The 63,386-nt window shown below is 46.5% G+C and overlaps 13 protein-coding genes and 1 non-coding gene across 26 annotated transcripts; 6 read left to right on the top strand and 8 right to left on the bottom strand.

The window, feature by feature from the left end:
• Positions 1-19,952: 19,952 nt before the first annotated feature.
• Positions 19,953-24,126, top strand: LOC9629118 (receptor-like protein kinase HSL1). Its single transcript, XM_002962240.2, has 2 exons — positions 19,953-23,558; positions 23,624-24,126. Exons 1-2 carry the CDS (start codon positions 20,834-20,836, stop codon positions 24,004-24,006), a joined length of 3,108 nt encoding a protein of 1,035 aa, XP_002962286.2. The 5' UTR covers positions 19,953-20,833; the 3' UTR covers positions 24,007-24,126.
• Positions 24,094-24,453, bottom strand: LOC9646941 (13 kDa ribonucleoprotein-associated protein). Its single transcript, XM_002961741.1, has one exon. The coding sequence runs from the start codon at positions 24,451-24,453 to the stop codon at positions 24,094-24,096; it is 360 nt and encodes a 119-aa protein (XP_002961787.1).
• A 78-nt stretch (positions 24,454-24,531) lies between these two features.
• Positions 24,532-27,927, top strand: LOC9629117 (endoplasmic reticulum metallopeptidase 1). Of its 2 annotated transcripts, none has more exons than XM_024678970.1 (13): positions 24,532-24,873; positions 24,931-25,169; positions 25,237-25,393; positions 25,447-25,524; positions 25,575-25,649; positions 25,705-25,824; positions 25,879-26,031; positions 26,082-26,577; positions 26,636-26,792; positions 26,845-26,951; positions 27,004-27,116; positions 27,167-27,536; positions 27,596-27,927. In XM_024678970.1, exons 1-13 carry the CDS (start codon positions 24,550-24,552, stop codon positions 27,886-27,888), a joined length of 2,682 nt encoding a protein of 893 aa, XP_024534738.1. In that variant the 5' UTR covers positions 24,532-24,549; the 3' UTR covers positions 27,889-27,927. The 2 variants fall into 2 exon arrangements, with proteins under 2 accessions (XP_024534738.1, XP_024534742.1); XM_024678974.1 differs by having other exon boundaries at positions 24,808-24,873; positions 24,938-25,169.
• A 70-nt stretch (positions 27,928-27,997) lies between these two features.
• On the top strand, positions 27,998-29,499 carry LOC112348649 (GDSL esterase/lipase 6-like; the record flags this gene model as incomplete). Its single annotated transcript, XM_024681561.1, has 6 exons — positions 27,998-28,097; positions 28,160-28,345; positions 28,400-28,518; positions 28,575-28,805; positions 28,869-29,130; positions 29,179-29,499. Coding segments are annotated over 6 exons (1,140 nt in total), but the record flags the coding sequence as incomplete, so codon positions are not given.
• Positions 29,492-32,377, bottom strand: LOC9629116 (YTH domain-containing family protein 2). Its single transcript, XM_002961740.2, has 9 exons — positions 32,001-32,377; positions 31,874-31,938; positions 31,672-31,813; positions 31,548-31,603; positions 31,095-31,472; positions 30,573-31,031; positions 30,304-30,516; positions 30,075-30,239; positions 29,492-30,029 (listed from the first exon to the last, which is right to left on the bottom strand). The coding sequence occupies exons 1-9, from the start codon at positions 32,026-32,028 to the stop codon at positions 29,787-29,789; spliced, it is 1,749 nt and encodes a 582-aa protein (XP_002961786.2). The 5' UTR covers positions 32,029-32,377; the 3' UTR covers positions 29,492-29,786.
• LOC112348648 (pentatricopeptide repeat-containing protein At4g02750-like) lies at positions 32,050-34,389 on the top strand. The gene is made up of 2 exons (XM_024681552.1): positions 32,050-32,339; positions 32,616-34,389. The coding sequence occupies exons 1-2, from the start codon at positions 32,050-32,052 to the stop codon at positions 34,387-34,389; spliced, it is 2,064 nt and encodes a 687-aa protein (XP_024537320.1).
• Positions 34,390-36,336: 1,947 nt separating this feature from the next.
• On the bottom strand, positions 36,337-41,901 carry LOC9629115 (probable receptor-like protein kinase At1g80640). 2 transcript variants are annotated; one of them, XM_002961739.2, is made up of 15 exons: positions 39,658-39,828; positions 39,259-39,607; positions 39,035-39,171; positions 38,852-38,957; positions 38,639-38,770; positions 38,186-38,548; positions 37,920-38,123; positions 37,623-37,867; positions 37,427-37,559; positions 37,308-37,371; positions 37,154-37,250; positions 36,993-37,095; positions 36,818-36,936; positions 36,672-36,761; positions 36,337-36,607 (listed from the first exon to the last, which is right to left on the bottom strand). In XM_002961739.2, the coding sequence occupies exons 4-15, from the start codon at positions 38,919-38,921 to the stop codon at positions 36,395-36,397; spliced, it is 1,833 nt and encodes a 610-aa protein (XP_002961785.2). In that variant the 5' UTR covers positions 38,922-38,957; positions 39,035-39,171; positions 39,259-39,607; positions 39,658-39,828; the 3' UTR covers positions 36,337-36,394. The 2 variants fall into 2 exon arrangements, 1 of the variants encoding a protein (XP_002961785.2); XR_002992846.1 differs by lacking the exons at positions 36,337-36,607; positions 36,672-36,761; positions 36,818-36,936; ... (8 more) ...; positions 38,852-38,957; positions 39,035-39,171 and adding exons at positions 40,056-40,286; positions 40,338-40,471; positions 40,521-40,606; ... (3 more) ...; positions 41,439-41,555; positions 41,617-41,901 and having other exon boundaries at positions 39,510-39,607; positions 39,658-40,008.
• Positions 41,902-41,933: 32 nt separating this feature from the next.
• On the bottom strand, positions 41,934-44,581 carry LOC9629114 (glutamate dehydrogenase, mitochondrial). Its single transcript, XM_002961738.2, has 16 exons — positions 44,365-44,581; positions 44,080-44,171; positions 43,921-44,026; positions 43,739-43,867; positions 43,591-43,682; positions 43,486-43,539; positions 43,359-43,430; positions 43,237-43,311; positions 43,091-43,183; positions 42,891-43,040; positions 42,744-42,842; positions 42,576-42,680; positions 42,425-42,520; positions 42,285-42,364; positions 42,125-42,212; positions 41,934-42,058 (listed from the first exon to the last, which is right to left on the bottom strand). The coding sequence occupies exons 1-16, from the start codon at positions 44,579-44,581 to the stop codon at positions 41,975-41,977; spliced, it is 1,632 nt and encodes a 543-aa protein (XP_002961784.2). The 3' UTR covers positions 41,934-41,974.
• Positions 44,582-44,712: 131 nt separating this feature from the next.
• Positions 44,713-50,070, bottom strand: LOC9629113 (serine/threonine-protein kinase TIO). Of its 3 annotated transcripts, none has more exons than XM_024684430.1 (22): positions 49,964-50,070; positions 49,843-49,917; positions 49,697-49,789; positions 49,528-49,602; positions 49,389-49,481; positions 49,273-49,336; positions 49,139-49,223; positions 49,013-49,085; positions 48,897-48,965; positions 48,767-48,847; positions 48,604-48,721; positions 48,460-48,558; positions 48,279-48,414; positions 48,055-48,226; positions 47,905-48,003; positions 47,342-47,851; positions 46,155-47,285; positions 45,870-46,106; positions 45,675-45,818; positions 45,548-45,628; positions 45,310-45,498; positions 44,713-45,250 (listed from the first exon to the last, which is right to left on the bottom strand). In XM_024684430.1, the coding sequence occupies exons 1-22, from the start codon at positions 50,051-50,053 to the stop codon at positions 44,984-44,986; spliced, it is 3,981 nt and encodes a 1,326-aa protein (XP_024540198.1). In that variant the 5' UTR covers positions 50,054-50,070; the 3' UTR covers positions 44,713-44,983. The 3 variants fall into 3 exon arrangements, with proteins under 3 accessions (XP_024540198.1, XP_024540203.1, XP_024540209.1); XM_024684435.1 differs by having other exon boundaries at positions 48,279-48,411; XM_024684441.1 differs by lacking the exons at positions 44,713-45,250; positions 45,310-45,498; positions 45,548-45,628; positions 45,675-45,818 and having other exon boundaries at positions 45,887-46,023; positions 46,086-46,106.
• Positions 50,071-50,114: 44 nt separating this feature from the next.
• LOC112349654 (hybrid signal transduction histidine kinase B-like) lies at positions 50,115-52,427 on the bottom strand. Of its 2 annotated transcripts, none has more exons than XM_024684450.1 (11): positions 52,168-52,427; positions 51,952-52,078; positions 51,788-51,907; positions 51,609-51,721; positions 51,504-51,549; positions 51,108-51,452; positions 51,009-51,055; positions 50,773-50,941; positions 50,487-50,714; positions 50,348-50,432; positions 50,115-50,277 (listed from the first exon to the last, which is right to left on the bottom strand). In XM_024684450.1, the coding sequence occupies exons 1-11, from the start codon at positions 52,404-52,406 to the stop codon at positions 50,177-50,179; spliced, it is 1,620 nt and encodes a 539-aa protein (XP_024540218.1). In that variant the 5' UTR covers positions 52,407-52,427; the 3' UTR covers positions 50,115-50,176. The 2 variants fall into 2 exon arrangements, with proteins under 2 accessions (XP_024540218.1, XP_024540223.1); XM_024684455.1 differs by having other exon boundaries at positions 51,009-51,049.
• Positions 52,428-53,398: 971 nt separating this feature from the next.
• On the bottom strand, positions 53,399-55,353 carry LOC9629111 (septum-promoting GTP-binding protein 1). The gene is made up of 6 exons (XM_002961735.2): positions 54,318-55,353; positions 54,135-54,255; positions 53,982-54,072; positions 53,873-53,912; positions 53,730-53,813; positions 53,399-53,670 (listed from the first exon to the last, which is right to left on the bottom strand). Exons 1-6 carry the CDS (start codon positions 54,735-54,737, stop codon positions 53,506-53,508), a joined length of 921 nt encoding a protein of 306 aa, XP_002961781.1. The 5' UTR covers positions 54,738-55,353; the 3' UTR covers positions 53,399-53,505.
• A 190-nt stretch (positions 55,354-55,543) lies between these two features.
• LOC112349324 lies at positions 55,544-57,878 on the bottom strand. Of its 8 annotated transcripts, none has more exons than XM_024683605.1 (5): positions 57,681-57,839; positions 57,460-57,552; positions 57,167-57,281; positions 55,811-57,088; positions 55,544-55,741 (listed from the first exon to the last, which is right to left on the bottom strand). In XM_024683605.1, exons 1-4 carry the CDS (start codon positions 57,835-57,837, stop codon positions 55,858-55,860), a joined length of 1,596 nt encoding a protein of 531 aa, XP_024539373.1. In that variant the 5' UTR covers positions 57,838-57,839; the 3' UTR covers positions 55,544-55,741; positions 55,811-55,857. The 8 variants fall into 8 exon arrangements, with proteins under 8 accessions (XP_024539373.1, XP_024539380.1, XP_024539368.1 ...); XM_024683612.1 differs by having other exon boundaries at positions 55,811-57,085; XM_024683600.1 differs by having other exon boundaries at positions 55,811-57,297; positions 57,681-57,878.
• Positions 57,879-57,941: 63 nt separating this feature from the next.
• On the top strand, positions 57,942-59,750 carry LOC112348642 (pentatricopeptide repeat-containing protein At4g02750-like). The gene is made up of 2 exons (XM_024681538.1): positions 57,942-58,364; positions 58,464-59,750. The coding sequence occupies exons 1-2, from the start codon at positions 57,942-57,944 to the stop codon at positions 59,748-59,750; spliced, it is 1,710 nt and encodes a 569-aa protein (XP_024537306.1).
• Positions 59,751-59,864: 114 nt separating this feature from the next.
• LOC112350916 lies at positions 59,865-60,056 on the top strand. The gene has a single exon (XR_002993931.1). It is a non-coding gene; the product is annotated as a U2 spliceosomal RNA (small nuclear RNA).
• Positions 60,057-63,386: the final 3,330 nt, after the last annotated feature.

The following is a 63,386-nucleotide window of genomic DNA, read 5'->3' as shown; positions in this document are numbered from 1 at the left end:
ACTCATTTAGGATTGAAATCATTTGCCAAATCTCATTTTTTTTTCACTTCTAGATTATTCTAGTATAAATTATAACTGATAATATCCATAATAATTATAAAACAAAATTTTCATATTTATCTGTATTAAGCTAAAATTTATTTATTTTAATACATAATTTATTTTTTAAAATATGCTAATTATAAAAAATATCTAGCTTAGAAAATTAAAAATTTTATATGCTTTGCATTGTTTATCAACTGAAGTTTTCTATTTTACAATTATTGCATGCTTGCATCTAAAACAAAGTACTTATCTTTATATGTTCATAGTTTAAATATTACTCATTAATATTTTTTATAAAGCTTTACTAATTTATCTTACATATATTTTTAAAAGTTCACATACTTTCTATTATTAGGCCTTTTAATATTTATTACCTGAAGTTTTTTCTAATGCAATTAGTATTCTAGTTTTTAAATAATTAGAAAAACTGATTAAAGAAACCAAGTTTTGCTACTTACAATACACAAAAATGTTTTTTTTAACATATTACTATTTCCACAGTTGAATAATAATTGCACATAAAGTTATTTAAATAATTCCAGTGTTTTATAATATTTTTTATATGTTTATACTGACTATTAAAAATCCATTATATGGAAATTAGAGCATAAATTATTTTTTATATGTGGATGAAATTTTTTCCATAAACTTTTCTCCATTTGAACTCACCCGTTTGCCAGGAAGCCTTGTCTACTGTCATAATCATGTTACACCCCATTCCCAGTTGTCCACGCAGTGTAAGCTCGGAGCAGCGATGGATCATGCAATTTTCTGTAAACCGCTTAGATGTATGTTGGTGGTACGCTAATCCCATTCTCCAAGGTAGTTGATAATCAAAGAAAAATATAACCAACACATGGATCACAGTATTGTTTTCAGTGATGCATACAATGGGATTGCAATAGTGATCCTTGCTTCATTACCCCATATGGAACCACATGTAAATCATTCATGTTCCTTGCAATCAGCCTGCCATGCTTATGGTTACAAGACATCAATCCCCGCAGTTTAGTGTAGTGTTACAAGAGAACTCACCTAGCAATGCATAGTCTAGATCTTTAAAGACAAGAAAAGGTCACTCCTAGAGGATCACTTGAGAAAGAATGCGAGCTTCAGCGAAATCATCCAGAAGACTAATAGTCGTAAGATCGTGAAGAAGGAATTAATATTCATTCCATCCATTCATCTTGGAATTAAAAGTAAGATAAATAATCATTCTTTCATAGTAGTCCTTGATTTTCAAGTTTCTTGAGGCTCTTCAGATTTTACGGTAAAGTAACCTGTTGCCTCACCACACTCCCTCAAAGCTTCAATGGCCTTCTCTTGTCGCACAGCTTGCTTCTGGTGATAAACGATTAGGTTTCATGGGGAGACTGTAGCATGTAGACATGAACCAGCCCCGTGTAGACAACCCGCGTAGACAATTGCAGCGTTTGATCCCATGAGGGCAATCCAAACGGTGGAGCAGCGATGGCCAAAACACAAGAATGTAAAGCAAAGACCTCGTGATGTAGACCACGATGAATTTGAACAAACCGACACCGTCATACATTGCCGCCTTAAACAGTCTAGAGAAAAATATTAGCACCAGTTGATTTATCATTGTGGGACAACGCTGATGCCTCCAACAAGAGAACCGTATATGACAACTTTCTTTCGACAAAAGAGAACAGACAGAAATACTGGATGTAAGTGTATAATTCTTGTTGAAAACAGTTTCTTATTTTTTTCTAGAGACTGAACGGAATTTATCCAAATCTATACCGGAGCTAGCAGCCAAGGAAACCAAACAAGGGAAACGTCCAAAGGCTCTGTAGCTTAGCACACCTGCACAAGCTTTGACCAAGCTCTTAAATAAAAAACTCCAACTCTGACTCAACTAGGATCAACGCAAGGCAAAGCGGACTCTCGATTCTGGAAGGATTCCCTCCGACTCTTTCTTATTTTTATATTCCTCCAAACAGACACCATACACAACGATTTTGAATCATTGTTTGCGCAACACGGGGAACAACATGCACAGCACGGAGCACTTTGGGTATGTTGTTTAATTGGGACTTTGGAGGGACACCACACCAGGAATTTGCGTGTAATCGAGGAAGAACTACGGGTGCCGGAGTTGATTAGTTCTAAGATGAGATTCCCTTAAAAAAATGCGATCGATCGATGGCTGTTGCTTTCACTGCTCTTTTTTGGGGCGGGATCGCTTGCATTTGGGATGAGCTTGGTAGCTGGATGGAGACAGATCTAATGACGCCGAATGGATTGATCTTTTGGGTGATGTGGTATAGATCTTTCGAAGTTGTAGATAGACGAGGCTAGCTATGGAGCTACTTAGAGAGTACCAATGGTGATAATTGGGAAGATCCTCCAAGAAATTGTAGCTGATTTGTGGCTGAGCTGATGTGATAGCCTAGGTAACATTGGTTTCGTGAGAGACGAAGAAGAAGCCAAGTTTCTTTCATCTTTCATGGAGCGAGTTTTCTTTTTCTTTCCTTTTTTTGCAAGAGGGTCCCGTTCGAGCGCTGCAGCTGTCTGTGAAGCGACTCCTCGCTGCTGCTTGCAGAGAGAAAAGGGTGGAAAGGAAAAGAGGCGTCTGCGTCTCCAAATTTTTGAATATCTGCGCCGGGAATCACATCGTAGTCGTGATCAATCTGCGTAGGATTTTTAAAGAGGTTTGGGATTGCTCGACCCACAAGAAAAAAGATCACTGGTCAAAATGCCCAAGCCGGGCATCTGCTGTGAATCAAATGGATGAGCGCGCCGCTGACCGTATTCTTCCTCGTGCCAGATCCTCGCCGCGGTGCTGGGATCGTGCTCTGTTTTCTTTGCCGTGGTTTTGATGGATCGGATCAAGTCGGGGCAATGCTCGCACTCAAGAGTGGAATCGTGGATTGCTAGAAGAGCTCAGAAGATTCCCTGTGTGGCTGTGTGGAATATGACACTGGTGGATTGTCGTTTTGATTGAGGAATCAAAGCGGCAGCAGGGGTAATTCATGTTTACGAATATTATTTATAATAGTGCAAGAGTAATGAATTTTATCATATGATAAAAACTAATAGCATGAAGTTAATTATTAAATCTTTCTCAATGCGACTATGAAATTATCTAATGGGATTGAAGGTTGCCAAAAAAAAAAAAGAAAAAAAGAAAAAATAATGGATGAAAAATTAAAAAAATATTAATTACTTGAAATGTAATATTATATAGCTGATTAAATCTTTAAGAGCAAAAGTCACTGTTGCTAATAAAATTTATGAAAGATAAAAATATATTAATATGGACAATTTAGAAAAGTATAAAACAATTAAATAACAATAACAAAATTTTTAAAAGTTCTTTTTCTATATCCTTTATATAATATAGATGTTAATTCTTTAAATATTTTCTCACCTTTTTTATTTTTTGTAAATAATAGTAAGTTATAAATCTAGAAATAATACACTTCAATCACAAAAATTAATGCTAATTAGGGTATATCTAATATGCATCTTGATGTAATTAAGTAGTACCAATAAAAAATAAAGTTAAAACAAAATTTACATTTTTAAATAAATAAAATAATAATTTTTATTAATTTACTTATACCATATTTTTAAATCAAAAGAAATTTAAATTGGAAAAGGGTTATAGTTTTGATTTAAATAAAAATGACTTTTGATTGGTTGACATAATATTATAAGGAATAATTGGATAAATACTACTTTATCTATTAATATAAAATAGCTTGCATGGAACTTTGATATTTTTATCAAGGGAAAATAGTACTATATTAAAAGCATTATTCAATTAATTAATTGTGTTTTAACAAGAGATCCTAGGGTTAAAAGTTTTACTGTAGTGTATGAAATTATTACTCAACTAAAATTGTCATGAATATAATATTTCTTCTTAAGGGTGTAGTAGTTAGAAACACAAACAGAAAGCACTGTTATCCAAAAATATAGTTTTATTTTGTTTTTGTAAGTTATTAAATAAAATGGATTGGCTTTTGGATAATAATTTATCTATTAACATAATTAATAATTTAAATAAATTTATATATTTATACATTTATATATTTAGATATGAGTTAAAAAAGTAACATTATATTAAAAATTAAACTACATAATATTAATAGTGGAAATTTTACTTTTAAAAAGATGAATAAAGATGAATATAATGTCCTAAACAAAATTTAAAACATATCTATATTATAATTAAAGGTTTTTGAAGCTTGAATTAGTAATTTCTTATTTATAAATATTATTTATAATTATACAAATTTCATCATACAAAAAGGAGCTTTATATAAATTAAGTTTGAAATTATGTGAGTTTTCAGATTATCTTATTATATATGTCCTTACATAACTATAATTCACTAGAAGAAAACAAAGGATTTTAATAACAATTTCTCTTGGCATTTGTGAGTCAATGCTTATTAACTAATAAATTTCTCATCTTAACATCCAATTCATATATGTTTACTAATCACTTTATGCAACCCATTAACTAAAATTTTTCATCTTATCATCATTTTCATAGAATGTTATATTAAATTGATAGATCCTTTTCCTATTGTTATCATACAACAAGTATCTATATTTTTAGATAGTAATAACTTTATATTTGCTATAGGGATAAATTGCAAGAATATTTAATCAGAATATAAATGTTGGCTTCATAATTAATCCTCTCATATAATGCTTTGTTTTATGTGGTCTTCAATCAAAGATAAATAGATATATAGAGCATAAGACTTTTCTTACTCTCCGTTTTAGAATTATAAACCTTAAAATTTAGATATAATGTATGGCTTGTGTCAGGAATCCCTCAATTCATGCCACATTTTTGACTCTCACCGGATTCTTGACCCACAAACCATATTCCTGACTCTCGAGACACTTCCTTATTCCTAACTCTCAAAACACTTCCCTATTCCTGACTCTTGAGATACTTCCTTATTCTTGACTTTCTGATTTCCCGTACGATTGCTGAATCTCGAACCACATTCCTGATAATGATGTAGTGCCTCCTCAACCTCAGCTATATTTAGGCCGTCCTCGATCCAAGAGTGGTGGAGCTTCATTAATCTATAATATATATAGGTTAGCCTTGTTCCATTTCTCCACAATCTTAAATCAACGCCAGTCTAAGGCCTCTTTTTTGTTTCCACTAGTTTTTCTCTTTGTCCTCTGCATTTTCCAATCTTGATCTTATTGGGGGTCTTGATAGTTTGATTTAGATTGTGTTTTTTTTTTTCTGCTTTAGCTCGTTTGATTGTTTGACTGCCTTTGCCTTTTTCCCCCTTTTCTTTCTTTTTTGCCGATGGAGTCTCCAAGCCATTCTGATTTCTTTGCTGAAGTCTTTGCAAAAATCCAGTCTGAGAATACTAAGCTGAAGGCGACCCTTCTTCACATGCAACAAGAGCTTGCTTCACTTTCGGCTCAAGGATCAAGCAAAGTTCCTGAACTGAAAGTGAGTTTCCTGATGAAAGTTTCAAGCAAGCATTTGGAGCTTCGCGGATTTCTAAACTAGATAGAGCTGATCTTCACACTTCAACATCAGCGGTACCCCACTCCCAAGTCTTAAATTGGCATGATTGGGATGTTGCTTGAAGGTGCATCTTTGTCATGGTTTTCTCCTCTTCTGGAGAAGAGCATAAAAGGGGTTGTGGTTTCGAAGCTAATGGATGTTCAGTTGTTCAAAGAGAAATTTGAAACATGTTTTGGTGAGACAGATTGGGTTTGGGCTGCTACCACAAAAATGAGATGTCTCTCTTAGGGGTCTCATCCTGCCTCAATCTATGCTATAGAGTTCCAACTCCTTGCCTTGGACACTCAGTGGGATGAACAAGCCCTGATTGATCAATTTCGTTTCGGCCTCAACAATGGTGTCAAGGATTTTTTGCTCACCATGGAGGATCCCACGGACCTGTCAGATGCCATCAACAAAGCTGTTAAATGTGACAATCGTCTCTTTGAACATCGTCAGGAAAGTCGCCGTGCTGCCATTTTCTTGTCCTAGACTCAGGAATCCCAGCTTGAGTCTTCGGGGTATACTCCTGAACCTACTGCTCCGGTCCCGATAGATATTTCTGGTACTCCTTGACTCATCAGAGGGAAGTTGAGTCCTGTTGAGAAGCAATGTCAAGTATCTCATAATTTTTGCCTCTACTGTGTTGATCCTAATCACAAAGGAACTGTGTGTCCCAAGAAGCCTCCTCGACTACTCGAGTTCACTCTGCCTCAAGGTCCACCTCTGTTGCAATCGGGAAACAACCCTGTCTAAACAGAGTAGGAGCTGTCTGTTTGGACTCCCCAAATAAAATTCAATTTTCTTCTTTATCAAGCTCCTCACCACCTTTCATCAAAGCCTCCACCAATTCCTACAACTTCCGCATCCCATGTCTCCTTTCTTTCACCGGACAATTAGAACTCAAGGCTTTGGTGCTATTGGACTTGGGTGCAACTTCCTACTTCATGGACACAGACTTTGTTGCCCGATATCACATTCCTCTTTCTCCTACCATACAGGATCTAAGGGTTGAAGGTATCAGCAGGCACTCCATCTTCTAGACTTAGGGAAACGTTGCCCATTCAAGTACACATCAGGTCTACTGTCACTGATATCGCCTTTAACATCATCAACAGCAAGTCCTACTCTGTGGTGTTCGGCCTTCCTTGGTTCCAACTGCACCAGTCTCAGATCTGTTGGAAGGAATTACAGCTCATCTCTCCCACGTCACCATTTCCCACGTCTTTCCCTGTTGTTTATCAAGTCTGAATCAGGAAAAGTTCCCTAAACTCAAATCAGGGTTCTATTTCTGACTTTATGAAGTTTTCACCCTCGTCTTTTCCCTCTCTTCCATTTTACATTGGATAGTATCCTCATCTCATCATTCCATTCAGTCGTACACCTCCTCCTATCTCCACAATCACTATGAAAGAACTCCTTCATGAAGAACCTATTTTCTTTTTTGCTTTGCATGTTTCTCTTGTCAGTCTTCCTGAGAAGTATCATGATTTTGGGGATGTGTTTGACAAGAAAAAAACTAATGTACTGCTTGTTCATCGGCCTTACGACTGTCCCATTGATTTACAGGAAGGAGCATCACCTCCGTGGGGGCCTATCTACAGGTTATCCCCATCTAAGCTTAAGGCCCTTAAAGAGTATGTGGACGAGAACCTTGCCTCAGGGTATATTCAACATTCGCAGTCCTTGGCTGGAGCATTTATCTTCTTTGTCAAGAAGAAGGATGGGAGTTTGCGGCTAGCCATCAACTACTGAAGTTTGAACAAGGTGACTGTTCGGAACCATTATTCGCTGCCCCTGATCTCGAACCTGTTAGAACACCTCGGCGGTGCCCGCTTCTTCACCAAGATCGACCTCCGTGGAGCATACAACCTGATCCGGATCCGGCATAGCAATGAATGGAAAACTATGTTCCGAACCCGCTATGGCTACTTCGAGTACACTGTCATGCCGTTTGGCTTGACAAATGCTCCAGTAGTTTTTCAACACATGGCGAACGATGTCTTTTGGGAGTTTCTTAGATGGTGATCGTCTATCTTGATGACATCCTCATCTACTCAAAAACTCAAGAGGAGCACGACGAGCATGTGTGCAAGGTGCTAGCGAAGCTGCGGGAACACAGCCTATACGCGAAGCTTGAGAAATGTTCCTTCAATCAAGAGTCTGTGGAGTTCCTTAGGTATATTGTCACTCCTGAGGGTATCACGATGGATCCTGCCAAAGTCAAGACTATTCTCGAATGAGAGCCTCCACAATCAATGTCGGATGTTCAGGTTTTCCTTGGCTTCGCCAACTTCTACCACAAATTCATTGATCACTACTCTGACATTGTCCTTCCTCTTATGCATCTCACTCGCAAGGATGTTCTCTTCTCTTGGTCTGCTACTGCCCAGCAGGCCTTTGACATACTCAAGGCGGCCTTTAGTTCTACTCCCATCTTGATCCACACTGATCCCTCACAATCTTTCTTCATCGAGGCGGATGCCTTTGACTTTGCCATTGGTGTTGTGCTGTCTCAACTCGGAGCAGATTAGGAATTTCATCCGGTTACTTTCCATTCTCGGAAATTGCAGCCTGCGGAGATCAATTACGAAATCCATGACAAAGAGCTCCTTGCCATCGTGAATTCCTTTGGAGAGTGGCATCGTTTCTTGGAGGGGGCGAGCCATCAAACAACGGTTTGAACAGATCACAAAAATCTCGAGTACTTTACCACTTCCCAAGTTTTGAGTCATCGTCAGGCAAAGTGGGCACAATTCCTAAGTTGGTTTGACTTTGTTATAAAGTACAGACCTGAAAAGCTTCAAGGCCTTTATGATGCTCTTTCAAAGCGCTCCTATCTTAGTCTCAAACTTGGTAATCCTAACTTTGATCAATTGGATCAGGTTATCCTTGATCCTAATCGGTTTCAAGTTATGGCAATTTCCTTGGCCTCTCAAGACTCCTCCTTGATGGATGTGATCAGAATGATCTTCAATCTGACGACCTCGCCAGCGACATTTTTCCCCATCTTTAGCATGGACACCCAATGACTCCCAATTGCCGGCGATTTGACGAGTTTGAGTTCTTAGATGGCTTGTTATATTGTGGGGAGCAGCTTTACGTTCCTAAAGGTGATGCTTGCAAGTTGGTCCTAATGGCGTGCCACGATAGCTCGACTGCTAGTCACTTCGGTATTGCGAAAACCTATAAGTTGGTTGCACAGGACTTTTGGTGGCCTCACATGGACGATTACATCAAAGCTTTTGTTACCTCCTGTGACACTTGCGCCCAAAATAAAGTACCTCGCCACCTTCCTTCAGGTTTATTTCATTCCCTCCCGGTCCCTTCAGGTCCTTGGGAATCATCTCCATGGATTTCTTGAGTGATCTTCCGAGTTCTGGAGGCTTCAACAGCATTTTAGTTTTGTGTGAGACACAAAATCCCTAGGCCCCAAAGTGGAGCCGGGAAGGGTGCCACGTGGTAGTGGCTGAAGCGAGAGCTAAACGAGCGTAACACGTTTGGACCAAAAGCTCCGACTTGAAAAGTCAAGAGCGGGAGTGGAACTCCCAAAGAAGTGCTCGAGGAACGAGCACGAAGCGAGCAAAAAGCGAGGCTCCAAAAAGGGACCCAAAAAGGACCAACACATAACACGTGGAAGTGTCCGAGATGGACCCAAGTTGGAGTCCAAAGTGGAGTCCGAGATGGACTCGAGTTGGAGTCCGAAGTGGAGTCCGAGATGGACTCGAGTTGGAGTCCGAAGTGGAGTTCGAGGTGGACCCGAGATGGACCCGAAATGGAGTCCGAGATGGAGTTCGAGGTGGACCCGAGATGGACCCGAAATGGAGTCCGAGATGGACCCGAGATGGAGTCCGAGATGGACCCGAGATGGAGTCCGAGATGGACCCGAGATGGAGTCCGAGATGGAGTCCGAGATGGAGTCCGAAGTCGAGACCGAGACCGGGACCGAGACCGAGACCGAGACCGAGACCGAGATCAGGACCGAGAACGAGACCGAGGCCGAGTCCGAGTCGGAGTCCGAGTCCGAGTCCGAGTCCGAGTCTGAGTCCGAGTCCGAGTCCGAGTCCGAGTCCGAGTCCGAGTCCGAGTCCGAGTTCGAGTCTGAGAGGGTGAAAGCCCAAAGCGTTCGTCTCCCAGACCCTGGGGGGTTTGGTGAGCTCCAAAAGTATAGTAGGGGGAGGACTGCAGTGGAGCCAGTTTGGCCAGGAAAGGCCAGTTTGGCCCAGGAAGGCCGGACCCAGTGTTGGGTGATGAGCTGCCCACTGGGAAGTCCAAGACTAGAGTGAACACGGACCGACAAGCGGGGTAGCTTGGTGAAGTGTTCAAGAGCCGGCTGTAGTTCCCCCGGGAGATCGACTGGCCGATGCTCCCAGCCCAAGTGTGGGTGGCACTACCTACTTGGATACCTGGTGTGGCTCAACGGAACCCGCTCTAAGCCCATGGCTAGAGCACCCAAGGGCAGAAGGTGAGGAGAGTACCCAGGTGGCTCGCGTAAGGCCACGGTGTTCCGAAATGTTGTCCCAAAGGCCCAGACTGTGGAAAGGAAGAGAAGCAATCCTCTGGGGTAGTGACCAAGGACACAGTCGTGTGGTGAGGAAGTCCCAGAGGACTGTGGGACTTAGTGGTCGGGCTTGTGGGCAGTGGCAGTGTTGGCAAACACGACCAGGGGCAGAATGGGACTTAGTGGGGACTGACAGAGGGATATTGGGGAAGGCTATTCCCCTTGTCGGTGGGCATCCTAAGGATGCTAAGGAGTGGATCTGAGATGACCACTCACGGATGGTTTGCCTAGTCTTGGAGAGCCAAGACTGTGATGCAAGTGGTATTGGACTACTAGTGTGGCAAAGGTGATTGGGCATGGCCTTAGCGTAACGGGCTGCTATGTCGGTGGTACCTTTGAGTGTCGGTCATGGGATCGGACATGTGGAGCACTTGGACCAAGTGCAAATGTTGAGTGGCATGGATGCCATTCTCGGGGCTAGCAAGTCCCAAGTCCTGGATTGGACTTATGGAGGTTGTGAATGAGACTCCTCCAAGTGGTCAGAGGTGTGGTTAAGTGACTAAAGTAGAATGGAAAATTTAGTCGCTTACAATTTGGTATCAGAGCCGTTCCTTAGTTCGACTTTTATTGGTGCTCAAGTATATCACCACTAGTGTTGGCATCGGAAGGTCCGAGGAGTGGGCCTATCCTTGAGGAGTAGCAAGTCGGGAAGACATGGCTCTCCATTACAGTTCATGTGTGAACTTGTAGATGCGGTGGTAGATAGAAAAGGGCCAATAATGGAACGACTTTGGGATCTTAGGAACAGTGCAAGGTTTTCCTCATTGTCGCGAATGTGACTTCGGGTATCAAAAGTGCGAATGTGACTTCGGGTATCGAAAGTTACCTGTCGCGACACTCATTGAGTTGAGGATGTGATCTGGATGAGCATTTGTCTCAGCAAATTGGCTAAGGTTGTTGTGGTAAACAACTAAAGTTGGGATCACGGGAAAGATAGAGACTCCAAAACAATAAAGGAGTCACAAGATTATCCTCATATAGTTGAGGTTGGTGCTCATAAATGTGAGACCAAAGGTAATGACCGTGGAAAGTCAAATACGGAAGAGGACTCAAGTCCTTGAAATGGTAGCCGGGGCTACCTTTAATAAATGCTGGAACAACCCAAGGAGTTGGGGGGTGTACCTAGAGATGAGTGGTATTCTCATCGCATGGACAAATAGTGCTAAGGGGCAAAAGTTGCCCCCAGAGAACAAAATCAAGTGTCGGAGTAACACTTGTGAAAATAGTCCTTTTGAGTAGGACAGGAATGCAAGAAGTGTATTCCAGTGAGCTAGTGCCTCACAAGTAGGACCTTACGGGTCTGTGGATTAACCAAGTCCAAAACTGCTGGATGACTCAAGTAGAGTCAAGGGATGGTCCTAAAAGGACTGATGGAAGCATTTGGACTGAGGTGTGTTGTACCCCACCAAGGATGGGGGGGGGATCATAGGATCCAAGGATGAGAACAAAGGGTATCTCATCGATGGCAAAATGTGCCATGCTAAAGTTATGGGAAAGGTGTTCCCAGAAGAAAACAACTTTGACATAAAGTTGTGTGTGACCTCTATGGGGCAGTGCTAACGGATGGTTGGCATAAGAAAGAGCGGTGTTGGTCTTGGCAAAGACTTAGACACGAAAGGGAAATGTCATAGAAGTAGGCTCGTGGAGCCGATGGTGTGGAGACACCAAATGTGCCAAGGTGTGATACCTTGAGGCTTTGTTGGTGGGTTCATGAGAACCCCTTGCCAAAGGAATCCCAATGGAAATGGGAATGGCATAGCCTAAGCTGCAGAGCATGCAGTTGGAGTGTGGTGACCCAGATAATGATGGAGGTGTGAAAGCACCAAGCAATGAGTTGTAGGACTTGACAACTATGAGGCAACTAAGCAAGAGGTGCAAAATAACTGGTTAAACGGGTAGAAGGTAGCTACCCAAGACTTCTTAATAGCATAAGGAAGTTGGATATACCCTTACGGGGGATAAGTTGCTTGTGTTGCGATATAGTAAGTCAATGTCATAAAAGGAAATACTCATTGTCAAGAAAGCCATCATTGGGACACCCGGACACTCTAGAACACCAGAAGGTGGTGTTTGATGTCGCGAGGGCAATGGATAAAGCCCAAGGGACTAAGTCCCTAGCGAATGATGGATAGAAGGTGCTATCCAAATGTCCAAGGTTGCGGAGACAGGAGAAGACTATCTACCCGAGTTGGACAAAGCCAAAAATGGAATTTTGGCAAGGCTAGTGATGGGCATGTAAAGGCCCATAAGCAACAATGTAATCCCAGTGTGTGGGATTATAAGGTGAGCATACCCAGATTGAGGAACCACTCCCTAGGCTATTGGGTAGGTTCATCCCTAAGAATACTTGCTAAAGCGTGATAGAAAGTGCAAAGCTATCCTCCTAGTCTGGAGGAGAATGACCAAAAGAAAGGTGTGAAGCCAAAAAGCAAGAAGTAAGGGGATAGAACTGAACCATAGGAATCAAAGGGCATAACCAAGGTTAGTTATGCCAGCTGGGAGTGGAGAATCAAGTGGGGGCTCGAGGGTGTTGCCGCTAGCAACCGTGATGCCATGGAGAGTCTAAAATATGGAATTGTCCATGTTAGACTATGTGGCATTTTGAAGGCTTGCAAAAAGGGAGGCCTTAGCAAGCTGAGGGACAGGGTCCCTTCAAAGTTCCCAAAGACGATTCTAGGTAGCTTAGTACCTAGAAAGGCCAAGTGTAAATGGTTCATGGAACGCGCGAAATCAGAATGGCACAGCAGAAGCGTGGTCTTGAAGCTTGCCATGAGGCAAGGCTATCAAGGTTAGGGAAGTAGTTTCCAAGTGTTCAAGAGAGGGCTTTGAACGAAAGTCGATGGTCAAGGACTTTCACGCTTATGCAGGAACCATGTTATAGTGGTTGGAGGACTTGCCAAGCGAGATTGGCACGTCGGGGGAACAAATACCCTAGTTGAAGGTGATAACTTCAAAAAGGGTGGGCCATGGGGCCGAGCATGGAGGAGTCCATGCATGATCACAGACATGTCAAGTGAGAGGACTTGGCAGTGTGGAGGAACTAGGTTCCTAAGCTGTGATCTGTAGCGCGCTTTAAAAATAAGTTGGTGCACCGGCGTGGGGAGTCACGCCAGGCATCTTGTGTGATGCCGTCCGTAGATGCATATACGGAGGTTGGGTTCGAGTCCCGACCCTCTAGTGCTTGGGTTCGAGTCCCAAATCACTAGAGCGTAGTGATGGTTTGGAATATGAGGACACTCATATTTCGGTGGTCATGGACTCTCAGTGGGGAGACTGGTTTGGGCACACCGCCAAGCGAGGGATGCCTCGGAGTCGTGATGCACGGTTAGATTGCTTAGTGTGAAAGCTCGGCATATCTAACTTGAACGCTTTGGTGCAAGTGGCACCAAGGACGTGGTGAGTGAGATGGGGACACCTAATCTCAGTTGCTATGGACCCTTGGCCGGAAGGGCTAGCTTGGGCGCACCGCCAAGTGTGGGGGATGCCCCCGGGGTCGTAGTTAACAAGTTAAAGGTCTGGAAGACCTAGTACCTATTGGCAAACCTGTTAAGGTGCCGAGGTGAGATCACTAGGTGATCTTGTGGCTAAATAAGGACAAGGTCCTTGTTTGGGTTAAGGAATAAGGTTCCTAGTTCAAAGTGTTGATTTGAACTATTGATGATGGTGTGGCTTGGTCAAGGTGACCAAGTGGGAAAAGCACCTTAGGGAAATGAGCTATGTCATTGCGATGGCATAGTGTGTCCAAGGAAAGTAATCTCTAAAGAGACCCATGAGAGGGTCACAAAGTTGGGCTGAGGATAGAGCCCACAGCAGAAGATGCTAAAAGAGACTTACTAGGGGTGAACACCCTAGTCTTGGCAAAGCAGAGCCTTTGCTATGGAATCAAAAGAATACCTCAAGGAGGGAGGTAGAGATTCGATGTTGCTTGGTGCAACAATCAACGGATAGGAGCAAAAGATGAGTGGCCAAGATAGGGCCGTGGAATCCCTGGGAAGGAATCCAAGTGACAAAGTTAGGCGAGGAACACTAATGTGTTGGACGCTAACAAATTGCGGAAAAGGAAGTGTGTTTCCAAGGATGGATTCCGAATTACTCCGATTTGGCGAAAGTGGAAGCTCCAAGGGAGGGAGTGGTAAGGTAGCCAAATGATAGGGCGATGGACAACCCTAGCACAAAGTGTGATAAATAGAACTTAATGCCTAAGGTGGCACGAAATAGAAGAGAGGATGATGGTGCCCTCAAGTAATGAACTTCTTAGGATAGGGAAGTGGAGTTGCACAATCTGTGCAATGCAAGGTGTTGGAGACACCTAGGAAATTGACTTCCAAAAGTCAAAAGAGTAAAAGTTCCAAGGTGCAAACATTCCATAGATGGAAATTGAGACTACTCAAGAAGGAGTAGTGGGATTGACTTAGAGAAGGGTCTCTAAGAGGTTTAGCGAGAACTAAACCAATAAAAGGAGAGAACCACTACATCTGGTCCAATCAATCTCTAAGTTGGAGAGACTACCCTCCTTAGAGGATAGGCAAGGCATTGTGAGCCTTTGGTGTCAAACCATTGAGGCATATGCAAAAGGCATGGTGAGCCTTCAATGTCAAACCATTGACAAATATTGGCTAGGTGCCAAGGATGGAAATGGTAACACATGCGAGTGTTACTTTACAAAATGGTTTACCGTTCGATGAGGACATCGAACTTCGTCTATGGGTGGTGGAGTTGTGAGACACAAAATCCCTAGGCCCCAAAGTGGAGTCGGGAAGGGTGCCACGCGGTAGTGGCTGAAGCGAGAGCCAAACGAGCGTAACACGTTTGGACCAAAAGCTTCGACTTGAAAAGTCAAGAGCGGGAGTGGAACTCCCAAAGAAGTGCTCGAGGAACGAGCACGAAGCGAGCAAAAAGTGAGGCTCCAAAAAGGGACCCAAAAAGGACCAACACATGACACGTGGAAGTGTCTGAGATGGACCCAAGTTGGAGTCCAAAGTGGAGTCCGAGATGGACTCGAGTTGGAGTCCGAAGTGGAGTCCAAGATGGAATCGAGTTGGAGTCCGAAGTGGAGTCCGAGGTGGACCCGAGATGGACCCGAAATGGAGTTCGAGATGGAGTCCGAGGTGGACCCGAGATGGACCTGAAATGGAGTCCGAGATGGAGTCCGAGATGGACCTGAGATGGAGTCCGAGATGGACCCGAGATGGAGTCCGAGATGGAGTCCGAGATGGAGTCCGAAGTCGAGACCGAGACCGGGACCGAGACCGAGACCGAGACCGAGACCGAGACCGAGATCAGGACCGAGAACGAGACCGAGCCCGAGCCCGAGTCCGAGTCTGAGTCCGAGTCCGAGTCCGAGTCCGAGTCCGAGTCCGAGAGGGTGAAAGCCCAAAGCGTTCGTCTCCCAGACCCTGGGGGGTTTGGTGAGCTCCAAAAGTATAGTAGGGGGAGGACTGCAGTGGAGCCAGTTTGGCCAGGAAAGGCCAGTTTGGCCCAGGAAGGCCGGACCCAGTGTTGGGTGATGAGCTGCCCACTGGGAAGTCCAAGACTAGAGTGAACACGGACCGACAAGCGGGGTAGCTTGGTGAAGTGTTCAAAAGCCGGCTGTAGTTCCCCCGGGAGATCGACTGGCCGATGCTCCCAGCCCAAGTGTGGGTGGCACTACCTACTTGGATACCTGGTGTGGCTCAACGGAACCCGCTCTAAGCCCATGGCTAGAGCACCCAAGGGCAGAAGGCGAGGAGAGTACCCAGGTGGCTCGCGTAAGGCCACGGTGTTCCGAGATGTTGTCCCAAAGGCCCAGACTGTGGAAAGGAAGAGGAGTAGTCCTCTGGGGTAGTGACCAAGGACACAGTCGTGTGGTGAGGAAGACCCAGAGGACTGTGGGACTTAGTGGTCGGGCCTGTGGGTCTCGATCCAGTGGCAGTGTTGGCAAACACGACCAGGGGCAGAAAGGGACTTAGTGGGGACTGACAGAGGGATATTGGGGAAGGCTATTCCCCTTGTCGGTGGGCATCCTAAGGATGCTAAGGAGTGGATCTGAGATGACCACTCACGGATGGTTTGCCTAGTCTTGGAGAGCCAAGACTGTGATGCAAGTGGTATTGGACTACCAGTGTGGCAAAGGTGATTGGGCATGGCCTTAGCGTAACGGGCTGCTATGTCGGTGGTACCTTTGAGTGTCGGTCATGGGATCGGACACATGGAGCACTTGGACCAAGTGCAAATGTTGAGTGGCATGGATGCCATTCTCGGGGCTAGCAAGTCCCAAGTCCTGGATTGCACTTATGGAGGTTGTGAATGAGACTCCTCCAAGTGGTCAGAGGTGTGGTTAAGTGACTAAAGTAGAATGGAAAATTTAGTCGCTTACATTTTGGTGGATCACTTCACAAAGACGGTGCACTTCCTGCCATGTACCAAGGAGTTTTCGGGTGAGGACATGGCAAAACTGGTATTTAGGGAAATTTTCCAACTTCATGGGATTCTTGCAAATGTGGTTTCGGATTGGGGACCTCAATTCATCTCTCATTTTTGGCAATGGTTCTTGCAACTGCTTGGAGTGAAGGCTAACCTTTCTTCGGCATATCATCCTCAAACTAATGGACAGTTTGAGCGAACGATTCAAATGTTGGAACAATTCCTGAGGTGCTTTATCAACTATCATCAGGATGACTGGTTCGATATCCTTCCCCTTGCTGAGTTCTCCTATAACAAGTCTGTTCACTCCTCCTTTCAAGTTTCCCCCTTCTTTGCAAACTTTAGCTGAAATTTCTGATTCAATCTCTCACTTCCTTCTGCATCCAAATCCTCTCATTCAAATTCCCGCTCTGAGGCATTTATCTCCAACCTCCAGGAAATCCACAACTCCATCTCCTTTTACCTCTATCGTGCTCAAGAATCTCACAAAACATTTGCCAATGTCCATCATCAAGATTGTCCACCTTACAATATCGGGGATAAAGTCTGGCTCCTCAGGTGAAATATCTCAACCACCAGACCATGTCCCAAACTCAATTTCAAATGCCTTGGTCCTTTCCCTATCACTGCTATCATTAATCCTGTCACTTATCACCTTGCACTTCCCTCTTCATATCAAATTCACCCCGTTTTTCACTCCTCTCTCCTTGAGCCTTATATTCCTAGTCCTATTCCAAATTGGGTTATTTCTTTGCCTCCACCAGCGTAGCTCGAAAATGGGTTTGAGTACGAGGTTTAGAACATCCTTGATTCCAAGATCTCACAATCTAAACTCTACTATTTGGTAGACTGGAAAGGTTATGGACTTGAGGAACACACTTGGGGACCTGTGGACAACTTAATTCATTCTCTTGACTTTGCTCAGGACTTCCACTACCACTATCTTTCTCGTCCCAATCCTCATTTCTTTCATTCTCCATCTCCCATCCCTCGCCGCCCATTTCATCCTCTTCTTCGTTCTCATTCATGTCCTCATTCCACTCATTCTTGAGGAGGGGGTATTGTCAGAAATCCCTTAATTCTTGCCACATTCCTGACTCTCACCAGATTCCTAACCCACAGACCACATTCTTGACTCTCGAGACACTTCCCTATTCCTAACTCTCAAGACACTTCCCTATTTCTGACTTTCAAGACACTTCCCTATTCCTGACTCTATGATTTCCCATACGATTCCTGAGTCTCGAACCACATTTCTGATGATGACATGGCGCCTCCTCAATCTCAGCTACTGGTTAAAGCTCATTAGTTTGATTGACCTTCTTCATCAAACATTCATTAGAGAGGTTAAATATAGAGAGAAAACATTGACACTAGAGTGTAGTTATATCCATGTAACAATAGTTTATATATACCCATCCATACACAATTGAGATATAAAGTGGTATTGAAGCAATTAGTTCCTTGATCTTGGGCATGGTATTTGTTGACCACTTATCATTGATAAGGAGGATGATGAACCTCTCGATTGCAATCCCTTTTGCAATGCTTGAGGTTTTTGTGGAGGTGTTGTATTAAAGTATTAGGCCAGTGGGAAATTGAGAGATTAAAAAATTTCAACAAGAATTAGGTCATAACAATTCTTTATAAGGGGAAGGATATTTATGGAGATTCAAGTGCCTAATAGTAGCAGAAGTGGGAGCCTGGTAATTCACAGCCAAAACCACATGTTAATAGCAATATTGAAGCCATAATAATGAGCAAGAGTGTGTGTAAGCAAAGTTAAGACTAAGAACCAAGTTTTCTGATGAGTTTTTTGTACATCAACTCTATATGTTCATCATCTTAAACTAACTAGGCACAATTCCAGTTTAGATTCAAGCTTGGATCAACCACTTGATGTTAAGCACAATTGAGATATAGAGTTCTTTCCTCGTGTGTGTTTGTGTCTCTTCACTTTCAACTAACTAGTTAAGTCTTTATCTTCTTCTCTCCGACACTGGAGGCATCTCTCAAGAAGGTTTGAGCTTCTCTCCTTGTTCCTGTCCTGCTTTTGCAAGAGGAAATTTCTCCCAAATTCTACACAAGCTCATCTTTAAAGGGCGCTGTGATGCAGCCAAGAAATAAAAAAGTGCAAGTTGCTGAAAAGGTGATTTAGCTCCATCATGGAGATCATGGAGATCTTGAGCATAGACTCTGAGAAAAGTCCAACCTAATCATCCAACAAGGCCTTCCATGGAGCTCTCGCAAGAAGGGATCACATCCAGGATACACCAGGCCTTGGTCGCCAGCTTCATTACACAAATTACGATTGACTTGTTACGACGTTCTCTGGAGATCAACAGCTTTACAAAGACCAGGACTTGACAGGAAGAATCTCGAAGAACTCTTGGCCAAAGTGGACTATGCTAAAACGCAGACACATTTTTCTCTTCAGTATATATATGATACTCAACTCGACCCAATTCCTTCAACAATCAAGATCCGGATCATTCGAGAAGGAATGCTCACGAGCATCAGCGAAAAGAGCGGCAGGATCATCCAGAAGACTAACATTGAGCTGATGGCATAAGATTGTAAAGAAGATTGGAGGCAATGGAACTAATTGCTAAACTCTTACTCCTCATTGAGTTCCTTGAGACTCTTCAGATATTCGGCAAAGTATTCCCTGTTGCATCGGCAAACTCCCTCAAAAGCTTCAATGACCTTCTCTTGTCGCACAGCATGCTGTTTGTCCTTATCCACTGGCACGTTCATATACATGCCCAACCATCGCAACCACCTCCTAGGATTTCATGTGGAGACTGCAACATGTAGACATGAACCAGCCCCGCAAAAACATTTGCAGCGTTCGATCCCACGAGTACAATCGCTTGTGCTTTCCAAAACACAAGAACAGATGTAAAGCAAAGACCTCGTGCTGTAGACCACGATGAATTTGAACAAACTGAATTTGAACAAATTTGAACTTGAACCCCGTCATACCAATCGTCAGGACCCATGGGTTGTATTGCCTACAATCCAGAGAAAAATATTAGCACCAGTTGATTTATCATTGTGGAACAGACGACGCTGATGCCTCCAACAAGAAAACCGTATATGACAACTTTCTTTCGACAAAAGAGACCATACAGAAATACTGGATGTAAGTGTATAATTCTTGTTGATACAAAGTTAGCCCATTCACATCTTTAACTTCAAATCCCTTACGATCGAAATAACATTCCTATTAAGTAAGCTTTGTCTTACGAACAAAATTTCTCTTTGTCAAAACAAATCTATACCGGAGCTAGCAGCCAAACAAACCAAACAAGGGAAACGTCCAAAGGCTCTCTGTAGCTTAGCAGACCTGCACAAGCTTTGACCAAGCCCTTAAATAAAAAACTCCAACTCTGACTCAACTAGGATCAACGCAACCGAACAAATGGCAAAGCGGAGTTTCGATTCTGGAAGGATTCGCTCCGACTCTTTCTTATTTTTATATTCCTCCAAACAGACACCATACACGACGATTTTGAATCATTGTTCGCGCAACACGGGGAACAACATGCACAGCACGGAGCACTTTGGGTATGCTGTTTAATTGGGACTTTGGAGGGACACCACACCAGGAATTTGCGTGTAATCGAGGAACAACTACTGGTGCCGGAGTTGATTAGTCCAGCGGTAATCTAACCTGAGATTCCCTTCAAAAAAATGCGATCGAGCGATGGCTGTTGCTTTCACTGCTCCTTTTCGGGGCGGGATCGCTTGCATTTGGGATGAGCTTCCGTAGGCTGGATGGAGACAGATCTAATGACGCCGAATGGATTGATCTTTTGGGTGATGTGGTATAAGATCTTCCGGAGTTGATGAAGTTGTAGATAGACGAGGCTAGCTATGGAGCTACTTAGAGAGAGTACCAGTGGTGATAATTGGGAAGATCCTCCAGGAAATTGTAGCCGATTTGTGGCTGATGAGATAGCATTGGTTTCGTAAGAGACGACGAAGAAGCCAAGTCGGTTTCATCTTTTGTGGAGCGAGTTTTTTTTTTTTTTCCTTTTTTCGCGAGAGGGTCCCGTTCGAGCGCTGCAGCTGTTTGTGAGGCGACCCCTCGCTGTTGCTATCTTTCTTGCAGAGAGAAAAGGGTGGAAAGGAAAAGAGGCGTCTGCGTCTCCAAATTTTTGAAAATCTGCGCCGGGAATCACATCGTAGTCGTGATCAATCTGCGCAGGATTTTTAAAGAGGTTGGGTGGGATCGCTCGACCCACAAGAGAAAAGATCACCGGTCAAAATGCCCAGGCCGGGCATCTGCTGTGAATCAAATGGATGAGCGCCGCTGACCGTGTTCTTGCGCGTGGGTCTCGCCGATCGGGCGCGAGGATGTCGTGCCAGATCCTCGCCGCGGTGCTGGGATCGTGCTTCGCGATCTTTGCCGTGGTTTTGGGTGATGGGTCGGATCAAGTCGTGGCAATGCTCGCGCTCAAGAGTGGGATCGTGGATCGCTACGATCGGCTGGCGAGCTGGAAGAGCTCGGACAAATCCCCGTGCGGCTGGGAGGGCGTGGAATGCGTCACTGGAATCGTGGTGGGCATCAACATCGGATCGAGGAATCTAAGCGGCAGCATCGATGGCCTCTTCGACTGCTCGGGGCTCTCCAATCTCTCCTCCTTCGCCGCGTATGACAACTCCTTCTCCGGGGGATTCCCGGCGTGGATTCTCAGCTGCAAGAATCTCGTCTCGCTGGAGCTCCAGAGGAATCCATCCATGGGCGGAGCTCTCCCGGCCAATCTCTCCGCGCTGTCGCTGCTCCAGCACCTCGATCTCTCCTTCGATCCCTTCACTGGAACCATCCCCGAGGAGCTGGGCGGCCTCAAGAATCTCCAGCGATTGCTCCTCTGGAGCTGCAAGCTCGAGGGGCCGCTGCCATCTTCGATCGGTGAGCTCTCCTCCCTCACGAATCTCACGCTCTCGTACAACAATCTCGGCCCCGAGCTCCCAGAATCTCTGCGGAACCTCTCCACTCTCCAGTCGCTCAAGTGTGGCGGATGCGGCCTCTCGGGGCGAATTCCTTCCTGGCTGGGCGATCTCCGCAAGCTCGATTTCCTGGAGCTCACGTACAACAGCCTGTCGGGAGACATTCCAGTAGCGATCCTGGGCCTCCCCAAGCTGACCAAGCTCGAGCTCTACAACAATCTCCTCACGGGCGGTATACCGCGGGAGATCGCGGGGCTGACCTCTCTCACGGATCTAGACCTCAGCAGCAATTCTCTCAGCGGGAGCATACCGGAGGAGATCGCGTCCATCCGCGGCCTGGCGCTCATCCACCTGTGGAACAACTCGCTGACCGGGGCGGTACCGCGCGGCATCGCCAACCTTACCGCGCTGTACGACGTCGGACTGTTTCAAAACCGGCTCACCGGGAAGCTGCCGCCGGACATGGGCAGCCTCTCCAGCCTCCAGATCTTCGACGTCTCCTCCAACAATCTCTCGGGAGAAATCCCCAGGAATCTCTGCCGCGGTGGCCGGCTGTGGCGGCTCATGCTCTTCCAGAACAGCTTCTCGGGCGGTATACCGCCGGAGCTGGGGTCGTGCGAGTCGCTCATCCGGGTAAGAATCTTCGGGAACTCTCTCTCCGGGGCGGTACCGCCGGGGCTGTGGGGGAAGCCACTCATGGTCATCCTCGATATCTCGGACAACCAGCTCGAGGGCGCGATCGATCCGGCCATTGCCAAGTCCGAGAGGCTGGAAATGCTGAGGATCTTTGGGAACCAGCTGGGTGGCGAGCTGCCCAGATCGATGGGCCGGCTCCGGAGCCTCAACCAGCTCAACGCCAGCGGCAACCAGCTCACCGGAAGCATCCCCAGCGAGATCGCCCAGTGCTTGAGCCTGACGTATCTCTTCCTGGATGGAAACAAGCTCCAGGGGCCGATCCCTGGCGAGATCGGCGAGCTCAAGCGCCTGCAGTACCTCAGCCTCGCCAGGAACTCCCTCTCGGGATCCATCCCAGGCGAAGTTGGCGAGCTCTCCAATCTCATATCGCTGGATCTATCCGAGAACCAGCTGAGCGGCAGGATCCCGCCCGAGCTCGGCAAGCTCCGGCTGGCCGAGTTCACGCACTTCAACGTGTCGTACAACCGGTTGACTGGGTCCGTACCGTTTGACGTGAACAGCGCGGTGTTTGGCTCGAGCTTCATCGGCAACCCGGGGCTGTGCGTCACCACCTCGGGCTCTCCTTGCTCGGCCTCCTCGGGCATGGAGGCCGATCAGACTCAGAGGAGCAAGAGGAGTCCGGGAGTGATGGCTTTGATCGCTGGAGTGGTGCTCGCCTCCGCGGCGGTGGTGTCTTTGGCGGCGTCGTGTTGGTTCTACCGGAAGTACAAAGCGCTCGTCCACCGGGAGGAGCAGGATCAAAGGTTTGGAGGACGCGGAGAGGCGCTCGAGTGGAGCTTGACGCCGTTCCAGAAGCTGGATTTCAGCCAGGAGGATGTCTTGGCGAGCCTGGACGAAGACAATGTGATCGGGTGTGGCGGAGCTGGGAAAGTTTACAAGGCGAGCTTGAAGAATGGGCAGTGCCTGGCCGTGAAGAAGCTATGGTCGTCGAGCGGTGGCAAAGACACGACGAGCAGCAGCGGCTGGGACTATGGATTCCAGGCCGAGATCGAAAGCCTGGGACGGATCCGTCACGTAAACATCGTCCGGTTGCTGTGCTGCTGCTCCAATGGCGAGACCAACGTCTTGGTTTACGACTACATGCCCAATGGGAGCTTGGGCGATCTTCTCCACAGTAAAAAAGGCGGGGTGTTGGACTGGTCCGCGCGGTACCGCGCGGCACTTGGCGCCGCGCACGGGCTGGCGTATCTACACCACGACTGTGTACCGCAGATACTCCACCGGGACGTGAAGTCAAACAACATTCTTTTGAGCGAGGATTTTGATGGATTGCTGGCGGACTTTGGGCTGGCGAGGCTGCTCGAGGGATCATCCAGCGGGGAAAATGGTGGCGGATACTCCGTTTCATCGCTTCCAGGATCTTTGGGCTACATCGCTCCAGGTTGGTCTCTCGACCCTTGCTTTCTTCGATCGATCAAAGTGATAGAATCCTTGTTTTCCTTGCAGAGTACGCGCACAAGCTCAAGGTGAACGAGAAGAGCGATATCTACAGCTATGGAGTTGTGCTGCTCGAGCTCCTCACTGGGAGGAGACCAGTGGACGCTGGGTTTGGCGACGATGGCATGGACATCGTGCGATGGGTGTGCGCCAAGATCCAATCCAGGGACGACGTGATCAAGGTGTTTGATCCCAGGATCGTGGGCGCCAGCCCGAGAGACATGATGCTGGTGCTCAAGATCGCGCTCCACTGCACCAGCGAGGTGCCCGCCAATCGCCCCTCGATGCGCGAGGTTGTGCGGATGCTCAAGGATGTGGATCCCAGCCTCTCTTCCGCGGGAGATAGCGACGATCAGATCGACCGGAAGAAGTCACTGATAGATGTGGTGTAGAACCCTAAACTCTAGACTAGTATTTTTAGGGTTCTTTAAGAGCCCTAAAATTGGAAGAGAACTTCCATTTTCTTATCAAAGGTAGATTTAAATCAAAAGGGTGGCAATCGCATCTTCAAACTCGCGAGTGTGAGCATCCACATCGCCCTTGGAGCTCGTTACAATCACAGCGCTCACCGGTCTGGCTATTCCACATATGCGTCCCAATTCCAGCTTTGAGGGAACGAATACATAGCTAAGGTTCTTCATGGTTGCTTCGGTTATCACACTCGAAACGATCTCCAGCGGCTCTGTATCGGATGCTAAAACGACGAAACCTGTTTGTCCTCGCTCCAAAGTCTTGAGAACTTCATTGATTCCTTTCCTCACCAGGTTGAGTTGCACAGCACTATCCAGGATGCTCAAGACTTTGTTCTTGACGTGCCCAGTAGCAAGTGGATAATCCATAAACCCTAGAATGGAAATCCCCGAGTTCTTTTATAGAGGTATAGGGTTTTGGAAGGCTAAAGTATTTTGAATTTTAGGGTTTTTGAGAGCTTGGCTATGGCTTCGTCGTTGCGCGCGAGGAAGGCGGCGGGCGGATCGAGCGCCGGTGCGATCGAATCAAGCGATAGGGAAACGGCTGATTCACCGGCGCGGCGGCAGGATCCAGCTTCAGCGCAGGTCTGTGTGTGGGGCGTCGTCGGGATGGTGATTCTCGGACTCGCGGTGCATTACGTTCAGAGCATTCGGCTCCCGAGGCCGCTGCTCGCCGAGGAAGCTGGGAAGCTCGGTTTTTCCGAAGAGCGCGCCATGGGGCATTTGAAAGTTCTCACGAGCTTTGGGCCCAAGCCTGTTGGCTCTGAAAATCTCGACCACGCTTTGGAGGTATGCAATCTCTTGTTGTTGTTTCTCCTATGCAAAGATTGATCGATCGTGTGGCAGTATATAGTTCGTGTCCTGGAGTCCATCAAGAGCAAAGCGAATTCACGGGTTTTTATGGAGATCGAGCGTTTTCGTGCGAAGCCTGGAAGAAATCGTTTGCAAGGAGGGCTTTTCAAAGGAAAGACTCTTGCTTATGCCGACTTGAGTCACGTACTCGTTCGATTGAGCTCCAAGCACTCGGACGATGCCGAAGACAATGCCATTCTTGTGTCCTCTCATGTCGACACGGTCTTCACATCGTAAGTGCTTTTTGCGAACTTCAGTTTAAAGTTCTAGACAGAGAAAGATTCTAAGTTGGAACTCTAGAAGCGGAGGAGGGGATTGCGGCTCCTGCGTATCTTCTATGTTGGAGCTTGTTCGAGCGCTGTCCAACATAGCTCAAGGATTTAAGCATTCAGTGGTATTCTTGTTCAATGCCGGAGAAGAGGAGGGCCTTGATGGTGCTCACAGCTTTATCACTCAGGTGAGACGTCTTGTTTTCTAAAAAGCTTATTTCATGTTTTTGTTCTTTTGCAGCACCATTGGAATTCATCGATCAGAGCTTTTATAGATCTGGAAGCCATGGGAGCAGGGGGAAAGTCTAAATTGTTTCAGGTAGTTTACATTTCTCATGTTTAAAAACAAATGTAGTCGATTTCTCGAAGGCTGGACCGGACAAATGGCTTGTGGACGTTTTTGCTCAGACTGCTCGGCGTCCGTCTGCCAACATAGTTGCTCAAGTAAGTTCTAGGCATGCAAAGAATGTTTTTTATTTGTATTTACCTATGGCGGCAGGATGTTTTTCAAGCAGGACTCATCAAATCTGCAACAGATTTTCAAGTCTACAGGGAAATAGCTGGATTATCTGGCCTCGACTTTGCATATGTCGAGAATGGGGCTGTCTATCACACTCAGGTAAACAGGTTTGAGGGTTGGTCTTACAATTCTAACTAACATTGGTTTTCGCAGAATGATGCATTTAAACTTGTTCGAGCTGGATCATTGCAACACCTGGGAGATAATATTCTACCCTTCCTTGTGGAGGTTGCTTCGTCTCCTGAGCTTGCTCATCTTGGAACGAGTCAAAGCTCAAAGCTAGAAATGGTCTACTTTGACGTCTTGGTATGTCTCTTTTGTGATTTTTGTTGTTTATATTGGCTTTCTGACAACAGGGACAATATATGGTCACCTTTACACGAGATTTTGCAAAGCTTCTCTACTCGTCCGTCCTTATCCAATCACTGCTACTCTTTGTCGGATCGATGATTCGAGCCGACCAGTTCTCTTTACCAGCGCTATTACTCGCTGCTTTTGGGGTGATACTGTTTTGGATATTTTCTCTATCATCTGCTGTGGCAGTGGCTGCACTACTTCCACGTCTATGCACATACTCCGTCCCTTATCTAGCTCATCCGATATTGGCAGTGGGCCTGTTTGGTGCTCCGGCAGTTTTCGGTGGTGTTATTGGCCATACACTCGGTTATAAATTACTGCGTTCTTACTTGGTTCGTTCTATTCCAAACAGCGCGAGTGTGACTGCGGAAACCGAGAAGTTTATGTTCAAGGCCGTATTCTTGATGTGGCTTTTAGTTTTTGGACTCGGAGTGTGGGCTAATGCCGGGTCTTCGTATATTGCAATGGCTTGGCTAGTTATACCGTCAATAGCCTGTAAGTCCGTTTTCTTTGATAAGTTTTCATATACTTACTGGTAGTTTTCACAATACAGATGGTTTGAAAGAATCTTCACTGTCAAAGCACCAAGCTCCAAGGCAATTAAGCTCGTGGACGTTGCTGCTGGGCCTACCCGTGCCTATAGTTTTGACCTCCGATATTTTCCTCAGCTTGCCAAACGTGCTGATTAGCAACCTTGTTCGGTTTGACAGGTTTGTAAAAACTTTTCCGGGTTTTCTTGACGACATGGCTTTGTATCTGCAGACATCCAGGTGGTGGACCTCCGTGGGTAGGAAATGCCGTGATAGCCGTCATGATTTCGGCAATACTATGTCTCTCGTTGAGCTATTTGATGCCTTACATTCATAGAGGTAATTTCTACGATATGTAACGTTTTGTTTACAGATCCTTTTGTCCGCTCAGGTGCCGGAGTATGGATTTCATTGTCAACAATATTTATTTTTCTTGTATCATTGTCGGTGGTGTCGTATGAATTGGTGCCCGCATTTACAAAGGACGTCGCCAGAGGCACATATGTAAGATTTATTTTCATTTTTGTGTTCTCTTTCTAATTTTGCTCCTGCAGGTTGTTCATGTGATTGAAGCGAACATGGACAAGCTATCCTCCGAGTCGTATATTTCAGTGTCATTTACGACTCCTGGTGGGCTTGGGAAAGAAGTCCAGTCTCTTGCTGAGAGCGGCTTCACGTGCGGTGGTACCGAGAGACCAGATTTTGTGACCTTCGGCGTTAGGAAAGGCTGTGAAAAGCCGAGTGATCTGGACGAGGATTTATGGCAAGGCCGTCCGAACCTGACGATCCTCAGCGATCATACTGTCGGCGACCAGAGAACTACATCTGTCCTCTTAAAGACGATGTCTTCCAATCGGTGGTCTCTTTCTATCGACACTGACAGGATTCAAGCTCTTCATGTGGACATAATCACCGACGAAACGGGTAAAACACTTTCATCCTGCTCAGTCGGTTTTCTGCGAGATTAATGCGATTGTGTACAGGTACGAAAGAGATGCTGGTGCCGAAGGACGACATCGCTGGAATAGACGGGGTTCATGTGCTCCAGTTTGCGAGCGGTAAAAATGGCCCTCACGTATTCAATATTGAGTTGGTCTGGCAAAAGGGAATCTCTGCCGAGAAGAGCAGCAAGGAGCTGCTCAAGCTCAGGACGGACCTGAATGTTTTGACTCCTGACGCAGCAAAGACACTGAAGCTGCTGCCGGATTTCTGTACCTTGTTTGGTAAGTCTACAAGTCCTTACACTTTGGCTTACCTCTCGAGACTTTCACTTTGAAAAACTCGGGAGTTTAATATCGATATCGTATTTTATTTATATTGAGAGACGACGAAGATCTTGAAGGGTCAGATTAGCATACGGTACGTAAGCTTTACATTAGCGAAGACAAGTTTGGAGACAGCTAGCAGAGCATTGGTTCAGCCACCCATATGGAAAACGACAAGGCAATGGAGGCTCAAGCTCGAGGTGTCTCGAGAAGTCTGACGGTAAGCAATGAATTTCTTTGGTGAATTGTATTTCTTGCTAGCAGTAGTCTATTTCTTACCAGCGCTGTGCTTGGCAACACCTCTGGTCCCTGCGCTTTTTATCTTTGGAGATTCACTGGTTGATGTTGGAACCAATTATTTCGTTCCCAACTCAACTCTTATAGCAGATATTCCACCGTTTGGTGAAACGCACTTTCATCATCCAAACGGACGTTATTCCAATGGTTTGATCCCGTCGGATTTTCTGGGTAAGTTCTTCTGGCCGGGAAGTTTAGTTACTGAAATTGTTGCTGTTGGTGCAGCTTGGTTTTTAAATTTACCATTGGTGCCACCGTATCTGGATGGAAATGCAAGCCACGCTTTTGGTGCAAATTTTGCGTCCTCCGGCGCAGGACTTCTCGTTATTACAAATGAAGATAGGGTATAACGTGTTCTTTCCTTTTTCCTTCGTTTTCTGCGTCACCTTTTCTTCTCTAGAATATCATTTCGTACACCCAGCAGATCAACCAATTCTATAGCTTGGTTTCAAAATGGAAGGCAGGGCAACCGGCTGCAGCAGTAAACGAGAAAATTGCGAAGTCCATCATTCACATCAATATTGGTAGTAACGACATTATCACTACTTACTTTTCGGATTCCAGGTTCCAACAGGTTCCTCCAAAATACTATGTGAACTTCCTGATACTTCTTTACAACAGAAGCTTCAAGGTAAGAAGAAAAATCTCTTTCAAAGAAAAGTAGGTATCACTTCCTTTTTTCTATTGGGCACAGGCACTGTATGACGCAGGTGCTCGAAAATTTGCAATCTCTGAACTGGGACCTTTGGGATGCACGCCGCTGTCGAGACATTTTGTCAGCTCAGAGTTGAAAAAGCAAGGATGCTACCTCCCCTTGAACTACATGGCGAAGAGCTTCAATTACAAACTCAACGAGATGCTAGCACAATTGCGAGCAGAGCTGCCAGACGCGAAGATCATCACCGTGAAGTCATATGAGATTTACATGGACATGATAAGAAATGCAAGCAAATATGGTAAGCCAAGCTCCTCTTTACGTCCTTCCAAGGTTTTCTATCCTATAGGATTCATCGAGACGAGGCAGAACTGCTGTGGAGCTGGAGAGTTCCACGCAGAGGTAGCCTGTGGCATGCCTGTTCCTCCAGACAAGCCGTTTAAGCAGTTTCTTTGCCAAGATCCTTCCAAGTATCTCTTCTGGGACCTCCATCCCACGGAACAGGGCTATAGATTTTTCTCCAACTATTTGTGGAGAGGAGGCTCGGGAGCAGTAGCGCCATTCAATCTTCAAAAGCTGGTCACGTTATAAACAAGGTGGCGAAATCATCGTCAATTATTTTATGGTCTTCCAATTTTTCCAATGATAACAAGGGTCCGTCCTTGCAAAATCTTCTTTTGTTTTTTTCTTTATTTTTTCCCCCAGAGCCTTATTCTCAAAAACATTTTCCAAGGCCTTGTCGTGTAGGCCTGCTTCGCAGCCAAACAAAAAAGAAACGACGAAAAAAACCGAAGAAAGTGAAAAAAAAAAAAGGAAGAAAAAAAAAGAAGAAAGAACAAACCAGCTCCAAATCTTCCCTGGTGGAACTTCTCGCATCAAGAGGGCGGCATCGCAACACAAACCAGCGAGTGTGGCAGTAGAGCAGCCTACTTCACTGCCGCATCAAAAGTTGCTCGCCTAGACTGGAATCGCATTGGCCGCCGCGTCTTTCTCTCCTGCCAGGCTATGGAGGTAGGACTTTCGTTGCATCGCCGCAGAAGCACTGGCAGCAGTGGTAGTAGTAGCGTTGCCTTCCGCGCTCGTGGAAGCCAACTTATTGTCTGTAAGATTCTCTGTGCTGGTGGAGGCACTCGTCTTGTCGGTAAGATTCTCTGCGCCAACCACGTCCGCCGTACTTTTGCTCAAGAGCGTCGCGCCATCCTAAATCCAAATTAGTGCGCGTCAATCACAAAAAGGAGAGGGCACCTGCTGCTGCTGCTGCTGCTGCTGCTGCTTTTGTGAGCTCCGTGATCTCTTCTCCTGCATTAGTATCTGCCGGTTCTCGTAGTACTGGAAATCGTCCAGAATTGACGTGCTTGAGTTGTAGTTCTTGAAAATCCTCAGCATTTCAAGTCCCTGATCGAGTTGGACCTGTGGTGTGGAATGGAAGTTAGTACTGGCGGTTCTTCCATTTGAGAAGCTACATTTAGATTACCTCTTGAGTGTCTCTGCTGTTCGTGACGGGCTTGTTGTCGTTGTTCTCTAGAATTATGTGCCGGAAGTGGCCATTAGTGATATCCTTGATGAAATGCCACTTTACTGAGAACCGTCCAGTCCACTTGTCTTGTTGCCAAAAATCGACGCTCCGGAGAAAGTCCATTGGTCCGCTCATTTCAGCTACCCCGCAAAATTGCCCGCTCCCGTTAACCTGAAAAGAGGCGTTTTCAGGATGTCCAGGTAAGCAACAAAGCTATGGAACCTCACCGAAAAAAAGAGGAAAATAGGAAATTCTCCGGCCGCTTCCTTATATGCCGCGTCCAGCCTCTTGTTTCCATTTGGAGTACTCGCCCACACACCGTACTTGATGCTCTTATGTACATCGTCTTCGCTATACGACTTGATTATGAAAAACTTCGCGTTGCTGTAGGACGTGGAAAAGTCGGGCTTATTGTACTGCTCCTTTGATACCACAAAATTCTCGCCACCTTCTCCACCTGATCCTTTCTTCTGCAGCTCAGGATATATTCGTTGAGGCTTTCCTTTTGAGGCCCTTGGTGCCCTGTTGTGCTCGGCCTCGACACTATCTCCTCCTTTCCCTACCGGCCTACCATCTACATTGCCCCGTTTTCCTTTGCCTGGTCCAATAGAGTTGAGAGCCGACCTTGTCAAAGGTGGAAAACCTGTTCCCAACTCCCCAGGCTTCTGAGCCGGGGCTGGCTCTTGCTGTGAAAAATTAAAAACCAAATTTTGGTAACTTAAAAAAGCCATAACTTTTTGAAAGCTTACCTGCGTTTTGTTGCTTGACCTCTGATGAGAAGAGCTTCTTGCGTCAACCCAAGGAGGAGCTGTAGCTCGCAGCCCTTCGAAACCTCCACGGCCATCCTGCCTGGAATTATGCACAGGCATGGGATAATGTATGTAGGGCCCCATCACTGCAACCGGTCGTTGCACATTCTTCGTCGGAATAGCACCTGTTGATCCATCATTCTTCAAGGGATCCACCTCTACGAAGTGATACTGACCGTGGTACACCGGAGCAGGAAAATGAAAAGCGGACTGTCCGTAGAGCTGACCATCGGCGTAAAACGGAGCTGGGGAGTACTGGCCGTATGGTTGCGAAGCATAGCCATAACTTAGAACAAGGCTCTCGGGGTTATACAAGGCCTGCAAGCAAGACCACACACAATTGAGCTCCAAAACTCCCAATGGAAAACAAAGTAGATTTCTTGACAAGCTTACCGGATCTAGCCCGTTAAGGCCAACGTAACGAGGATACTCCTCCCAGTCCGTCGTCCCTGGATATATCAAAACAAAGGAAACGATCAAAACGTGTGCTTTATGGTACACGGATCTCGATCCATACCCCCTTGAGCAGCATAGCCATTTGTGGAATAAAAAATGCTCGAATCCGGATTAACTTCGTGAGTGTTGCTAAGAAAATCACCACTAGACACTGACGCGTCGCCGCTACTGTCCGAAATATTGCCGTCCTGGCCCGCGTAGAGCTGCCCAGAGTTACAAAGAGAGACGAATGTAGAAAACGTGGCGGGGAATCGTCGGCCTACCTCTGGAAACTCCGATTTCTTCCCCCGGGGCTCGACCTTGAGGTTCTGGAGCAGATCGTTCACTTCTACAAGCAAAATTTCCACCGTCAAGACGAGAAAATCCGAGAGAAAGAGAATGAGCACTTACGATCCTCGGGCGTAGGAACCGGTCCCATAATCCGTGGGAAGACCTCGCAATGCGGCGCCAGAATTCACGAAGAAGCGCGCCGATTCTCCTCCTCTGCAACGAACAAGCGCATCAAACAAACCGCGGCGGCGCGGGCGCCCTAGGCCGCTGGCATCGATCGATCGATCGATCGATCGAGCGCTGGATCGCTCGCTTACTTCCTTCCCTAGGCGCGGCGGCACACGATGGAGGCGCGCATCAAAAGAATGAGGAGCAAAGGGTTAGCGAAAAGAGACACCGGCACCAAGTCCATTCCATGCCGGCTCATTGTTTTGGCGAGAAGAAGGCGGGGAAGCTTCGGTGCCGAACCTAAACCGCGCCGGGGCCGGGGCTAGGTCTGGGAGCGCCCGAGCGTCGTGGCAGGCGCAATATCAGCCGTAGATGGCCCCATCGGGCGGCTTCCATTGGCCCCTGGCGTCCCACTTTGGACCGTGGGATTTGCTCTGACCGGCGGAAAGCCCGGAAGAAAGAATTCGTTATTTTTTTCCTTTCACCTTTTTCACCCTTTTGGAATGGTTGCCCTAAACGACCTTGGGATATTCTCTCGCATCTTTTTCCTTGTTACCTTATGAATAGATGGCTTGAGGCAATCCATTGTTGTAAGAGCCTCGCTGATGCTACTGACATCCACGCATCAATCTCCGGAGCCTTCCAGAATGACACTTTCCTCCTCAACAAGCTCATCCAGCTCTACGGAAGGTACGGCAGCCCTCTGGATGCGCGCCACGTGTTCGACCACATTGCCGCCAAGGACACTTACTCATGGAATCTCATGCTCTCTGCGTACATACGAAATGGCCATGTCGCAGAAGCCCGGGAGCTCTTCGACCAAATGCCTTGGAATCTGTCGATGTCAGCAAATGCCGCAGATGGGCATCTGCGGGAATCTAGAACTTCTGTTGCAAACGTGCCAGCGAGGGATCTTGTGAGCTGGACTACCATGGTTTCGGCTTGTGCCGATAAAGGGCATCTGCTAGATGCCAAGGTGCTGTTTGATTCTATGCCTGTTTATGACCTCATTGCCTGGACAGCAATGCTTGGCGCATATGCTCAGGCCGGACTGGTTGTAGAGTCTCGAAACATATTCCTCCAGATGCCTGAGAGGAATCTTGCGTCGTGGAATGCAATGCTCTTGGCATATTCCCATGTAGGGAATCTCTGCGACTCGTTTAAGGTGTTTTTAGAGATGCCGGAGAGGAACCTGGTGAGCTGGACGGTACTTGTGGCTGCATTTTTGGAAGCTAATAGCCTAGATGGTGCCAAAGAAATCTATGATAAGATGCCACAGTGGGATGTGGTCTGCTCAACTGCTCTTCTCGCAGCATATGCCGAGGGAGGAAGCGTTGAGCTCTCGAAGCAAATATTTGATGAGATGCCATACAGAAACTTGTTATCTTGGACTGCTATGCTAAAAGCTAACGCCCATGGTGGAAATCTTAGAGAAGCTATAGAGATATTCCAGAGAATCCCAGAGCTGGACACTCTGGCTTGCAACGTAATGTTGTTAGCATATGCTCAACATGGAGAAACCCGACAAGTGGATGCCATGCTTGGGCAAATGCCGTGTCTGGATATTGTATCATGCAACTTGAAACTTTCTCTTCTTTCTCAAGACGGAAAAATAGAGAAAGCACAAGAGAAGTTCCATAACATGCCTCGGAAAAACCTAGCGTCATGGACATCTATCCTATCAGGTTATGCCTATGCACGGGATCTCGAGTACACTAAGTATGTATTTGACCAAATGCCCGAGTGGGACTGTTTTTCATGCACTACCATGTTTGCTGCATATGCCCAAAACTGGCATATCCAAGAATCGCTGGGAATATTTGCTAGAACGCTCTACAGGGACACCCCCTGTTGGAACGCATTGATATATGCATATGCCCAAAACGGGCATCCGCTCAAAGCTAAGAGTGTTTTCGACACCATTCCAGATCCAGACTCTGGCTCTTGGTCAGCACTGCTATCCTGCTATGCTCAAGGAGAGCTATCACAAAACAAAATAGATCTCACCTTAAGTTCAATGGCTGCTCACTGCGTAACACCCAATGATTCATGTGTGGCTTCGTTTCTCATTGCTTGTAGCCGTGCGGGGGGATTATATGCTGGGAGGTGTTGCTTGGTCTCAATGGCTATGGACTATGGAGTTTCACCAACAAGGCAACACTTCTTTTGTATGGTTGATCTGCTTGGGCGAGCTGGTTTCCTGGCTGCTGCTGAGGACTTGATCCTCAATATGCCCTTTGAGGACGAAGCACTGGAGTGGGAGTGCTTGCTGGGTGCATGTGCCATGTATTATGATTCCTCCATTGGCACTCGGGCAGCAATGAGAGGGTTTAGTATTTAGTCACTAGCACTTGATTTAATTTTAAGTTTGATATTTTAAATCAGGAAAGATATGTTGTTATGTGATGACCTTAGGCCCTGCAGCACCCAAGAGGGGCTGGTGGCATATGGAGGCTGGTTTTGGAGCGGCCAAGAAGCTTGGAGTGCTAGAGATGTTTTGAAACTCTGTGTTTTTATGTTTGCTTAACACTCTTCTATGCTTGGGATCATTGTGTGTTGGGTGCAATCTTCTTCAAGGTTCCCTTATTAAGAATACTTTTCCACTCAGAACCAACTTTACACTCTACTTTATTCTCTCTACTGTAAGAGTATAATATTCAATTTGTAAGTGGTAGTGAATATACATAGAATATGCTTGGGTATTCTAGGATATTCTACCATCTAACCAGTTGTTATTCATTTAAATTAATTTTTTATTTATAATTTATTTATAACATTTCTTAAATAATTATTAGTATATTCTAGTTTATTTTACCATTTCATGGGTTGATATATATAATAAGATTAATCTTGTGTTTATAAATTATAAAATATGTTTATAAATATAAATGTTTTATTTATTCAAGAAATGGTTGGTTTTCTTAATAGTAGTGCTCAATGAAAAATAATTTTTTTTAATACATATATAAATGGGAATTTGTAATTACCAACCTATATTTGAATTTATATATGGAATCTCTTAGAAATACTTTACAAGATTAGCTAATGTCTATGTCAGATAGAAAAGGATAACTTTGAGGGTGTAATATTTTACTTATTCTTGAGGTAAATATTATTTGTGTATATGTGGAAACATGTGATAGTGTTATATTTCATTTACTTTATTTTATATATTAGGCTTGATATTGGCACTCTTTATAGAAGGCCCTAAAACTCATAACCCACTCAATTACATATGTCCAAGGGTTAAGTTTTACTTCATGGCTATCATATACACCATGGTCGAAATCACATGCTTTACATTTTTATAGAAATAAATAAAACAAACTATTACTCACTCCTTTAATACCCTTAAGAAATCAAACAAAATTAGTTCTGAGCTTATACATACTATACATACTTTGATGATTGATGTACACTTTAATCTTATTTTACTATACACTTCAATCTTGTTAAGATTATATAGTATAGTTAAGCAATTCCCTACATACTATTCTAGTAATAATATGTCACCTATAATTCCAAAATTAGAAAATTTAACTTGACCTTGGCCACAGCTTCTCTCCATGCCGGGCGTGTCTCGATTCTCCGAGAATGGGCTCGTGCTGCCGGCTAGGCCGTCCTCATCGCAGAAGATCAATGATCACTATCAATTGCATCTAATTGCTTGGTTGTACTTATATAGTAATGAGTAATTACATGTTGTATTGCATTGGAGAGGTAGTGTGATCTATGGACGTTGCATAGTTTCTTGCCAAATGTGAGGTGATATATAGTATATTCATGTGGAATATAAAATTACTTTAGTTTGACATCTGGCAAGTGTATAGCCCTATTACATTGTTACAGGCATTTATTACACGATAAATAAATTAATCTCTTTTATTTTTTATTAAAAAAATAAGTTTTTATTTTTTCATAATGTGAAGTTTATTAGAGTTAACAAAAAATAAATGATGAGGTACTACTTTCTTTTTCTTAATTGCTCAAAAATCTTGGTTGCAACATGCACTCAAGAAAATAATCTTCCTCACTATTCAACTCTTTTACTAATATCCAGGGATTGCAATCTGCAAAGAAGATGTTGACAACCAGATCGTGCATAGCTTATAAATTGATCTCCACCAATCTCCAGAGCAATACCATTGAATTTCTGTGTCAAGAATTTAAATGGAGAACTTCAACCGTGTTATTGTCTCTCAGGTTTTTTAACTAATATTATCTTCTGGTTTTGATTGTCCCTTTAGTTAGAGAACAAGTGACGAGGATCATTTCTCTGAGAAATTACTTAGTCTCAATGGTAATAATAATAATTCAAATACGAAAGAGTTAAACATACACAAACGTTAGTAAGCATCCTCCCCATATACAATGGAGTCATTGGAGGATACGTTCCATTGCAATGCCGCAAATGACTTGTTCTCGAGCACCGTCTCTGCAACACGCAATGTCCCTCCCAGCTCAATCGGAACGAGCGGGATCAAGGAATTCACAACATCCGCAATGAGTGGCCTATAACTCGGCTCTGCTTGCACACACAGCATTGCTACTGCAGCAACCTGGAAAATTTACACAAGCAGGCCATCAGACAACCTTCAGACAACCTTCGACAAAGTTTCTCACCTGATGGAGATGCTTTGTATCCACGGTTCCTTGGAGAACAGGATCTATCACCGTTGGCAACGATGCTCGATCCCCCAAGAGCGGCAGAACCTAGAGTAAGAGAAACCTCTCAGAACCAAAAGGCTCAAGACAAGGATTCAACATACCCAAGTAACTAGCGACTCAGATCCCGTTGGCATGGATGGATCGATCGGCTTTCTCCCAGTTATAAGCTCCAGAAGAACAACTCCGAATGCATACACATCACTTTTCTCCGTGAGGCTCCCTGCACAAAAGTTTTCCGCAGTGAGCTAGTGTTGCACAATGGATATGTTTTGTTACCATTCAGGATGTATTCCGGGGCAACATAGCCAAGAGTTCCCCGAACGATCTCGTCCTGCCTGATTCCAGTTGGAGCAGACAGTGCAAGCCCAAAGTCCGCAACCTGTGTAAAGAATGAAGAAAAGCTTAATTCCGATTCAAGTCACATGTTTCATCCGAACTTTGGCATTAAAGCTTGCGTCCAAAAGGATGTTGGACGATTTAAAATCCCGATGGATTACAAGAGGGTTGCAGTGCTCGTGCAAGTGTTCCAAACCTCTGCAAATGACATTGACTATGAGCTTCAGAAAACCACAAAAACTTTATCCAAGTTACCTTGCCGAGTCAAGTGCGATTTTCATTCTCAGGTGCCACGAAAGAATCGATCCCTTTAGAGGACCTTGAAAATGGATAAAAGCGTGTAAGCTATTTGGACAATAACCTGGTTAACGTACCATGGAGTTGATCTTGCAAAGATCCATTCTGCATATACTCGTACACCAGAAGCCGCTGATCTCCGTGGCTGGAAAATCCTAGCAAGGAGACGAGATTCGGATGGCGAATCCCACTCAAGAGTTCAACCTCAGCCTGGAAAAACAGCACCCAAGAAGATAAATGTCTAGTCTTGCTTCAATATCTAGAAAAACCAACCTGGAATCCTTGTTCCGCTTGTTTCCCCTCGCTAAACAATAATTTAACTGCCGCAAAACAGTCGTCGTCTAGTCGTGCCTTGTAAACGCGTCCAGAGCCGCCCTCTCCTAACAAGTTGGCAGTACCGAAATTGCTAGTTGCTGCCTGGAGCAAAGGAAACTCGAAAGAATGAGCGAGTTCCTTTCGAGGGGCATTGAAACTACGTCCCCACAGCCACGGTGCAAACGGGCCTCGTCCGGAACCACCTACAAAAGAATAGCTCAGTTACAAAACCGCAACCAGCGAGTACCGACGTACCGGACGAGTATCCGTCACTGCGTTGGCTACCAGCCGGCGAATGCCTCAGAGATGGAGGCCGGTGGCACATCCATGCAACGAAAGTCGAGAACAGGATTGAGCCCCCGAGCAGAGTTGGGACGAGAACAACTGTAAGCAGCATGCCTTTGGTGAGCTTTGGCAGCCCCTGATCTTCGTCAAGCTCATGCTTTGCAAGCAAAGGCCCTGCACAGGAAGAACAAGCTCAATTCTTCAAGTTTCCTTGTTTTTCCTCGGAGAAAACGTACCTGGTGAATGAGGACTTGGAGCTGCAGTCGCTAGCCAAGCGGGAAGAACCACCGCAGCAGGCTTTTGCAAAGGTGATGTAGCAACTGGGAATGCTGGAGATGGAGGAGAATAAGAAACCGGTGATTGGAACGACTGTGGGTCTTCACTGGGAGAAGGAGCTACTGGAGGTGGAAGAAAAGGGGCCCAGGATCGAGGATCAATATCCTGATAGGGAGCCAGCAACGCAGAATCCGGCGCTTGCAGGGCTCGTCTACTGTGGAAACGAATCCCAGCAGCGCCACTGGAATGCGCTAGCATCGATCCCAGACAAAGCGAAAGAAGGAACCACGCCATGGTCATCGTCGGCAGCATCAAGGACCCATCTACACACACAATCGTGAGAATGCAGGTCGAAATACCAAGCTACATTCTCGCAGGCCAGAGAAAAAAGAGGAAAGCAAGAAGCCGCATACCTCTGCTGCGCTGCGATCGATCAAAGTAGCACGCCGTCGACGGTCCACCTCCAGCAGCAGCGCCTCGATCGCGCCATCGCAACCGAGAAAACGCCCGAGATTGCGAAAGAAGCAGCAAGAAACGCCCAAACCCTAGCAAGAACCAAGCGCCAGCGCCATTAAATCTCCATAGCTGCGATGTAGCAAGCGAGCAAACGAGAAGAGGATAATTACCTGGCTCCAAAAAAGCTCTAAACTGTCGCGGTGTGAACAGGGTCACGGCCGCGAATATCCCCGGCATCATTCTCGTCCCCAGGTGATTCAACCATGTGAGAAGTACCTGGTAAAGTATAAAAAAAAAGATAGAAATGGTCAGAGGCCTCTCTGGCTGGATTGCTTGGTAGTGAAGAAGCTTACTCTCTCTTTTCTTCGTGGATCAAGGAGAGCTATCTTTGAGCTGAATCAAACTGTCACACCACGGGATTTTAAAGTGATCGATCTCTCGGACAGTGTGGAGCGCGCGGCTTTATCCAGAATTCTTGCTGCTCCAGCTCCTGCGGAGAAAGAAAAAATAAAGTAGGAGTGAGTGAGACCCGTGTCCTCGTTCTCTCTAGTCAATAGAAAAAGGAGTGGGAACTTACCATCTACGATTCACGAGAGGGAGCTGCTTGTTCTGGAGTTGCCATTTATTGTCACATTGACTTCGTGTCTTGGAAGTTGGATGATTAAGTTTTGTGTAAGCGAACGCTGTTGTGTTCCATAAGCTTGGCTTGTAACGAGCAGAGTGAGACGTTGAGTTGATCGAGAGCGTTGCTAAACGAAGTGTAACAGTCTTGTTGTTTGTTTGCGGTCCCGTTAGTTGGCCACGGAAAGAATGAATCATAAGCCCCAGTAAGTATAAAGAGTGCTCTCTCGGTGCGTGCGATGCCCGAAAAGAACGTTACTTGTTGAGCTCTTCGAGAACTTAGTACAACTTAGCCAGGATGTTCTCTGCAAGTTAATGTAAATTCCAGTGTCGAAGAAACAAGCGAAGTCCATACCAGACCATATTTTTGTCAGAGCAGACATTGGTACTATATGCTTCGTAGCTCGGAAGTCATTTCAATAAAAACGAAAAAGCATGTCTTTAGATAAAACTTACCATTTCATGCCGCTGGATTCCATGAGGAACGGTGCTTTGCGTTGCATCTTCAAAAGATTGAGGGAGTGGATTCAAGCACCTTCTGCTAGCAAGTTCAAGGACTGCTCTTGGTGTGATGTTAACTTGCCCAGAAAACGCTTCTTGTCGAGCTCTTTCAAGATATATGTTGCCTTCGTCACATACGAAAAAGAAGATCCAAATATATGAGCAGCGCAGGCAGCTTTGTAGGTAACCATCTTCCACCGCTTTGCTGTAAGTTTGAGACTTAAGTTGGATCGAAGAATGAAACCAGCATACCGGATTCGTCGGCCGCTATTAAGTTTTCAGGGAAGTGCTTGGTTATCCACCAATTTCTGTCCAGGAACACAGAAACAAGCTCCTCAGCCGATATATCTCCCACGTCGTTGTTGATATGTGAGCTGATCTCGATAAAGCAATCGGCAAGCTTACGCCAAACATGAACTGAGCCAGGCTCCACGTCCAGATGGGTGGCAATAGCTTTGATAAGCAATTCAGTAGCATATTCACCTGTAATACTAGCGACTGTCAGCTACAAATACTTCGGATATGGAAGTCAACCTTTCTCCTGCAAGCCGATTAAACCAGTGATGGCATCCACGGACGACGGGTTATGGCTCAGTATCTCCTCGTAGCACTGAGCCATTCTATTCCAGTCCTTCTCGGAGAGCGACTCGAGCAGAAGTATTCGTAAGCTGTTAAAGGCAAGTGACAAATAGTCACGACAAGTGCTTAGATCCATACCTTAATGGTATGATATGCCTTGTAGCCTGGTAGCATATTTGGATCTCCTTATTAGCACCCTCAACATCGCCAGTCGCAAGTAACAACTGCAAAAACGAACAAATAAACATAAAAATAGTGAAAAGAAAAATTACTACGAACTTGCACGAGGCAAATCAACGCTGCTAGCATTTCTGGTGCCGACGCAATCGCACGTTGTAAGTGTTCAACGGCTTTATCGTAAAATTCCTTCGAACGAGGTGATAAAGGAACTATATACTCAACATTGGGCTGCTCGTATGGAATTTGCACAGGAAACAATCTCCTATCCATAACTGAAACGCCAGTTAGAAGCCATATCCCCACGAGTCAATACAAAGGAAACACTTACTTGGCTGTATTTCGACTCTAGCATTTGGCCAGAAATCATCATCCTCAGAAGCCTCCGAGTTCTTCCGCTTTCTGTTCAACGGCTTGTCCCTGGTTACTTCGGCTAAGGTGGAGTTTTTCGATTCTTCGCTTGCGTCGTCTACGTCTCTGACTAACTCTTCCTCTCCGACGGCCTTAGCTTCATCGCCACTTCGAGTTTCTGGCTGCCAATCCCCAAACGAACCAGCACCTTCGCTCACGTCTTTAATCCCTGCTTCTTCACATACTTGCTCGTACCACAAATGATGCAGTACCTGGCCATACGTTAAGTTCACTCCCGGATCGTCACGCAAAGCACCATCCGCTATTCTGTGATCCCAATCAAGAAAAGTTTTAGTTTGCGTGGGGAAACGAAAGCCAAGAGCACGAAGAAGTTACGTTCTTAAAGTGTTATAAGCACCTTCCCAGTCCCCTACACTCAAGAGATAAATTGCTAGGTGGAATTCCACTTCGCCTTGAAGTCTCTGGACATTTTTCATGAGAAAAGGAAGAAAGAAGAAAAGCACTTACTTTTCCCTCGAGGTGTCTAGTTTGTGGCTGTTGACTGTACATGAGACTAAAAAGCTTCCTGTATCGGGTGTGATTGTCCTCATCGGGTTCTATTTTCTCGAGAATTTCTAGAGCCATCTGGAATGGAAGAACAAAGTAACACAAAGTTTGCACAAAACACACAAACGCACACAAATACCGTGAATAGTTGCCTTGTGTCCTTGTGGCTTCTGGACCACAGCGATAGCGAGCGAAGCAATGCGCTACAAACCCCGGATGCCTCACCCCAGCGGTGCTCCAGCACGGCATCTTGCAAGAAACCGATGAGCCGCTCCTTGGAGTAGGAATCCAGATAGAGCAATCGATCATCGGCGCCGAAATCGTCGCCGATCCGGCCGCCTCTCGCTGTGTCGGAGGCAAAGACACGGCATTTCGGCAACTCCAGCCTCCGCGCCCTCCTCCGCGCCTCCTCCATCGCCGTCGCCAAGAGCCCTAGCTAAACCCTAGAGAGCCAGAAAAGAGGAATATCCGGTTTTTTTAAATTTGAAATTCTCTTCTCAGGGAAATATCCCTTGGTCTCCAATGCTCTTCGCGATTCTCTCGATTGCTACCAGATACGCAGCCTTGCGAAAACTACAGCCCTGCGAGAGAACAGAGAGAACGAAAGAAGTTCTCAGCTAGAAATCCTGGAAGAGTGTATTTCTAACCTTCTCTTGTGCTGTTTTCTTCACATTTTCCCAGCCGGTGACCATCGTTTCTTCCAAGCCGGAATGGACGAAGTCCACTTCCGTGTTGCTGCTCGCAATAAATGAAAAAAAAAAAAAAAAAAACTAAGAAACGAGGAAAACAGGATGACTGAGAACTTACCCCCTCGATAATTCGTCCCGCAGGCTCGTCGGGATTTTATGTCCGTTACCATATTGGTTTTCCAAGGCACTGAGAAGAACCTGTATCAATCCGGCTTAAGTTCGGACGATAAACAATAGAGAGGATTAATAGAAGCTTACTCTCTTCCCATGCTCTTCCATTCTTCGAGTCATGCGTCCAAATTCAATATGATTCAGGTTCTTTAGCCACTCGAAGTAAGAGACAGTGACTCCACCCTGCAGGAGCGTTTGTCATGTTCCGAGAATTCACCGCCGTTAAGTACCCAGATACCGCATTCACGAGCAAATCCGGGAGAATAACGACGCCTTTGCCTTCGAGAATCTTGTCTGCGGCAGGCGTGAGAGGTCCATTTGCAGCTTCTGCTATCACTTTAGCCTGCAACAGAGAAACAAGGGTGCGTTGGAAAATGAAAAAGAACCTTTCTCGAATGCAATGCACCTTGATACGATCAGCATTCCCGGAATGAATCTGGGACTCTAAGGCCGCCGGTATCAGCACGTCGCACGGGAGCTCCAAAATTTTCTCAGTGTCGGTAATCTATCAGACAGTAAGAAACGTGATGGAAAGATAAAGTGCTTTACTTACGTTTTTGACGTTGGGCAATCCATTCAAGGTACCGTTTTTCTTGTGATAACTTTTAACAACTTCAATATCCAGACCTTTGCCAGTCTCGTCAACAAGTCCTCCGTGGCGTTCAGCTATGGCGATTATTCGACCTCCAGCCTTGTGTATAAACTAAAAGAAAAACCTTTATGCACAGGTATACTTTTAAGCTAGCGATTTACCTCGCTTGCATGAAGACCAACGTTTCCCAAACCCTGAACAATAAAAGTTTTGTCTTTTACACCTCGAGTAAGTCCGACTTTGCGTACAAGATCCTGTGGCAAATGCCAGGAGCTGTTATATTGTTGATTGAAAAATCAAAAGCTACCTCGTCATTAAAGAACTCTCTCAAAACAAAAAATGCACCGAGTCCCGTAGCTTCCTGCCTTCCTTGTATTCCCCCCTAGAAGATTAGAAGTTTAGAAGAACAACGAAAATCCAAGTGATCACCTCTGATATTGGTTTTCCGGTCACGCACCCCGAAGCATTTATGTCAGTGTGCCTTAAGAAACTGTATGTGTCCTACAGAATCCAAAAGGACTTTAATCCATGACAGAAAGTAGAAAGCGAAGCCCACCTTAATCCATGCCATCTCCAGCGAACCCGTTCCGTAGTCCGGAGCTGGAACATCCTGAAGACATAGAAGTTTCTTTAGAAGGAGGAACTGAAGGACAGATCATACTATTGCAGGACCCATGTAATTTCTTCTGACAAGCTCGACAGTATAACGCCTTAAAATTGCTTCCTTCTCTGTAGAAGTGTACTTGGAGGGATCTTCCAAATTCAGAAAACACTGTAGGACTTAAAGCGACTATTAGCAGACAACCTACCTATCCTGACGCTGCCTTTGGCACCTCCAAACGGAACATTGACTACTGCGCACTTGTAAGTCATTAACGCCGCAAGAGCCATAGTCTCGTTGGCATCTACATTTGGTCCCAGTCGTATCCCTCCCTTCACTGAAAACAACGGAAATACTCAAACACCTTCTAGCCAGATATTGATTGAAAACCTGGAAGCCTGTGATGCGAATGCTGAGCTCTGTAACCTTCAATAAGCTCCAGTTTCCCACAAGCGCGCTTCAAGGGAACGTGGAACTTGATAATGCTGTTACAGGCCTAAAAAAAAAAGAGGAAACCATTATTCAACAGCAACCATATATCATGTCTACCTTGATGAATGCCAGCAATCCCTTGTCCACGGATGATATCTCTGCAGCTTTGTTGAAGTAATGGTCGACAGAGTCGAGGAATGACAGATCACCTGTTCACAACCTTGAGCCAAAGTTCGTTACTAAAAGACAACAATTCTAGCCATTTGTCGAGTGCGAGTTCCTGAACAGTCTTCCAGCCAACAAAACAGGCCTCTTAAAACTCAACATCCTTCGTTTCTGCTAGCCGCAACCTGCATTCAAAAGATCTCGCTCAAAACAACAGACATGTATGCAAAAACTTACAGCAAGAACGAGAACGAAAGTAAACGAACCGAGGTGCTATGTTGCCGACTTTGCATTTATCTTTATACCAAGAGAGAAGAAAGGAAGCCGACCTGTCCCGTGCAACCTGCGTGAAACTACTGCAAAGCTTTTTTTGCGTGAGTTCATTCCGTATGATTTCTGCAAGCCTCGAACTCGGCACCACCCCCATGGCTCTCTGCATTGTACCAGTGATCATCGCGACTGCATCTTACCGGTACAATAACAACTTGGACGAAGAATTCTCCAAATTATGAAGGTGGAGGATCCAAATCCATCCAATTGTGAGACACAATTGTGGAGATGAATATAATGTCCAAGCTCCGGTGACGTAGATAAGTATAGTTTCTTTCTTCGCCGCAGAAAAAACAGAAAAATCGCTATACCAAAGGGAAAAGGTAAAAGCTTTGGTCTTTCAATTGAACGACCGACATTGCTTCACTTCGAAAATAATTGGGACGCATCTTTTGCATCGGGAAAACCATATATATAGATATGTTGTCAAAAATACTGATATCACCCGAATATCTGATATCTGAACTAAGAGCAGCTTTCAGTACAGTAAGCATTCCCAGACCTCTCATATAGATCAAAGAAAGTCTTAAGATCGAGTCTGCTGCGCAGAGATGTCTGGAAATTTGCACATAATTCTGTTGAGGTACTTAATGATGGTGGAATCTGTAGAGTTCTTGAGTTGCAGAAGGACGCGGAAAAGTTCTAAAGACCGAAGATATTGCCTGCACGGAGCATGTATGCACATATTCCCCACTGAGAATAAGGCAATCTTCAGTGGAGACTCGGCATTGATTTCTTTCGTTCCCGATGACAGAGCTACGGACGAGCAATCAGCTATTACTTGAATCAGAGCCTGGGAATCACAGTCTGCAGTCTTAAGCATCTTAAAAGAAAAAAAAAAGACATTCCTACCTTCATTGCGCCTTGAGAAATAATATCCTCACAAAGCTTGCTCGAATTACGGACTAGGTTGCTGAGAGCGCCTGCGGCATTGGCTTTGGTTTTGTCTTCCTCGTTTCCTAGTAGAAGATTAGTGAGATGCGGGATTGCGCGTCGTAGTTGCTCATACAGTTGATCATTGTGGTAAGCGGCATTCCCAACCTAGGCAAGGGAACATGTAAGCTGAGAACACAACTGGGAATGAGCTTACTGCAAAGCATGCAAACTTTCTTGTATGGCGATCGGGGTCTGCGCACCTGTCTATTAACAGCTTGATAAGGTCGTATGAGACCTGTAAAATAATTAGCAAACTGCCAACGCGAATTTGGAAACCTTACCAAAGCCTCGTAGAAATAAGGTGTATGCCTGCACATGTTGCCCAGAGCACTGCAACACCTGGCACGAACGTTTGAATCCCCATGAACCAGATAAGTCTTAAAAGAGTCCCAAATGCAAGCCTCTCCAATCGGCTCGTAGAAGTCCTGGAACGGCAACATAAGCACGACATAAGACTCGGGAAACGATTATCGAACCTTAGACATTCGCGCAAGATTTGAAACTGTCATCAAGACGTCGAGGACAACGTCCTTCGGACTTGAAGGATCTAGCATCTTCGCCATCAAAAGTGGAGAAAGTAAACCTTCTTTCACAATGTCAATGGCTAGAAGCCTGGAGCTTTGAACCATTCTGGACACAAATGCAACAGGTCTTATCATGTCGTTCATGCTAAGAAACTCCAGGCATCTCACCAAAGGTGATGCGGCGCGACACTGTCGAAACGTATTAGCAAAAACCAGCTATACATCTCCAACCCATACCTCGTGCAGAAGTTGCCAGTACAAAGACATGTTGGCGCTAATAAGTTTGCCAAGATCGGTTTCGTTGGCTTTGCTAGGGGAATTTGCCACCGCAGAGGAGGAAGTTGTAGAACTGCGTGGCGATCCATGACTGCTCTGTGATGAAAATGAGAACTCCAGGATATCTAAGACCCTGTGTACAACTTCCGTAAGACCGGTACTGCCCCCATTGTATCCTTCCCAAACTTGCAGCTGCATTAAGTGCCGCTTCGAAAGCAAGCTCAGTAACGTGAGAAGCGACTCCTTTCGAAGTAATATATCACGATATGCACCTCCAGGTAAACAGAGAGCGAGAGCTGAAATTGAATATAAGACCCCAGAGGGAGATAATCCTGCGCCACCTTCGAAGGCTTCACTTTCCGAGCAGTCATTCGTTGTCTTTGGAGAGCTTCCTAATAGAGATATAAGAATCAGGTGAAGTCCTGCCGTGCAAGCCTGCTCGGAACCGAAGGTTCCCCCACAACTAAGCCTTGAAAGTAAAACTCCCACGTACCCGTCCCTCATTCCATGCCAACTGGTTAGCATACCACCGTTCTTTTTCCATACTCCCCTGTCGTCAACATGGCTTAGAAGGCCCATGGTGCACGGAGAGCTTTCCAAACCATGGCAGCTAATTTCCTTCAAGGAAACGAGCGATAACGTTGCATCCGAGGTCACGGAGGAATTATCCGCGTTTTGTTCCAGCATAAGGATCGCTGCCAGTGCCAAAAATGCAGCAGCTGAGCGAGGTTGCCGTAGAGCTGCTGCACCCTGCTCTAATGAAGCCAGCTGTGTCAGCGCTCCCAGTCTTGCCCGCTGTTTAGGAACTGACGTTGTAAGCATCGATGACAAGCTCAGTCTTCCTTGTGCTGCCAATCCTTGAGCAATAGCCGCAAGTGTGAAAGAAGCATACGAGAGAAGACCGTCAATACCAGAACCTTTGTTGCCACCTTCCTGACTACTCGCCAAATGCACAGATACCATCCTGAATATGGCAGCGACCACAGTGCCGTCACCACCACCTGGAGCTTGATTCGAAGCGCGATCTTTAGCTGAGATACCAGCAAGAACTTCACAGACAATTGGCGAAATTATGCAGCACCTTAAGAGAATCTGAAACAAACAACACATAAGCAAAAACCAAATATCACGGGAAAAGATCAACGCACCTGGAGTGTAGAAGACAACGTGGACTCTGAGCCATGAAGGAGCGAATGACAGAGGCCAGCCTGAACACCTTTAAGTTTACAGATGCTGTCGGTCACCACTTCCATGACGCCATCGGACAACTTATTACTGTCGTTCTTGGCTTCTGTCCAGCCTCTCAGAACTGCAAGTGGAAAACCTTGGGGGTGAGTTTCTTTACCAGTCAAAAGATTTAGGCCGAGAGTCAAGGCCCACATTGCCTTGCATGCTTCTCCGGCAGCAGGTGAAGACGTCCATAAACTAGACATAAGGTTCGACCCCGTGACATTGAGGCAAGAGCAAAGATGATCGGCGATGGAAAGGGATCGAGCCTGTCCCACAATCTGCGTCATGATTTGAACGTCTCCTTTGACGTCTTGTGCAGAACCAAAGAATTTGGAAAGGCCCGATGTAATTCGCATAAGGAGTTGAGCGACACACGCAGTCGACTCGAAGAGTACACGTCCGGACGAGTCATGTTGATATGAAACAGCCTGCAAATTTTGTGTGGTTCAATTTTAAATACATATATTGCTGAATAACTTACTTGAGGATAAAGTCGCAAGAGTGCAACACTGTGGTGTAGGTAAGAACTTTCCATTTTATTGGCACCAATTTCCATAAGCTTGCCTAAAACGCCCAGCCCCTGAAAACGTTGTTACAAATACATACAATGAAACGCAATAGAAAACTTAACCTTTGTAAGCAAGGCTGCATGGTCTGAAATATTCGATCCCAAAGTAGCTCTAGAAAGACCAAGGATCGCCGGTATGGCGTCTTCTACGGCTGCTCTTTGTGATACGGCTCCTGCGCCGAGTAAATTCCACAAGACACGCAATGCTTGATTAGCCCCCGCACTGGCTTGGTCACTATGCAACAACAGTAACGTGTTAAGCTCCCATAGTTGTACTAGTCCCGTACCTCGCTGCAGTTCCTTTACTATTAAAATTTCGAAAAGGATGTAAAACGTGAGCGAAAGCACCTCGGTCCTGGCAAATAGCATTCGCACCTTTGGCAGTGCGAGAAGAAGCTTCTAGCTTATCAAGCACGGAAACTTCTGCAAAAGGACAATGAAAATTTGTTATACCGACAGTAGCCTTACCAGCATTATCGAGAGGAGCTGTGCACGCCTGACTAATATTGTCATCAGATGGACACGGCACTGATTCTGGTCTTTCGGTAGGAGCTGGCTCCACCTTGTCTGTTTGCAGAGTTAAAGCGACTGCATCTGACGCAGACATCATACCTGGTGTTCCCAGGGGTGCACGATCGAGTACATTAGCAGGTGAAGCTAGCACAATATTAGCCTCGCCTTTCCAGGCAGCGTCACACCCTCTTTCGAATGCAGTCGCAGCTCTTGCTTCCTGCATCACATTTGTCAACTCTGAGCTCTTTTAGCAATGTCTTACTCGTGCTGCTATTTCATCAGATGTCTCCCGAACAAAAGGGTGATCCAACAAAGCTGGCCATGTCAGTCTACTTTCAGAAACCTACGCACGCTTTGTCAGATCCTGTGGGTAACCCGGTACAAGAACGAACCTTGTTAAGGAGCCCTTTCAAGAAACTCTTAAAGTTCGAGCTAATAGTATCAGGATATTTGACTGGATCCTGCTCGACAGCGATAGATAAACTTATAACAAAATCGCAACAATTACCTTTACTATATGGCGAATAAGCGTGTATACGGAGTTAGTATAGAAAGGAGGCTGGCCAACATAGAGTTCATACCTGTTTTATGACAATGTGCATTAAATTAAAACAGACATAAAAGGAAAACTTACAATATCACACCAAGAGACCATAAATCTGCCGTGTGGTTGTAAGGCTGCTCACGAACAAGCTCGGGAGCCATGTACAGTGGCGTTCCTGTAATAGCGTCACGGTTTCATGAATGTATAGAACTCTAAAAGACAACCTTTGATCGAGCGAAGAACCATTGTGTTGCAAGACATTGCCCTCGCAAATCCAAAATCGCAGAGCTGATTTCAGCAAAAAATGACATTCAGAAAAGTTCACAAACCAGAAATGTACCTTTACGATGCCACCGGCACCGATCAGTATGTTTTGTGGCTTCATATCCCGGTGGATAATGCGATGAGAATGAAGGTAGTGTAGTGCTCGAACCTACGATACGTATTCAAGAAAAGAAAAGATGGCTTAACATACATACCAGTTGCTTTGCTATCGCCTGGACTTGAGCTTCGGGGAGGCACTTGTCGTCTTCAAGAATCTCAAACAATTCTCCCTAGAAAGAACAATGATAAAAATGTGAGTAACCACACACTAGAAAAGAAAAATGAAAAAATACACCAGAAACAAAAAGAAAATGTTACACTTGCCTGTGCAAATTCTGTCACGACACAAAACTCCTGTGGGCTTTCAAATGCATCCAGCATTTCTATAATGTTCTCGTGCTTTAGTTGCCGCAAAATCTGAAGTAAAATCTTCTTAGAAAAGAAGAAATCTCTCGGAACACGCACTCTACCTCAATCTCTTGCCGCAAATTCTCGATGTCCTTGTCGCTCTTGCCGTGCTTGAGAATAAATTTCATGGCGACAGTCTGGTCGATCGATCGATCAGGGGCAAGCAAGAAAACCAAAATGAACCTGGCCAGTGAACTTGCGCCTTCCCTTGTAGACCTTCCCGAACGATCCCTCGCCGACGAGCTCGATCACATGATAGTTCTCGACGCCCATAGCTCCGCCCTCTCGCCAAAAACCCTATCCAAAAGCCCTAGAGCGGTTTGAAAGATACCCATTTTGAAAATGGAAGATTCGCTTATTCGTTTGAATCGAATGAATTGTGACTGTACAAAGGGCTCAGTGCTTGGGCTGGAGACGATCCATGAGCTTGTCGATCGTCAATGGCTTGCTCACAAACTCATCAAAGCCACTTATCGCGCACTTCACCATATCGCCATCTAAAAACCAGGAAGAAAAAAAGGAGAGATCCTTGGAACTCGAAAGGAGAAAACGAAAATTTCTTCGTACCGCTAACGTTTGATGTAAGCGCAAAAATCACCATCCTCTTTCTCGGGGGTTCTTGCTCGGCCTCCCAATCCCGAAAGTATTGAACCTGTAGAATCGCTGTGAGCTCACAAACTTGAGAAGAGAAAGCGCTAGCACTCACCGCTTTTGTTCCGTCCATCACTGGCATTAGCAAATCCATCAAGACGAGATCGAATTGCGGAGGTATCTCCTTTCCTTCCTCAATATCCTCCGCCTTCACTGGTGCTCCCTCTTGTAATATATCCAAGGCCTCCTTCCCATTGCACGCTACTTTCACGTTACACTTGAGATTCTCCAGAAGCCTCTGTGCTATAGTTCTATTAACTCGGTCATCCTCAACCAGCAAAATCTGCAATTAAAAACACTGACTTGGTTGGCTCTAAACTTAAATGTAGAAAGAATGTCACCTTTTTTCCCCAAAGAAGATCAACCTCTTCGTTAATTTGTTGTGCACTAGCGGGCCTCGAAGAAGCAGCTACTTGGGAGGGAGTACCTGGAACCTTTGGCTTTGATGCTCCACCCTCGTCGTGTACTGCCTTTCCTCTTTTCAGTTTCTCCACGGGCTGTGTTTCGGATCTAGATAAGAAATAAGTTCGACAAACGACTCGTGATACACGATAACAGCCGGCTTAGGAATACAGACCCTGAGAAGCTGAGATGAGATGAGGTGGGCAAATTCATTCCCTGAGACTAAGGAAAACTTAAGTCAGTCTCAACACCTACTAGAAGATGAACAAGGTACCTTGAGCATGACTTGGCTTTCATCAGCCATGTTATCGGGTTCCAAGGAATGTTGGCTTGCGCTGTGCGCTTCAGCATTCTCACCGTTCCCTCTGCTCTTTGAAGGCCTGGTTTGTCTTTCCAAACCGGGCAATAATGCCAGCGGAGAAGCAGGACGAGCGGTGCTGTTCCATCCTCGTGTATTTCCTTCGGCTTCTAACGTGGGCCTTTGGGTGCTAGAAAGCTTCCGGGAGCGAATACTTGGACCACCTTCGGAGTCTGCTGATCTTGTTTTAGTGCTAGACTTGCTTGCTGGCAAGGACAGAGGAAGATCTGATAGAACGTCGAGTGCCTGAGGAGTTCCATTCTGCAAAGACCAAGCCCATTCAGTTAACTTCCTGAATTAGTCCAGCCTTACCAATGCGTTGTTGTTGATGATGTCTTGTTCCACCCAGGCATACCACCTGAAAAGCGAGGACAAACAGTTTTTCTGAACAAGCCGAGGCAGTCAGAAAGGAACTACCTGGTTCCAACAGCACGGCCAGTCGCTTGAACAGTAGCATACGAACGATCCTTTCTAAGCCTTCTATACACTAAAGAAGTTCCAGTTGTTGCACATTCTTTCAACAGCAGCATCTGCAATACCTTAGCATGTAGAAATTCCTTGTGTTAAAAGGATGAAATGAAAAAAAAGGAGCTTACACGCTGCAAAGTCGGAATGTCCTCCGTGTGACAACCATCCCAAGCAGGAACTCCCAAAAGCTCAGAAGCCTTCCAACCAAACGCGCGCTTCACGCTCGGTGAGACATAGCAAATTTGCCACTGAACACGAAAGTGATGAGTAAAACTTTTGAGAAATCGATCACCTGGGAACGCTCGGCCACAAAAACTGTCCACGGGGAAGTCGCGCTTAGCATCAAGATATCTGTAACTAGTGACAGATTCAACCCGTCAACACTCGGTAAGGAAGGATCAAATCCATCTCCAGTTACTCTGAAGCGAGAAAGAAAGCAACCTTTAGTCGCCAGCATTCCAAGTAACTCCGAAACAAAACAAACTGACTGGGCGGAAGCACCACTTACGATTTGGGCGCGATCGAGGGCAAAATCGACGTGATGTCCGTGAAGAGCATTATAAGCTCCTCCAAGCAGCGAATCTCGGCCTGGAGCGCCACAAACTCGGCATCGCTTGGGCCCAATCCTTCCTGGTGGAGTTGCGCGAGATGCTCGTCCAGGTCATGGAAACACTTACGATAGATGCGAAGCCTGTCCGCCGATGTGAGCGACAATCCAGCCGGCCCGACGGCGGTGGAGGACTCCATAGCCCGGCGCCACACAGCATTCTTGAAATACCCTAAATCTCCCTCGCTTGGAAGGAGAAACGATTGGATTTCCCTCGCAAACGGGCGGCCCCGATCGCACCGCGTAACGGTACACCACTGTTTGACTGACCATCCTTTTGACTGAGTCAACCGGTCAAGAACACTTTAAGCATATTCCTTCTTATTTAAAATTTTGGGCTCCTCGAGCCGAGAGAGGCTAGAAGCTGTAGTTCTCGTAACGCATGTAGCACGTCCTCTCGCCGTTCTTGGAGCACATACGCGCGCCAACAGCGAGCGGCGCCACGCTATCGAAATTCGCCCTGATGTCGACCAGGCACTGGACGCAATCGCCGGGCGCCGTGAATCCGCCGAAGCACGCCGAGAAGCCGTAGACGCGATCTGGGTCGACGCCGGCGTTGTAGGAGATCGATCCCTGGCGGAATGTGGCGCCATTGATGATCCGGCGGTAGACGTTGGAGAGATTTCTCTGGAAGGCGCTGCCCGGCTGGGTGTTCCGGGTGTTGTAGTAGACCACGTTGGGGCTGGTGTCGCTGGGGCAATCCGTGAGCTGGGCGCCGCAGTGGTGAATCGCGATGAAGAGGGCGAGGAGGAGAAGCAGCGACGCAGATTTGGTGCTAGAAGCCATTGCTATCACTCTTAGTGGCTGTTAGTGGAGAGAACACTGAGTTATATTGTGTGTGTGTGGCACAGTATTTATACTTGGCACTGGATGTTTCGACTTGACTTTTATGAGCCAGCCCGCAAATTTGGAAGGCGGCAATGGTTAATTAGTGGTGTGACTTTCGCTGGAAGATAAAATTGGAGCTTCTGCCGCATTTCTAGGGTTGAAATGCGGCAGAAGCTCCAATTCTATCTTCCAGCGAAAATGACAATCACAACTTTGGAACGAACTAACAAAGATCAACTCCATCAATGACTAGAAGCTTAATTTATGGTGACGGTCGTGCTACTAATTCTAAACTGAGACTAACTAAGATCAACAAAGCTCAATTACGTTGACTAAAGTCGAATGGTCAACAAAATTGACTATAAAACAATGTATGGTTGAATAGGGATCAAAATCTTGTCAGGAGGCTACCTAGTACACAACTAGGGGCTCTCCAGGCGTGAGATTTCTGGATATGTTACAAGGCAAGTCAAAAATCCTCGCAAGAACGATCTTGAAAACCTTATGTACATTGATGTTGTAAGGAGTGCTGGTGAAGAGCAGTGGCGCGCCCATTGCTTGAGCGTACAGCCGTGCCTACCATTGAAAAAACAAAAAAAAATCGATCTCGGCTATAAAAGCTTGGTGATTTTTACCTGCTTAGTTATGAGAGACTTCAAGCCTTCTGGCATTTTTATGAACTGGTCGAACTTGGTGCCAACTAGAACTGGAATTGCGCCCTGCAAAAGCAATTAAAGTTTTACCCGGATCATCTCTGGCGAGTGTTTATAAGCTTTACCTGGTTACATTGTCGGGCAAGCATAAACCACTGCTTTACACTGTAGAATCAAAACATTGGATCATCAAACTTGCGAGAAACTCTCGAGAGATTTAAGTTCCAAAGGTACCTGTGGAGAGTGGTGCGTCTAGTGAGGTCGAAAAGGATCAAAATCGCTGCTGCGTCATTGCAAACAGCTGGTACCATCGACTTCTTGTAGCCTGAAAGATTTCATCTATCGAATTCCAAGTTCTAGAAAGTGAGCTTCAAATCTCTTGCTTACCTCCGAGCTCCCAAATGCTGAGCGCGATCTTGGCGACATGGATGTCAAGAACTTTGTCCATCGCATTCACGCCGAAAATGCTCTCGTCTCCATTGCTTCTATCTCCGACTACATAGTTTTGCTGGAAAGAACAGTATCAAACACCTGAAAAGAACAAGAAAATCGTCTGAGAAGAGAACTTACCATGAGGCTTGTTTTTCCAGTTTGGCAGTCTCCCACAATGCCAACCTTGACCACCACAGTGTCCTCTCCATACGCGACTTTGAGGCCGCACGATTCGTGCACATCATCCGACGGCTGGGAGGGCTTGGGCGCGTGAGCAGTGGCGTGGGGGAAGATCTCTAGCCGATGGTATGGAATCGACGACGACGAGGAGGAAGAATTCGAGAAAGAGCGAGGCGACCAGCATGCAGTGATCGAGAGCTTGGATTTCTTCCACACCGCGCGGCCGATCCACACTATCCCCCGCTTGAATTCCCTGCCGATGCAATCCGCCGAGACATAGAAACGCGATTGTGGCCAGCGATGGCTAGAGCTCCTGGGCCGGCTCAAGATTCTCCCGCAAACGACCCGCGATCTGTCGTCCAGCAAGCTAATATTCATGGACGCGCATCGATTTCCCCTGTGGATGGAAGAGATAGCAGCAAGAAATTCGAGAAATCCCTTGCGAAATTCCTCCTCGCTGATGTTCTTCGATGCGATCAATCTCCAGAAGGAAGAAGATTGGACCGCGCACGACGCCCAGCGAAGAAAGAGAAAAGAAAAGAGAGAGAACGCGTTGATCGATTGGAACCCTAGGAATCTCCAGAGAAAAACGTGCGTGGAAATGAGAGGTTTGTCAGGCGAGCCCTCCCATCACGGGACGAGCTCAAAGGAAGGAAGGCATGGCCGGCGGGGATATTCCTCTAGCATGTTGGGCATATTCCCCGGTATACCGGTAATGGAATTTTTTTGAATGTGACAATCTAGCCTTTCTTTTTTATCACAAGTCACTATTCTTTACACTCCATTAGCGACGGGGATTTATCACTTTGTCATCTTTAGCTCGTGGAGAACGTCATAGAGATTCTTTCTCGAGAGCTTTTGGAAACACCTCCTTGTCGTCTTCCTGGAACAAACTCTACAGAGAACTTTCGTGATCCTTCATTTAAGATCATCCTGAAGTTCTCTTGGAAGAACTTTCTTAAGTTCTCCTTCCCCTCAAGTTCTCTTGGAAGAACTCTCTCATTCTCTCGAATTTCTTAGTCGCGGAGATCACTCAGTCGCATGATATGGCCGAGTTACCAGTCATGCTAGACACGTCTCAAGATGAAAAGAGAGTAAACAAAGGCTTTAAAGAATAAAAAACGTAACAGCAGTCAAGATTTACCTCCTCTTATCCAACGAAGTCGTGACAGTAGCGATTCGGGCGATTCAACACGGAACTTTTCTTGATAACAATTCAGTGGATGACGAACCATGTACTTCTCTACGACACGGAAATGTCACCATCCTCCCCGCAAGAAAAAAGAATACTAGAAAACTTCATTTCTTACGCAGTTATGGCCGCCAGCCGCCGACTCGTGCACAGCGAGTCATTCATGATCATTGAAGCTCCGTCATTTTCTCTGTACAGAAAATAAACTATGAAAAGTTTGTCCGCCCAGTAGGTGTCTCAAATGGAATAAAAAGCATACCTTTGGAGAGAGAAAAGTTTCTCTGCTATGAGTCCTTCGCTGGCTGCCTACGATTTCCTCAGTAGCTCAATCAATTCCGCCTTTCTCAACCTGCTGTAGCCTCTGAGGCCCCGCGACTTGGCAATGCTGCGAAGCCTTTGGATCGTCAGGATAGACAGGTCCGTTTCATCACTAGAAGCAGTATCATCGTCCGAAAACTCGATATCTGTATCGGCAGCTTTCAAGTTCCCGTCTAGAGTTGCGAGATCATTTCCGTCCTTGAGGAGCTCGCTTGAAACTTTATCCGCTTTCTCTGCCTCTAGCAGCACACCAGCTGGCTCACCGTCCGCAACTCCTACAGCCTCGACCAGGACGCTTTCCTTCTGCCCCAGGATAATTTTGATAGCATCTGTTGGAGTCTCGACGATCACCTCCGTCACCACACTAGTGTCTTCCGTTTGTAATACAGTTTCGTTGGACGACTGTGAGATGGCTTCTACAGAAACGTCGGCCGCCTTTGACTCCTGTTCGGTCTTCTTAGCAGCTTTTCTCTTTCGTCTCCCGCTTCTGGCGTGAGTAATGGGCGACTTCCGGACGAAAGTAGCATGCGGTCTCGACTGAAGCCTGGATTTGTGTTCCTCACTTGCACTTCTGCTGTCGGAGACAGGAGACCCCTTCTCGGATTTGACAGCCGAGTCGTTCGACGAAGTTTTAGAAGACCTTCTTTTCTTGCCACCTTTGCCCGGTGTGATCGGAGACTTCCTGGTGAAAACGGACGTCGGCCTAGGCAATGTGCCATTAGTCGACTTCGACTTGGTTGTCGCCAGATTGTCTTCGAGAAATAGTGCAGCTGAACTAGAAGATTGTTCGGAAGCTCCAACATGCGAGGACCGTGATTTCCTTCGACCTTTGCCAAACGTAATGGGCGACTTGCGAATGAAAGTAGTTGCTGGCCTGGAAAGCCTCGGCGTTTGAGGTTCCCCGGCTTTTGACTCCGTAGTAGTCGTGTCCGAAACCTGCTGGACGGCCGGAAGTTTTGATTTTCCTTTCCCGCTGACAGTGGTACTTTTCTTTGCGTCTGGAATTGGTGACTTGCGAGCAAAGGTGGTCTTCGGCCTGAATAGCTTACTCCTGGCAGCTTCAGTCACTTCTTCTCCTTCAATCTGAACGTCCTTGAACGCCAAAACTGGCACGGAATCGTCCGACGCCACCTCCGAGTGCCTCTTTCGCCTGTGAGAGATCGGTGACTTCTTCGAAAACGTTGATGGCACTCTGACCGGCACCTTTTTCTCAACACTGCTGGGAACCACCAAGGCAAGCTCAGTCCCTGTGTACTTCTTTGTTCTTTTGGTAATGTAAGAAAACTCTTTTGAGTACCGTGATGGCGGGCGTGGTGGTAGCGTCTGAGCTTTGGCGGCGTCCTGAGCCTTGGCGGAAGATCGTGCTGCTGCTGGCGCTCCAAACGAGATCAAGAGGCTCCCATCTGCAAGCTCTGCGAGTTCATAAAGCTGCATGAAAGTTGATACCTTAGTTCGTCTTAGTGTCCTAAGTGCTAGCATGCCAAGGAGAACGATACGAAAGCAGGGAATTGAATACTAACTATGCTATGCAGCAAGGAACTTGATAGAACAGCACGAATCACGAAACGAGAAAGAAAAACTTAGCAATACCATGAAAGAACTTTTGCATTTGCTGGGATGCTTGCTGATGAACATCGCGGCCCCAGGCAAGAAATCGCTTCGCAAGTGTACTGGACGATTTATCTAGGAGCACATTTGCGCGGGTCAGGAACAACGTAGCGCGAACAAAGAGCAAGAGCACAGCGGGAGATTTCGCGCTAGCGAAAAACGAAACAACACTGCTCTAGGACAAGAATGTGAGCTGATCTTACCGCGCATGGAAAGGATTCGCGCTTCGTCTTCGTTGATCGCGCGAACGATGAATCGCCGGCCCCTCCTATGCGCAGACACCGAGCCCGATCGATCGAGCAGCAGGCTGCCATGGCCTCGCACAGCCGGAGGCGACGAGAAGCCAAGCCCTAGCGCCATCGCCATAGCTCTCTCGAAAAAAAAGATGGGCAGACGAGATCCTGTCCGTTGAATACGAAATAGAACCGTCCCGACCGTCGATCTCGCCCTGTTCTTACCAATGAATGGAGCTGTGCGATTGCGTGGAGCTCATACGCTCTTGCAAGACCCTCCCCGACGCCAAAGCCGCGCACGTCAGAATCGCATCGCAATGCGAGCTCCCATCCAGATCTATCGTCTTCCTCTCAAATCTCCTACTCCAAATGTATGGAAAATGCAAGAGCCTGGAGGCCGCTCGCCAGATTTTCGACGCGATCGAGACCAAAGACCTCTACTCCTGGAATCTCATGCTCGCGGCATCTGTCCAGAACAAAGATCTAGCCAGCGCCGAGCAGATCTTCGCCGCGATGCCGGAGTGGGATCTAATCTCCTGGAACACGATTCTCACAGCCTACTCGGAGGACGGCAAGATCCAAGAGGCCAAGAACGCTTTTGATTCCATGCTGGAGAGGGATCTATCATCCTGGAATGCGATCATCAGCGCAAATGCCCGAAATGGGCATCTGGAAGATGCTAAGAATCTCTTCGATTCCATGCCCGAGCGAAACCTAATCTCCTGGAACAGCATCGTGGCGGCGTATGCCCAGAACGGGCATCTAAAAGATGCCGTCAGCCTCTTCCACACGATGCCCCGGCGGGACCTCGTGTCCTGGAACTCCTTGCTCACGGCATATTCCCACGCTGCGCAGCTGGAAGATGCCAGGTCGGTGTTCGATTCCATGCCCCAGCGCAATCTCATCTCCTGGACGGCTATGCTAGCGGCGATCGCGTCACGAGGGGATCTCCGGGACGCTCGCCGCGTCTTCGATCGAATGCCCTGCACGGATCTCTTCGTCTGCAACACGATGCTGCTGCTCTTCTCGGAGAATCGGCTGCCGCGCGAGGCGAGGGAGGTGTTCGATCGAATGCCGGCGAGGGATTCGGCGTCCTGGACCGTGATGCTGTGCATGTACTCGCAGATCGGGCTGCTCGATGAGGCGAGGAAGATCTTCGATCAGATGCCGGAGAAAGATCTCATCTCCTGGACTGCGATGCTCACCGGGTACGCGAGAAATGTGAAGATCCAGCAGGCGCAGTGGATCTTCGACGCGATGCCGGACAGGGATCTCGTCTCCTGGAACGCGATTCTCGTGGTTTATGCCCAGAATGGGCATCTGGAAGAATCTCGCAGCGTCTTTGGAGGAATGCCTCACAAGAACCTTGTCTCCTGGACGACAATGCTGTCGGCGGTCGCACAGACAGGGGATTTCGACCAGACAAAATCTATCTTCGATTCGATGCCGGAGAGAGATCACGTATGCTGGACGGCATTGCTCGCACTGTATGCCCAAAAGGGGCATCTAGCGACCGCCAGGCGATTGTTTGAATCGATGCCCGAGCAAGACGTTGTGTCATGGACCGCGATCCTCGTCGCGTACGCGCAGAGAGGGCAGCCCAGCGACGCAGTGGAGTTCTTCTCGGCGATGGCGGTGGAAGGGATCCAGCCCGATGAGACGTGCTTCACCTGTGTTCTTCACGCGGTGTGCAGCCACACGGGCGACGCCAGGTCCGGGCGGAGCTACTTCGGATCCCTGATCATCGATTTCGGGATGAAGCCGAGCAAGCAGCAGTATGGATGCATGGTCGATCTGCTGGGGCGAGCTGGGCATCTGGTAGACGCCGAGAACTTGATCGCGAGCATGCCCTATCTCCCGGAAGCCCACGACTGGATTTGCTACCTGGGGGCGTGCACGAGCTATAGCAATGTCGATCGAAGCGCCCAAGCGGCGGAGAGAGCGATGGAGCTGCGGCCAGCGGACCCGGTGCCCTACGTTCTCCTCTCTAACACTTGCCGCCAAAGGAAGCAAAACGATTCTGCGAATATGAAAGTCTGAGGTGGCAGCCACCTGTACCCTAATCAGAAATGTTTACGCCCTATCCCACATGCAATGGTGCAAACGCGTGCCAGGGCTTGAGTATATAAAGAGCGGGCTGGGTATGAAGAATTCATACCTTTCTCAGCCTCTTGGCTTAGATCGTGTGTAGTATCCGTTCTTATCAGTTAATAGCTGATATTGGGACCATGTGTTCCAACGCTATTCTCTAATTTTTTTGTGGGAGGGGGGCCACCGGTAGCTTGCTACCGGGCCTTCCGCGTGTCGGGTTGGCCTTACACTAGTGCCTTCCCCGGCACAACCAGCCCAAATTTCAACTCTAAGAAGCATAAAATCCTTGGTATGCTGGGACATCATGCGAATCATGCTCAGCGAATATCCCCAACAGAATTTGCGGTTAATGTTCAGATAATTTGCATTGAAGTTTACAACATATCACCCTCTGGTTTTACAGTCTCTTCCAAAGACCGACACGGGTGTGAACAATCGCACTTCCTGAAATCTTGTAGCCAGACTCACGGGTCACAAAGTCGTGATAGCCTATAACAAATGTTTAACAATGACTGGTGCATGAAGCTTTTGTGCTTGACCTAATTTAAAGATATCATTATTTGAGGAGAAGGCATCTCAGCGTTTGTAGCTCGAGAGAGCATCACCGATGAGGGGATTTGAATTTGGACCCGCCATAACTTCATTTCTGTGTTGTGACAGATAGCAGTAGCCACTCCATCCGAGTGGAGGGACTGCCATGTCACCAAAACTCCGTGGCTGTTCACCCTTGGTTCTCAAACTCAAAATGGTCAAGAGCTCTTGAGTAGCCTTCTCGTCTTCGAGATAGTCAGGCAGACGACCTCGTGCTGAAATTGTTCCTCTTCTCCTCAGGCTCGTGGAGAAGATGTGCAAATACAAGGCTTTGCTGGAGATTATCAATCCAAGGTGAGTGAAGTCTTTGCTTTGCTTATATAACTGTAGCCTGCTCAGGCTTGACTTGGCACATTTGGATGAACTTGGTAATGCGAATCGTGAAGGTTTAGTAGCAATTATGGTTTGCTTTATATTTAAATTTAAGCAGCATTTTATTTTTAAAGTCACCATTTTGTTCTTTGCATGCTAGGAGGACGCTCAATAGAACCAGCTCAGTGGAGAGCCATAGTGGTGAACCAGTTCCCATCATCTTGCCTTGATGCACACATTAATGTAGCTAATTCTCAGCCCCTAAAAAAAGGTGGTGTTTACAAAGATTCCAATAATTCCATTGTGAACTTCAAAACTTAATTTTTGTTTAACTGTTGAGTCGCAAAACTCATTTGCCAAGTCCTTTTTGCATACACTCTATCTTCTTTATTTCTTTGTGCAGTTCCTCAGGCTTGATTGACTCATGTATGAAGTGGTGGATTTCCGAAGCAACCATAGTTACGAAAGAGCTCACGAGCGGTTGCTAACAGCAGATATTGTTTGCAAAGTAAAACTTTCACTCACTTGTATCGTATTTTCTCCAGGCATGGTGGATCGATCCCTTCAACTCAATGCTTCTAGTTGGACTTTCCGCGCCTGGAGAACAATGCGGAGCTACGCTCGGACTGCTCTACTATTTCATTCTTGCGCATCAGGTTCGCTGGTATAGTTAAAGGTCGGGAAAAGTTCTCACAGGAAGGTCTTCGATCAAATGCCGGAGAAGGATCTCACGGGGTACGAGAAATGTGAAGAACAAACATGCGCAGTGGATCTTTGACAAGATGCCCGACAGGGATCTCGTCTCCTGGAACGCAATTCTCGTGGTTTATGGCCAGCATGGGCATCTGGAAAAAGCTCGCAGCGTCTTTGGAGGGATGCCCGACAAGAACCTTATTACTGTCGGCTGTCGCACAAAAAAGTAGTTTCGACCAGACAAAATCTATCTTCGATTAGATGCCGGAGAGATCACATGCTCGACGGCAATGCCCAAAAAGGGCATCTAGTGGAGGCGATTGTTTGAAGCGATGCCCGAGCAAGACGTTTTGTCATGGACGGTGATCCTCGTCGCGTACGCGTAGAGAGGGCAGCCCAATGACGCAGTGGAGTTCTTCTCGGCGATGGCGGCAGCCCGATGAGACATGCTTCACCTGTGTTCTTGGGCGACGCCAGATCAGTCGGATTCCTGGGATGGAAGCCGAGTAAGCAGCAGTATGGATGCATGGTCGATCTGCTGGGCGAGCTGGGCATCTGGTAGACGCCGAGAACTTGATCGCGAGCATGCCCTATCTCCCGGAAGCCCACGACTGGATTTGCTACCTCTACATTCTCTTCTCCAACACTTGCCGCCAAAGCGATTCTGCTGCTGGCGGAATGTCAAGAATCGACCCTATATATGCATATGAGAAAGAACAAACCTTGAGAATCAAGCAATCATGTTATGGCTCGCGATACTGTTGAAAGAAGAATTGCTGTCGACCAAGTGGAAGGTGATTTGTTGCCAACCCGAGCTTCACCCTGGTCGCTTCTTGACATAGATAAATACCTTTCTTTCCTTTCAATCTGTTAGAAGAAGCTCTCGCTGGAGAAGATGTTCATTCTGTCGTATATGCTAAACTCTCTCGGGGAAGTGTGACCAACAAATACAGATGAAGGGATGGTACAACGCATCAGTTTTGCGTTGCCCACTAGGACGCGATCGCGTCGCCGAGGTTCTCCACCGTCGCTATCTGTGAGCCAGGCATGGAGCCATCTACCCACGCCTGGAGACCAAAGCATCAAAGTCGTCCACTCAAATACTTTGTGCTTCTCTTCCACTTTGAACATGTGGGATGGGAATCATGGGATAAGAAAATTGCTCGCAATACATGCAAGACCACAGGAAAGTCTGGATTCCAACTTTGATAATAGATGCCAATTCTGTTGATTACACTCGAGCTGTTGATATGTTCGTGAACAACTCTCCGGACATAAAAAGGCATTTCAGCGGCGCATCACCAATGAGGGGAGTTTGTGGCCATCCTGCTCCTCTTCAGGGAGTCGGAGGAGAAGATGTGCAAATACGAGTCAAGGTGATGGGTGGCATTTGGAGCGAGTTCTAGGCTCATAGCCACCCGTAGGTTACGTATTTGCGTTGCTAAAGAGGGTTGATACCAAAGACCACGCTGTTGATTTTATTCTTGGAAATGAAACTTGTCTACCAGGCCCTTGACGCACACTTCATACAGTCGGAGCAATCATCCTCAGATGCCGGCAGCATGGAGCTCGGTTAGATTAGATTTTGCCAGACCTTCCACAAAGTCCATCGGAGTTGGAACACGATCTCCCGGCTTCGCTTTCCTGTGGTAGACCACAAAGTCGAGAAAGGAAGTGATGTTCGAGTGCTTGCTACGTAGAACCTCGTCCTTGACAAAGACCTCGAGCTTGCTCTCGTACCAAAAGGCTCCGTGAATCCCGAGAACAAGCGGAACGATAACCATGTAGCTGCCACACGTCTCTGCCAGATTTCAAAGCGCATGGCACTAGCACCATGGGGCACTCGGGACTAGGCAGTGGATAGACAACAGCTCGTGTCTTCTCTGATCGGCTGTGTAGAAAAGAAAATCAGAGGAAGCATAGCACACTACTTAGATCTTACAGTTCATGGAGCAAGTATAGAGCTCTCTGCCTCTGTAAGCTTTCGAC

This window comes from Selaginella moellendorffii, unplaced genomic scaffold, assembly GCF_000143415.4.
Source record: "Selaginella moellendorffii unplaced genomic scaffold, v1.0 SELMOscaffold_1, whole genome shotgun sequence".
Lineage (NCBI taxonomy): Eukaryota > Viridiplantae > Streptophyta > Lycopodiopsida > Selaginellales > Selaginellaceae > Selaginella > Selaginella moellendorffii.
The sequence above is the reverse complement of the archived record's forward strand: the minus strand, read 5'-3'. Positions and strand labels throughout refer to the sequence as shown.

What these genes read in the sequence shown, in the direction of transcription:
- LOC9629116 (XM_002961740.2), bottom strand. Translation starts at nt 32,028, where the DNA reads ATGGGACCGGTTCCTACGCCCGAGGATC. An exon ending in CTATTTTCCTCTTTTTTTCG is followed by an intron (nt 30,517 to 30,572) that starts GTGAGGTTCCAT and finishes GCCTCTTTTCAG; the next exon opens with GTTAACGGGAGCGGGCAATT. An exon ending in ACAGCAGAGACACTCAAGAG is followed by an intron (nt 30,240 to 30,303) that starts GTAATCTAAATG and finishes TCCACACCACAG; the next exon opens with GTCCAACTCGATCAGGGACT.
- LOC9629114 (XM_002961738.2), bottom strand. Translation starts at nt 44,581, where the DNA reads ATGATCACTGGTACAATGCAGAGAGCCATGGGGGTGGTGCCGAGTTCG. An exon ending in TTCGCATCACAGGCTTCCAG is followed by an intron (nt 43,868 to 43,920) that starts GTTTTCAATCAA and finishes CGTTGTTTTCAG; the next exon opens with TGAAGGGAGGGATACGACTG. An exon ending in CCGGAAAACCAATATCAGAG is followed by an intron (nt 43,312 to 43,358) that starts GTGATCACTTGG and finishes CTAATCTTCTAG; the next exon opens with GGGGGAATACAAGGAAGGCA.
- LOC112349654 (XM_024684450.1), bottom strand. Translation starts at nt 52,406, where the DNA reads ATGGAGTCCTCCACCGCCGTCGGGCCGGCTGGATTGTCGCTCACATCG. An exon ending in ATCTTCTTTGGGGAAAAAAG is followed by an intron (nt 50,715 to 50,772) that starts GTGACATTCTTT and finishes TTTTAATTGCAG; the next exon opens with ATTTTGCTGGTTGAGGATGA. An exon ending in GCTTACATCAAACGTTAGCG is followed by an intron (nt 50,278 to 50,347) that starts GTACGAAGAAAT and finishes CCTGGTTTTTAG; the next exon opens with ATGGCGATATGGTGAAGTGC.
- LOC9629115 (XM_002961739.2), bottom strand. Translation starts at nt 38,921, where the DNA reads ATGATGCCGGGGATATTCGCGGCCGTGACCCTGTTCACACCGCGACAG. An exon ending in CAGTGACGGATACTCGTCCG is followed by an intron (nt 37,868 to 37,919) that starts GTACGTCGGTAC and finishes ATTCTTTTGTAG; the next exon opens with GTGGTTCCGGACGAGGCCCG. An exon ending in AAGCGGAACAAGGATTCCAG is followed by an intron (nt 37,560 to 37,622) that starts GTTGGTTTTTCT and finishes CTGTTTTTCCAG; the next exon opens with GCTGAGGTTGAACTCTTGAG.
- LOC9629117 (XM_024678970.1), top strand. Translation starts at nt 24,550, where the DNA reads ATGGCTTCGTCGTTGCGCGCGAGGAAGGCGGCGGGCGGATCGAGCGCC. An exon ending in GATGCCTTACATTCATAGAG is followed by an intron (nt 26,952 to 27,003) that starts GTAATTTCTACG and finishes TTGTCCGCTCAG; the next exon opens with GTGCCGGAGTATGGATTTCA. An exon ending in CATAATCACCGACGAAACGG is followed by an intron (nt 27,537 to 27,595) that starts GTAAAACACTTT and finishes GATTGTGTACAG; the next exon opens with GTACGAAAGAGATGCTGGTG.
- LOC112349324 (XM_024683589.1), bottom strand. Translation starts at nt 57,837, where the DNA reads ATGGCGCTAGGGCTTGGCTTCTCGTCGCCTCCGGCTGTGCGAGGCCAT. An exon ending in GCGAATCCTTTCCATGCGCG is followed by an intron (nt 57,553 to 57,680) that starts GTAAGATCAGCT and finishes ATGTGCTCCTAG; the next exon opens with ATAAATCGTCCAGTACACTT. An exon ending in AATGCAAAAGTTCTTTCATG is followed by an intron (nt 57,282 to 57,459) that starts GTATTGCTAAGT and finishes ATGAACTCGCAG; the next exon opens with AGCTTGCAGATGGGAGCCTC.
- LOC9629113 (XM_024684430.1), bottom strand. Translation starts at nt 50,053, where the DNA reads ATGGGCGTCGAGAACTATCATGTGATCGAGCTCGTCGGCGAGGGATCG. An exon ending in AGGCGATAGCAAAGCAACTG is followed by an intron (nt 49,482 to 49,527) that starts GTATGTATGTTA and finishes TACGTATCGTAG; the next exon opens with GTTCGAGCACTACACTACCT. An exon ending in ATCTTGCGCGAATGTCTAAG is followed by an intron (nt 45,819 to 45,869) that starts GTTCGATAATCG and finishes TTGCCGTTCCAG; the next exon opens with GACTTCTACGAGCCGATTGG.
- LOC9629111 (XM_002961735.2), bottom strand. Translation starts at nt 54,737, where the DNA reads ATGAATATTAGCTTGCTGGACGACAGATCGCGGGTCGTTTGCGGGAGA. An exon ending in CTGGAAAAACAAGCCTCATG is followed by an intron (nt 54,256 to 54,317) that starts GTAAGTTCTCTT and finishes TGTTCTTTCCAG; the next exon opens with CAAAACTATGTAGTCGGAGA. An exon ending in AGTCTCTCATAACTAAGCAG is followed by an intron (nt 53,671 to 53,729) that starts GTAAAAATCACC and finishes TTTCAATGGTAG; the next exon opens with GCACGGCTGTACGCTCAAGC.
- LOC9646941 (XM_002961741.1), bottom strand. Translation starts at nt 24,453, where the DNA reads ATGGATTATCCACTTGCTACTGGGCACGTCAAGAACAAAGTCTTGAGC.
- LOC9629118 (XM_002962240.2), top strand. Translation starts at nt 20,834, where the DNA reads ATGAGCGCCGCTGACCGTGTTCTTGCGCGTGGGTCTCGCCGATCGGGC. An exon ending in TTTGGGCTACATCGCTCCAG is followed by an intron (nt 23,559 to 23,623) that starts GTTGGTCTCTCG and finishes TTTTCCTTGCAG; the next exon opens with AGTACGCGCACAAGCTCAAG.
- LOC112348642 (XM_024681538.1), top strand. Translation starts at nt 57,942, where the DNA reads ATGGAGCTGTGCGATTGCGTGGAGCTCATACGCTCTTGCAAGACCCTC. An exon ending in ATGCGATCATCAGCGCAAAT is followed by an intron (nt 58,365 to 58,463) that starts GCCCGAAATGGG and finishes GCGTATGCCCAG; the next exon opens with AACGGGCATCTAAAAGATGC.
- LOC112348648 (XM_024681552.1), top strand. Translation starts at nt 32,050, where the DNA reads ATGCGGCGCCAGAATTCACGAAGAAGCGCGCCGATTCTCCTCCTCTGC. An exon ending in AAGAAGGCGGGGAAGCTTCG is followed by an intron (nt 32,340 to 32,615) that starts GTGCCGAACCTA and finishes CCTTATGAATAG; the next exon opens with ATGGCTTGAGGCAATCCATT.